A 72,089-nucleotide genomic window follows, 5' to 3' on the forward strand; every position below is an offset into this window, starting at 1 on the left:
AGGGCTTGGGAAAAGCTTACATCCTTAGCTAACACCTAGCAGCCCAATTCAGAAACATAACATGTTGAACCTCAAAGAGTTCAAATATCCAGCCAATCCTTTGTGAGTTGATAACATCATGACTAATGTAAATGGTGTTGAACACGACAAAATTTGGCTCTGATTCATCATTTAGCACATTTTCCCTTATGTAACAAACTGCCTCTAGCTGGTTAGCTCTGCCTTGTGTTAGTGAAGGCAATAATAGCAATAATATCTCTTGTTTATTAAACAGCATGCTATTCCTCATTCTTCCCAGTTTCTGCTCTGAATCAAAGGGCCCGGAGTAACCGCAATAGGCTGCCTTTCCCAGGTTCCCACGTGATCTGGTTTCCGGCTAGGTTTAGCCAATGGGAAATATTGGAGGGACACTGTTTAACGCAGTAGGCAAAGATAAACCAGGGTTTCTCTCCCTCCCTCTCTACCTATGGTGGCATCTCCTATAGCAGCTGAATCTTCCCTATAGATTCAGGTCCTGACAGGCTCGTTAAATTTCAAGCTCACCTCAGATGACCAAGCCTCTGGGCTCTGTTAACACCATCTTTTCCCACTGTTCCTCCAAGTCCCAGGTTTCAGTTGTTAATCTAGGGATTAACTTGCTGCTACTGCTGCTACTAAGTCGCTTCAGTCGTGTCCGACTCTGTGCGACCCCATAGACGGCAGCCGACCAGGCTCCGCCGTCCCTGGGATTCTCCAGGCAAGAACACTGGAGTGGGATGCCATTTCCTTCTCCAATGTGTGAAAGTGAAAAGTGAAAGTGAAGTCGCTCAGTTGTGTCCGACTAGTAGCGACCCCGTGGACTGCAGCCCACCAGGCTCCTCCGTCCATGCGATTTACTAGACAAGAGTGCTGGAGTGGCTTGCCATTGCTTTCTCCGAGGGATTAACTTACTATCCCCTGTTTGGCTTCTCAGCTGCTCCATCCCCCTTATTGCTAATTCCTCACATTCAGTTCAGTTCAGTTCAGTTCAGTCACTCAGTCGTGTCCGACTCTCCGCGACCCCATGAATCACAGCACGCCAGGCCTCCCTGTCCATCACCAAATCCCTGAGTACACTCAAACTCATGTCCACAGAGTCGGTGATGCCATCCAGCCATCTCATTCTCCGTTGTCCCCTTCTCCTCCCGCCCCCAACCTTTCCCAGCATCAGAGTCTTTTCCAGTGAGTCAACTCGTCGCATGAGGTGGCCAAAGTATTGCAGTTTCATCTTTAGCATCAGTCCCTCCAATGAACATCCAGGATTGATCTCCCTTAGAATGGACTGATTGGATCTCCTTGCAGTATAAGGGACTCTCAAGAGTCTTCTCCAACACCACAGCTCAAAAGCATCGATTCTTCGGCGATCAGCCTTCTTCACAGTCCAACTCTCACATCCATACATGACCACAGGAAAAACCATTGCCTTGACTAGACGGACCTTGGTTGGCAAAGTAATGTCTCTGCTTTTTAATATACTATCAAGGTTGGTCATAACTTTCCTTCCAAGGAGTAAGCGTCTTTTAATTTCATGGCTGCAATCAGCATCTGCAGTGATTTTGGAGCCCAGAAAAATAAAGTCTGACACTGTTTCCACTGTTTTTCCATCTATTTCCCATGAAGTGATGGGACCAGATGCCATGATCTTTGTTTTCTGAATGTGGCACTTCAAGCCAACCTTTTCACTCTCCTCTTTCACTTTCATCAAGAGGCTTTTGAGTTCCTCTTCACTTTCTGCCATAAGGGTAGTGTCATCTGCATATCTGAGGTTATTGATATTTCTCCCAGCAATCTTGATTCCAGCTTGTGCTTCTTCCAGCCCAGCATTCCTCATGATGTACTCTGCATATAAGTTAAATAAGCAAGGTGACAATATACAACCTTGACGTACACCTTTTCCTATTTGGAACCAGTCTGTTGTTCCATGGCCAGTTCTAACTGTTGCTTCCGGACCTGCATACAGGTTTCTCAAGAGGCAGGTCAGGTGGTCTGGGATTCCCATCTCTTTCAGAATGTTCCATAGTTTATTGTGATCCACACAGTCAAAGGCGTTGGCATAGTCAATGAAGCAGAAATAGATGTTTTTCTGAAACTCTCTTGCTTTCTCCATGATCCAGCGGATGTTGGCAATTTGATCTCTGGTGCCTCTGCCTTTTCTAAAATCTGCTTGAACATATGGGAGTTCACGGTTCACATATTGCTGAAGCCTGGCTTGGAGAATTTTGAGCATGACTTTACTAGCGTGTGAGATGAGTGCAATTGTGCGGTAGTTTGAGCAGCCTTTGGCATTGCCTTTCTTTGGGATTGGAATGAAGACTGACCTCTTCCAGTCCTGTGGCCACTGCTGAGTTTTCCAAATCTGCTGGCATATTGAGTGCAGCACTTTCACAGCATCATCTTTCAAGACTTGAAAGAGCTCAACTGGAATTCCATCACCTCCACTAGCTTTGTTCGTAGTGATGCTTTCTAAGGCCCACTTGACTTCACATTCCAAGATGTCTGGCTCTAGGTCAGTGATCATGTTATCGTGACTATCTTGGTGGTGAAGATCTTTTTTGTACAGTTCTTCTGTGTATTCCTGCCACCTCTTCTTAATATCTTCTGCTTCTGTTAGGTCCATACCATTTCTGTCCTTTATCGAGCCCATCTTTGCATGAAATATTCCCTTGGAATCTCTAATTTTCTTGAAGAGGTCTCTTGTTTTTCCTATTCTGTTGTTTTCCTCTATTTCTTTGCATTGATCACTGAGGAAGTCTTTCTTATCTCTCCTTGCTATTCTTTGGAACTCTGCATTCAGATGCTTATATCTTTCCTTTTCTCCTTTGCTTTTCGCCTCTCTTCTTTTCACAGCTATTTGTAAGGCCTCCTCAGACAGCCATTTCGCTCTTCTGCATTTCTTTTCCATGGGGGGTCTTGGTCCCTGTCTCCTGTACAATGTCACGAACCTCTGTCCAGAGTTCATTAGGCACTCTGTCAATCATTAATTTTCTTTTATTGTCAATCCTTGAAGTGATCTCTATTTCTAAACTTTGATGCAAAACTATCATTTCTTACACACTATACTAAATGTTTTACATGTATAATGTCATTGAATCCTCACAATTCACTCTATATTAGGTGACTGTTATTGACTCAGTTTTAAATATGAGGAAAGTGAGACAAAAAAAGGTCAAGTAATTTGCCACAAATCATAGCAAGTGAGATTTAAACCTAGATCTATCTATGTGTCCCATACTAAATGTCTGTGCTATGCTACAGCTATATAAAAGGATTGAACTAGATTATCCCAAAGTCTCCTTGCATTTTTGACACCCTATGATACCATTCTAACTTGCATCTGTTCATTCAATACATATTTATTGAGCACCTGCTATATACCAATCAATGCTCCTAGGCTTCAGGAATACATCAGTGAATAAAGGAACCCAAAATTCCTTCACTTATTGACCTTTGATCCTACTGTATAATGACAGACAATAAACAACTACATAAATAGTGTATTTAATATATCAGATGGTGGTAAGTACGTTGGAGAAAAAAGTAAGTGCAGAGGAAGGATAAAGAGTACCAAAAGGGGCAAAGGTTGAAATTTTAATTTTAATAATAAAACTGGTCATCCTGTCTGCATTTCCCCTTTCATAGACACAATGGATAAAATATCAATAAAAATGGAGGATGGCAAATCTTCATAAAGACTCAGGTAAATTCAATTAAACTCAACAAATATTTACTAGAACCTTCTATAGTATATATTCTATAAACAATCTCTCCATTTAGCCAACTCAACAGATTAACAAAACTTCTTCACGCCCTCTGTAAAACATACTGACTAATGTCTGAGGTTGACTGAGCCATTGCTTTTGGTAGGTTAATCTCTAGCTTTTCCATGTGCTTCTTCTCCCACCCATAGTGCTCTAGACTTAACAAGAGTCAGGTTTATTTACAAAATCTGTTTCTGCCAATCATACTTGTTTTTTGATTATGAGTTTAATAAAATGTTATACAAATAAAGTATATGTAAGAAAGAGTATTTGCTTCTATAAAAAAATATATTAAAATATTTAGAAAGACTAGTCAAAAGGAAATCACAAATTGCTGTCATATTTGATGTGAAACACTATAAAAATTAAGAAAAAAATTGATGCAAGAAAAAAAAAACGTAAATAAATGGAAACACATCCCATGTTCATGGGTAGCAAGATTAAAATTGTTAGCATGCAAATACTACCCAAAGTGATCTACAGAGTCAATGCAATCTCTATCAAAATCCCAATGACAATTTTTGCAGAAATAATAAAACCCATCCTAAAATTCATATGGAATCTCAGGGGACTTCAAATAGCCAAAACAATCATGAAAAAGAGCAACTAACTTGAAGGGCTCACACTTGCTGATTTCAAATCTTACTACAAAATTATAGTAATCTAAAAAGAATCATTCTGACATAAAGACAAACATATAAACCAATGAAATAGAACAGAGAACCCCAAAATAATCTCTTACATGTATGGTCAAATGATTTTTTGACAAGAGTGCCAAAACCATTCAGAGAGGAAAGGACAGTCTTTGCAACAAACTATGCTGGGAAAACTAGGTATCCATGTGCAAAGGAATAAAGTTAGACCCTTATCTAACACCATATACAAAAATTAACTCAAAATGATTCTAAAACCAAAATGTAGGAATTATAGTTATAAAGCTCTTAGATAAAAACACAGGGCACCACACTGGATTTAGCAATAATTTCTTCAACAAACAACAAAAGAAAAAATAGACAAACTGGACATCAAGATTTTTTTTTAAATTTTGTGTTTCAAAGGACAATATCAACAGAATAAAGACACAACCTGCAGAATGGGAAAAAATATTTGCAAATCATATATCTGATAAAGAATTAATATCCAGAACATATAAAGAGCTTCTAAATTCAACAACAGAAAACAACTCAATTAAGAAATTAAAAAGAATACATTTGAATCAGTTCTAATGAGGTGGATGAAACTGGAGCCTATTATACAGAGTGAAGTAAGCCAGAAAGAAAAACACCAATACAGTATACTAACGCATATATATGGAATTTAGAAAGATGGTAACGATAACCCTGTATACGAGAAAGCAAAAGAGACACGGATGTATAGAACAGTCTTTTGGACTCAGTGGGAGAGGGCAAGGGTGGGATGATTTGGGAGAATGGCATTGAAACATGTATATTATCATATGTGAAACAAATTGCCAGTCCAGATTCGATGCATGATACAGGATGCTCGGGGCTGGTGCACTGGGATGACCCAGAGGGATGATATAGGGAGGAAGGTAGGAGGGGGGTTCAAGATGGGGAACACATGTACACCCGGGGTGGATTCATGTCAATATATGGCAAAACCAATACAATATTGTAAAGTAATTAGCCTCCAATTAAAATAAATACATTTTTAAAAAATTTAAAAAAGAAATAAACAAAGGCCTTGAATATACATTTCTCCAAAGAAGATATACAAATGGCCAATAAGCACATCATTAATCATTACGGAAATGAAAATCAAAACTACAATGAGATATTTATTACCTCACACCCATTAGAATGACTATCAAAAAAACAAACAAACAAAAAACAGAAATAACAAGTATTGGAGAGAATATAGAGAAATTAGAACCCTGTGTTGCAGCCCAAGATGGAGGAGCTCTATAGAGTCAGCAAAAACAAGACCCGGAGCTGACTGTGGCTCAGATCATGAGCACCTTAGTGCAAAATTCAGACATCAATTGAATAAACTGGGGAAAACCACTAGGCCATTCAGGTGTGAACTAAATCAACTCTCTTATTATTATACAGTGGAAGTCACAAATAGATTCAAGGGATTAGATCTGATAGAGTGCCTGAAGAACTATGAACAGAGGTTTGTAAAATTGTACAGGAGACAGTGACCAAAACCATCCCCAAGAAAAAGAAATGAAACAATGCAATGGTTGTGTGAGGAGGTCTTACAAATATCTAAGAAAAGAAGAAAAGAGAAAGGCAAAGGAGAAAGGGAAAGATATGATTAACTGAATGCAGAGGTCCAAAGAATACCAAGGAGAGATAAGAAAGCCTTTCTAAGTGAACAATGCAAAGAAATAGAGGAAAACAACAGAATGGGAAACATTAGAGATCACTTCAAGAAAATGAGAGATACGAAGGGAACATTTCAGGCAAAGATGGGAACAATAAAGGACATAAATGGTATGAACCTAACAGAAGCAGAAGAGGTGGCAAGAATACACAGAAGGACTATACAAAAAAGTCTTAATGACCCAGATAACCATGATAGTGTGGTCACTCACATAGAGCCAGAAATCCTGGAGTATGAAGTCAAGGGGGCCTTAGAAAGTATTACCATGAGCAAAGCTAGTGGAAGTGACAGATTTCCAGCTGCACTATTTCAAATTCTAAAAGATGATGCTGTTAAAGTGCTGCAATTAATATGCCAGCAAATTTGGAAAATTCAGCAGTGGCTACAGGACTGGAAAAGGTCAATTTTGATTCCAATCCGAAGGAAGGGAAATTCCAAAAAATGCTCAATCTACCATACACTTATGCACATTTCACATGCTAGCAAGGTTATGCTCAAAATCCTTCACGCTACACTTCAAGCTAGTACACGAACCAAGAAATCCCAGTTGTACAATCTGGTTTTGAAAAGGCAGAGGAACCAGAGATCAAACTGCCAACATCCATTGGATCATAGAAAAAGCAAAGGAATTCCAGAAAAACATCTACTTCTGCTTCAATAACTACGCTAAAGCCTTTGACTGTGAGGATCACAACAAACTATTGAGAATTCTTAAAGAGATGAGAATAACAAACCACTCTACCTGCCTCCTGAGGAACCTGTATGGAGGTCAAGAAGTAACAGTTAGAACAAGACATGGAACAATGGACTCGTTCAAAATTGGGAAAAGAGTATGTCAAGGCTAAATGTTATCACCTGCTTCTTTAACTTATTTTCAGAGTACATCATGTGAAATGTTGCACTGGATGACTCACAAACTGTAATCAAGATTGCTGGGAGAAACATCAACAAGCTCAGATATGCAGATGACACCAGTCTTATGACAGAAAGTGAACAAGAACTAAAGAGCCTCTTGATGATTGTGAGAGAAAAGAGTGAAAAAGCTGGCTTAAAATTCAACATTCAAAAAACAAAGAACATGACATCTGACCCCATCACTTCATGGCAAATAGATGGGGAAAAATGGAAACAGTGACAGACTTTATTTTCTTGGGCTTCAAAATACTGCAGATGGTGACTGCAGCCATGAAATTAAAAGATGCTTACTCCTTGGAAGAAAAGCTATGACAAACATAGGTGTTGTTCATTCAACACCTGACTGACTCTTTGTCAGTCAGCCCTGTCTGACTCTTTGTGACCCCATGCAGCACCCAGGCTTCCCTGTTCTTCCCCATCTCCCATCTCTCATATCCATTGAGTCAGTGATGCCATCCAACCATCTCAAGCTCTGTCATCTCCTTCTTCTCTCACCTTCAGTCTTTCCCAGCATCAGGGTCTTTTCTAAAAAGGCGGCTCTTCACATCAGGCGGCCAAATTATTGGAGTTTCAGTTTCAGCATCAGTCCCTCCATCAGTCCCTGAATATCCAGGGCTGATTTCTTTTAGGATTGACTGGTTTGATCTTTCAGTCCAAGGGGCCTCAAGAGTATTATCCAATGCCACAGTTCAAAAGCATCAATTCTTCAGTGCTCAGCCTTCTTTATGGTCCAACTGTCACATCTGTACTTGACTACTGGAAAAACCATAGCACTGACTATATGGACCTTTGTCAGCAAAGTAACATCTCTGTTTTTTAATACACTGTCTAGGTTTGTGAAAGAGCCAGCTAAAAACTAAACATTAAAAAACTAATATCATGGCATCTGGCCCCATTACTTCATGGCAAAGAAATGGGGAAAGGTGAAAGTAGTGACATATTTCCTCTTCTTGGGAAATCAGTAAAATCACTGCGGATGGTGACTGTAGCCATGAAATCAGAAGATGTTTGATTTTTGGCAGGAAAGTGATAACAAACCTAGATAGTGTGTTGAAAAGCAGAGACATTACTCTGCCAATAAAGATCCATATAGTCAAGGCTATGGTCTTCCCAGTGGTGACACATGGTTGTGAGAGCTAGACCTTAAAAATGCAGAGCATGGAAGAATTGATGGCTTCAAACTGTGGTGCTGCTGAAGACTCCTGAGAGTCCCTTGGACATCAAGGAGACCAAACCAATCAATCATAAGGGAAATCAAACCTGAATACTCCTTGGAAGGACTGATGCTGAAGCTGAAACTCCAGTATTTTGGTCATCTGATGCAAACAGCTGACTCATTTGAAAAGTCCCTGTTGCTGGGAAAGATTGAGGGAAGAAGAAGAGGGAGTCACAGGATGAGATGGTTGGATGGCATCACCGATGCAATGGACATGAACTTTGGGAAACTCAGGGAGATGGTGAGGGACAGATAGGACTGGTGTGCTGCAGTCTATGGTGTTGAAAAGAGTTGGACACAACTGAGCAAATGAAAAACAACAACAACATTTGTCATAGCTTTTCCTCCAAGGAGCAAGCATCTTTTAATTTCATGGCTGCAGTCACAATTTGCAGTGATTTTGGAGCTGAAGAAATTAAAGTCTGTCACTGTTTGCATTGTTTCCCCATCTATTTGCCATGAAATGATGGGACCGGATGCCATGATCTTCATTTTTTGAATGTTAAACTTTAAAGCAGCTTTTTCTCTCACCTCTTTTACCCTCATCAAGAAGTTCTTTAGTTCCTCTTCACTTTCTGCCATAAGGGTGGTATCATCTGCATATCTGAGGTAAATGATATTTCTCCCAGCAATCTTGGTTCCAATTTGTGAGTCATCTAGCCCAGCATTTCACATGATGTACTATGCATACGAGTTAAAGAAGCAGGGTGACAACATTCACCTTTGATGTATTCCTGTCCCAATTTTGAACCAGTCCGTTGTTCCATGTCTGGTTCTAACTAGACATGGTTCTAACTAGACATTATCTAATGACAAACCTAGACATGTCCAGTTCTAACTAGACATTGTATAATCATAGACCTAGACAGCATATTAAGAAGCAGAGACATCACTTTGCCAACAAAGGTTGTATAGTCAAAGCTATGGTCTTTCTAATAGTCATGTATGGATGCAAGAGCTGGACTAAAAAGAAGGCTGACCACTGAAAAATTGATATTCCAAACTGTGATGCTGGAGAAGACTCTCAAGAGTCCCTTGGACAGCCAGAAGATCAAACCAGTCAATCCTAAAAGAAATCAACACTTACTATTCATATGAAGGATTGATGGTGAAGCTGAAGCTCCAATACTTTGGCCACATGATGCAAAGAGTGGTCTCATTGGAAAAGACCCTGATGCTGGGAAAGATTGAGGACATGAGGAGAAGAGGGCGACAGAGGATAAGATGATTGGATGTTATAACCGACTCAACAGACATGAGTTTGAGCAAATTCCAGGAGATTGTGAAGGACAGGGAAGCCTGGTGTGCTGCAGTCCATGGGGTGGCAAAGAGTTGGACACAACTGAGCAAATGAACAACATACTCCTGATGTGAATGTAAAACAGTAGAGTCATTGTGCAAAACAGCACGACTCAAAAAAATCTTTAATATTAGAATTACCATATGATCCAGTGATTTCACTTCTCAAAGAGATATTTGTACACCATGTTCTTAACAGTATTATTCACAACAACTAAAATGTGGAGGCAACTTGTGTCCATCAACAGACTGAATGGATAAGCAAATGTGGAATACCCATACAGTGAAATATTATTCAGTCTTAAAAAGGAAGGAAATTCTGACATGCTACAACCCAGATGAAATTTGAAGATATTATGCTAAGTGAAACAAATAACTCACAAAAAGGCAAATATGTACTGTATAATTACACTTATAAGAGATACTTACAGTAATCAAAATTACAGAGACGGAAAGTAGAATGGTAGTTTTCAGAGCTGGGGGGAAGGGTGGTATAGGGAGTTATTGTTTAATGGGTATAGAGTTTCATTTTGCAAGAGTTATGAAGACAGACAGTGGTGATGGCTACGCAGCATTATGAAGGTATTTAATAACATTGAACTGTATATTTATTGGTCAAGTTATTAAATATTATATGATTATATGTTTTTTAATTGGAAAAGTAAGGATAGAACTATTACTTATTACTTTGCAAGTATCTTTAGAATGTATCTCTACTTTAAGGAAATTGCCCTGAAAATCAGAGCTGATACTTATAGGTGGAGTTTCTGCACACACACACACAAAAAAAACAGTTTATGGAACACTAGTCAATGTGTTCATCCCCAAATGACTTGAGAGGTTCTAGATCAAAACATAAGTGAATAATTGAACATTCATATGTTTTGAGAAAAAAAAGTATGCTTAAGTATATATCATGTTTACTTAATATTCTTTTTCATCTGACTTCTTCAATTAACTAAGTAGGTAGAATCATTTTAGATAAGAGGATTTCTAGGACTTCCCTGGTGGTCCAATGGTTAAAACTCCATGCACCCACTGCAGGGGAGTGTGAGTTCAATCCCTGGTCAGAGAACTAAGATCCCACATGCCACATGGTGCAGGCAAAATATCTTTAAAAAAAAGAGGGCTCTAATGCACATTCAAAATGCTGTGCTAAGAACTTCAGAAAAGAGGAAGATGCTGCCAAGGAGTTAACAAAAGCCTTGGGAGTTTATGATATCCTTTGGTTACGTTCACAAATGATAAGAAAGCCTTCCTCACTGATCAGGGCAAAGGAATAGAGGAAAACAACAGAATAGGAAAGACTAGAGATCTCTTCAAGAAAACTGGAAATACCAAGGGAACATTTCATGCAAAGATGGGCTCAATAAAGGACAGAAATGGTATGGACCTAACAGAAGCAGGAGATATTAAGAAGAGATGGCAAGAACACACAGAAGAACTATACAAAAAAGATCTTCATGACCCAGATAATCATGATGGTGTGATCACTCACCTAGGGCCAGACATTCTGGAACGTGAAGTCAAGTGGGCATCACAACAAACAAAGCTAGTAGAGGTGATAGAATTCCAGTTGAGCTATTTCAAATCCTAAAAGATGACGCTGTGAAAGTGCTGTCCTCAATATGCCAGCAAATGTGGAAAACTCAGCAGTGGCCACAGGACTGGAAAAGGTCAGTTTTCATTCCAAGCCCAATGAAATGCAATGCCAAAGAATGCTCAAACTACCCCCACAATTGCACTCATCTCACACACTAGTAAAGTAATGCTCAAAATTCTCCAAGCCAGGCTTCAACAATACATGAACTATGAACTTCCAGATGTTCAAGCTGGATTTAGAAAAGGCAGAGGAACCAGAGATCAAATTGCCAACATTCCTTGGATCATCGAAAAAGCAAGAGATTTCCAGAAAAACATCTATTTCTGCTTCATTGACTATGCCAAAGCCTTTGACTGTGTGGACCACAACACACTCTGGAAAATTCTGAAAGAGATGGGAATACAAGACCACTTGACCTGCCTCTTGAGAAATCTGTATGAAGGTCTGGAAGCAACAGTTAGAACTGAACATGGAGCAACAGACTGGTTCCAAATAGAAAAAGGAGTACATCAAGGCTGTATATTGTCACCTTGCTTATTTAACTTATATGCAGAGTACATCATGAAAAATGCTGGGCTGGAAGAAGCACAAGCTGGAATCAAGACTGCCGGGAGAAATATCAATAACCTCACATATGCAGATGACACCACCCTTATGGCTGAAAGTGAAGAAGAACTAAAGTGCCTCTTGATGAAAGTGAAAGAGGAGAGTGAAAAGGTTGGCTTGAAGCTCAACATTCAGAAAACTAAGATCATGGCATCCAGTCCCATCACTTCATGGCAAATAGATGGGGAAACACTGGAAACAGTGGCAGACTTTATTTTTGGGGGCTCCAAAATCACTGCAGATGGTGATTGCAGTCATGAAATTAAAACATGCTTACTCCTTGGAAGGAAAATTATGACCAACCTAGACAGCATATTAAAAAGCAGAAACATTACTTTGCCAACAAAGGTCCATCTCGTCAAGGGTATGGTTTTTCTAGTAGTCATGTATGGATGTGAGAGTTGGTCTAAAAAGAAAGCTGACTGCCAATTAATTGATGCTTTTGAACTGTGGTATTGGAGAAGACTCTTGAGAGTCCCTTGGACTGCAAGGAGATCCAACCAGTCCATTCTAAAGGAGATCAGTCCTGAGTGTTCATTGGAAGGACTGATGTTGAAGCTGAAACTCCAATACTTTGGCCACCTGATGTGAAGAGCTGACTCGTTTGAAAAGACCTTGATGATGGGAAAGATTGAAGGCAGGAGGAAAAGCGAACAAGAGAAGGTGAGATGGCATCACTGACTCCATGGAGATGAGTTTGAATAAACTCCGGGAGTTGGTGATGGACAGAGAGGCCTGGTGTGCTGTGGTCCATGGGGTCGCGAAGAGTCGGACACAACTGAGCAACTGAACTGAACTGAACAATATGAATAAGATAAAGCATGTACCATACTTAACATGTCCATAGGGACTGTTCCAGTTAGTGTCTATCATACTGATGTAACTATCAGTAGCACACTCTTTCACTTTGGAAAATATCCCCCTTCAAAAAATAAATTATATGGTCAGCCCCAATCATGAGAGAAGAAAAAATAGGTGTTTGAAAGCTTGGAGGGTAAAATCATGTCCATCTCATGGAAGAGGGTAATCTGAAAAGTCTCCATGAAGAAGTATTTGAGTAGCCATCACAAAAGATAACTCAATGGATCATAGATTTAGTCTCTTAGTAATTGTAAAGTTTATAATACAATAACATTGTCTATAATCACTATGTTATATATTAGCTCTCCAGAACTTATTTATCTACTAGATGCAGCTTTGCACCCTGAAGCAACATCTCCCCAATTCCTCCACTCCCAGTCTCTGATAATCACCATTCTACTCTGCTTTGGATTTCTTTTAATATTACAAATGCAAGTGATGTTGTACAATATTTGTATTTCTCTGCCTGACGTACCTCTTGGTAATGCACTCAAGGTCCATCAGTGTTGTCACAAATGGCAAGACTTCTTCTGAACAATACCGTTCTCACTAAAAAAAAATGATAATTATGTGATACGATAGAGCTGTTAGCTAACTGGTAGTAATCATACTGTAATATATAAACAGACCAAAATGACATATACTACACCTAAACTTATATAATATTATGTGTCAATTATATCTCAACAAAAAAAAAAAGGATATTTTAAAAGGCAGTAGGAAGAAAATTGTAAAAATCCTCTGCCATCCTGTTCTACCTCCTTCAGCACAACGATTCTCCAGCCACATCTGGGAAGAACTACACCTGGTGGACTGTACTCTACATTCAGTAGTTTACAAACTTCTCTTTCCTCTGTACTCAAGCTGTTGTCTTGCAGGAGAAATGGGCCTTTGAACACCTCCATACTCAGAGAGAATAAAGGACTATTTTCCTAAAGTGGCAGACTGCAAGGGCCTAGCAGCCTTCAACACAGAGTAAAATACAATCCATGTTTTCAGGGACCTATCAAAAAAGAGATGTTTTCTGGACTCGGGAATCAACTTTAAAAAATTCTTTTATCATTGCAATTTTAGAAAAAATATTAAGACAAGAAAATTTCAAAACAGAAAACAAGCAAAAAAATCATAGACCTAAATGTAAAATGCAAAACCATAAAACTCAGAAGATAATATAAGAAAACATAGATGACACTGGGTATGACAATGACTTTTTAAATAAAACACCAAAAATGAGATTCAAGAAAGAAATAACTGATAGGCTGAACTTCATTAAAACAAAAATCTTCTGTTCTACAAAAGACAGTATCAAGAGAATTAGAAGACAGGTCACAGACTGGGAGAAAATATTTGCAAAAGACATATTTGATGGTAACCTGAACCCTGTATACGAGACTGCAAAAGAGACATAGGCATATAGAACAGTCTTTGGGACTCTGTGGGAGAGGGTTAAGGTGGGATGATTGGGGAGAACGGCATTGTAGCATGTATATTATCATAAGTGACCAGTCCAGGTTTGACGCATGATACAGTATGCTTGGGGCTGGTGCACGGGGATGACATGGAGGGAGGATATGGGGAAGAGGGAGGTGGGAGGGGGGTTCAAGAAAGGGAACACATGTACACCCGGGGCAGATTCATGTCAGTGTATGGCAAAACCAACCAATATATTAATTTAAGGTAATTTGCCTCCAATAAAATAAATTTTAAAAAATGAAAATAAAAACAGAACCATGTGAAAAAAAAAAGACATATTTGATACAGGACCACTGTCTAAAAAATACAAAGAACCCTTAAAAGTTAACAATTGAAAAACGGACAACCCAATTTTTAAATGGGCAAAAGATCCGAACAGACACCTCATGAAAGAAGATATGTAGATAGCAAATAAGCAAATGAAAAGATTCTGCACATCATATATCATCATGGAAATGGAAATTAAGATGACTATAAGATACACTATACATCTATTGGAATGGCCAAAATGCAGAACACTGAAACACAGGGAAAGGTGTGTTTTTCCCTGGAATTCTTATTCATTGATGGTAGGAATGAAACATGATACAGATACTTTGGAAGACAGTTTGGCGGTTTCTTATAAAACTAAACATACCTTTATCAAATGATTCAGCAATCACACTCTTTGGCACTTACCCAAAGGAGCTGAAAACTTATGTCTATGAAAGAACCAGCCCATGGATATTTATAGAAGTTTTATTCATACTTATCAAAGTTTGGGAGCAGCAGAGGTGTCCTTTAGAAGGTGAATGGATAAATAAATTGTAGTACATCCAGTTGTTGTTGTTGTTCAGTCACTAAGTCACAGCCAACTCTTTGCAACTCCATGGACTGCAGCACAACAGGCTCCCCTGTCCTTCACCATCTCCCAGAGTTTGCTCAAATTGGTGTCCATTGAGACTGTGATGCTATCTAACCATTTTATCCTCTGGCGCCCTGCTCTCCCTTTGCCTGGTGTGAAGAGTTGAGTCATTTGGCAAAGACCCTGATGCTGGGAAAGACTGAAGGAAAAAGGTACATCCAGACAAAGGAATATTCACCCCTAAAAAACAAATGAGTTATCAAGAAACAAATACATATTACTAGTGAAAGAAGCCAATCTGAAAAGACTACATATTATATAGTCCTTGTGCGTCCTCGGTTGTGTAAAACTCTGCGACATCTCTGGGCTTCTCTGTCCATTCTTCTCCAAGAATACTGGAGTGGGTTGCCATTTCCTTCTCTAGGGGGTCTTCCTGACCCAGGGATTGAATCCACATTTCCTGCTTGGCAGGCAGAGCCACCAGGGAATCCTCTGTATACATACTGTATGATTCAAACTATACAACATTTTGCATAAGACAAAATTAAAGACGATTAAAAATATCTGTTGTTTCTGGGGGTGAGAAAGAGGAATAGACAAAGCACAGAAGATTTTTAGGGCAGTGAATACACTATTTATGATTATTATAGTAACGGATATACAGGTGTCCCAGGTGGCACAGTGGTAAGGAATCCAGCTGCCAATGCAGGAGACACAGGAGACGCAGGTTTGACCCCTGAGTCAGGAAGATTCCCTGGAGGAGGAAAAGGCAACCACCCCAGTGGGTGGGCTACAGTCCATTGGGTCACAAAGAGTTGAACATGATTGAGAGTGAGCACACACACAATAACAGATATGTGTCACTATACTTTTGTCCAAACCCATAGAAATTTACAACACTGTAAACTATGGCCTTTGAGTGATTATCATTTGTCAATGTAGGTTCATCCTTCCTTAAAAAAAAAACTGTGTTATTCTGGGGTGTGATATTGATAATAGGGGAGGCTATGGAGGTGCAGAACAGAGGAGTATATGAGAAATCTCTGTACTTTCCTCTCAATATTACTGTATACCTAAAACTATATATAAAGTCCTTGGCAATATAATGCACAGCATGGAGACAGTTAATAATACAGCACTGCATATGAGGAAGTTGCTGAGAGTAAGCCTTGAAAGTTCTCATCACAAAAAAAAAAACAAAACCCTGTAACTATGTATGGTGACAGATGTTAACTAGACGTATGGTGATCATTTTGCAACACATACAAATATCAAATCATTATGTTGTACACCTGAAAATAATACATGTCAATTATACACCAATGAAATAAAAATAAAGTCTTACTTTTAAGATGGCATTTGAGAAGCATGTTGAAAGATAAATATGATTTTGACCAGTGGGAATGACCTGTCGGGGAGATCAGGGCATAGAAGGAGTAAAGGGAGACATCAGGTAGACAGAAAAAATAGGGAGTCCAAATGATAGAACCACGTGGTAGAGAGGGAGGCAGTGCAGGGGGGAAGGCCCATAAAAGGGGAAGTCAAGGACCTGAGTGAGAACCTTGGGTGAAACCAATCAGGCAAATGCTGGCACCATCACCTATTTGCATAGGGCCGAACCTGGGAAAAACCACCACCTCATGCGATGAGTTGACTCACTGGAAAAGACTCTGATGCTGGGAAAGGTTGCAGGTGGGAGGAGAAGGGGACGACGGAGAATGAGATGGCTGGATGGCATCACCGACTCTGTGGACATGAGTTTGAGTGAACTCCGGGATTTGGTGATGGACAGGGAGGCCTGGTGTGCTGTGATTCATGGGGTCGCGGAGAGTCGGACACAACTGAGTGACTGAACTGAACTGAACTGAACTGAACTGAACCTGGGAAAGCTCAGCTGGTAAAGAATCAGCCTACAATGCAGGACACCCCGGTTGGATTCCTGGGTTGGGCATATCCCCTGGAGAAGGGATAGGCTACCTATGCCAGTATTCCTAGACTTTCCTGGTGGCTCAGACGGTGAAGAACCCGCCTGAAATGCAGGAGACCTCCGTGTGACCCCCAGGTTCAGAAGATCCCCTGGAAATGGGAACTCCCACTCCAGTATTCTTGCCTCGAGAATTTCATGAACAAAAGATCCTGTCAGGCTATAATCCATGGGGTCCTAAGGAGTTGGACACAACTGAGCAACTTTCACTTTCACTTTACTTTAACCGGGGAAAACACACCCCCTTCCCTGACTGGCCCTGGGTGTAACCAATCAGGCACATGCTGATATCATCCCATATGAAGAAGGCTGAGCGCTGAAGAATTGATACCTTTGAACTGTGGTGCTGGAGAACACTCTTGAGAGTCCCTTGTATTGCAAGGAGATCCAACCAGTCCATTCTAAAGGAGATCAGTCCTGGGTGTTCATTGGAAGGACTGATGCTAAAGCTGAAACTCCAATACTTTGGCCACCTCGTGCAACGAGTTGACTCACTGGAAAAGACTGATGCTGGGAAAGGTTGGGAGCGGGAGGAGAAGGGGACGACAGAGAATGAGATGGCTGGATGGCATCACCGACTCGATGGACATGAGTTTGAGTGAACTCCGGGAGTTGGTGATGGACAAGGAGGCCTGGCGTGCTGTGATTCATGGGGTCGCAAAGAGTCGGACACGACTGAGCAACTGAACTGAACTGAACTGAACCTGGGAAAACTCCTGCTCGAGTGTTCCTGGGTGTAAACAATCAGGGGCATGCAGGTACTGTCACCTATTTTGCATAGGCTATAACAAATCAGGCTCCAGGGAAAGGAGACCAAAGGTATTAAAAAAGGAAGCCAAGTAAACTCGCATTGGCTTCAAGGTTGCAGCTGTTCTTGCATCTTGAGAGTCAGTTTCCACTGGAGCTGTTGCCGGAGCTGTTCCTGACGCCAGCTGCCACTGGAGCTGCCCACAGGTTGAGCTGTCACTAAACTGAGCTGTCACTAACTGGCACTTGTCCTCCTCCTAGGTCGAGCTGTCCCTAACTGGCGCTGTCCCTAGGTCAAGCTGTCACTGTGTAAACTTAACGGCCTGTGTTCAGTTGTGTCTTTGACTCCATGCAATCACATAAATGGTAGCTCGCCACACTCCTCTATCCATGGGATTCTCCCGGCAAGAATACATGAGTGGGTGGCATGCTCTCCACCAGGGGTTCTTTTGGACCCAGGGATAGATCCCACACCGCAGTTTTGTTTTGTTTTTTATTTTGTGCATTGGAGGTGGATTCTTTATCACTGGCACTACCTGGGAAGAAGTTGTAACTGCGCTGTAAGTAATTTGTCATTAACTATATGGCTTGCTGCATGCTTAGTAAAGTCTTGCTTGTTTGAGCTGCATGTTATCCATGATTCCAAACTGTGTCTAGTCTGCAGTATATGAGAATAGCCTAAGGACAGATTGCTAAGTTAGGTTGTGGTCAGCTTGTGGCCCACCCTGAGTAACAAGGTAAAGAATCAGAACTTGATTCTTTAGGCAGTAGGAAGGAACAAAAGGTTTTTCAGCAGAATGTGTTTGGGAGTTTACCCGTGGCTCAGCGGTAAAGAATCTGCCTACAATGCAGGAGACAGAGGAGATAGGGATTCGATCCCTGGGTCGGGAAGATCTGGAGGAGGAAATGGCAACCGGCTTCAGTATTTTTGTCTTGAGAATCCCTTGGACAGAGAAGACTGGGGGCTACAAGAGTCAGACACAGCTGAAGCAACCTAGCACACACACACTTTTAGCATAGATGTGACGTAGGAAGGTGATTGCCTTACCCTTTCACCTCTACCATGCAACAAGTAATGACAGTAGTTCTATTACATGAATTAGGTCTGCAGACAAACTTTGGGCCAGTTGCTTACTACTTTGGGGCACTTCTGAGGCATCTTAAGGTACTGGTTAAGTGATTCCTGAAAGAAAAGTGAAAAGAAAGTGAAGTCGCTCAGTAGTGTCCGACTTTTTGTGACCCCATGGACTGTAGTCTACCAGTCTCCTCCGTCCATAGGATTTTTCAGGCAAGAGTACTGGAGTGGGTTGTCATTTCCTTCTCCAGGGATCTTCCCAACCCAGGGATCGAATCCAGGTCTCCTACATTGCAGGCAGACGCTTTACTATCTGAACTACCAGGGAAGCCCTCCTTAAGGAAGACTGAATTTAATTCCCTATCTCTGCTATTACCTGTATTCTTTATCCTGGCCTGAGTTACTTTCAGGGTACTCTATACTCAAAATTTCTAAACAGTATAGTGTAGTAGTAAATGGAGTGATTTGTGGACTAATTTAAAACCACTAGTCTACAGCTGTGTAACCTAGATCAAGAAATATAAGCACTCCAAGGCTATTTCCTCATCTGTAAAATAATATCATTAAGAGTGCATATGTGCTTAGCTGTGTCTGACCCTTTGGCCCGCCATGGTCCTCTGTCCGTGGGTTTCTCTACGCAAGAATACTAAAGAGGGTTGCCATTTCCTCCAAGAGATCTTGCTGACCCAGCAATCGAATCTGCGTCTCCTGCATTGGCAGGCAGATCTACCACCGAGCTTACCTAGGGAGCCCATCAGTAAGAGTACCCAATATTACATAGTTCTTGTGGGTATTACATTAGAAAGGGCTTAAAACATAGTAAGTTCTAATAAACAGTCCTTAAAATTTGTACACAGATTTTAGTGGAGTTTTCAGAGTGGCAGAAGTAACACCATCTATAACATCATCTCTTTGAGAAAATATTTTCAGCAGGGAGCAGGGGCCATCTGACAAAAGAACTTCTCATTCATTCACCTGTCATTCATTCATTCATTCATTCAAATTTGGAGCCTTTATAAAAATCTACTTTTACCCTGAAATTCTTCAGGGACAACAAAGAATGTATTTTACTTCTGTGTCTTTGGCAAGCTCTCCATGTCTGTGATTCATTAGAGTCACAGGAGTGACTGAAATATTTTGGTTCCTGTCTCAGTTGAAAGAAATATTTCATCCTTCCAGTGTAAAACACATATATTCTTATATTTCCCTTCTTTTAAAAATCCTGTTATGATTATACTTAACATATCCATTAGTAACCATCAGAGGTGCCACACTTGGCTGAAACTAACATTCATAAACCACAAAATTCTACAATGAAGGCTTAATATGACTCCATCCTCGAAGCCCATTCCAGGAAAGCATCTTACAGGTATCTCAGCGCTGCCAACAGGACTATTCCTTCACTCCCACAGGGCTCTCACATCTACCTAGTACCCTTTAATATTGTCCACCTTGGCCCATGTGACATCCCGGTGAGAAAGCCCTCTAAACCTCTCAGGTTATGTAGTCCTCAAATCACATTAGACAATCCTGCTATGAATCCCTGGTGCAAATGCTCCAGGCATAGCTCGGGTTATGGGATTGTAACCATATGTTTCCACAGTCACACCTTCAATTTCAATAAGCCGATGTGCCACATTTATTCCCATATCCAGAAACATGGGTAGAGAGGTTATGAAGGGAAAGGAAAATGGTGCTTGCCAGTGCACAGAACAATATATCTTAGTGGGAAAATGCATAGCTCTTGGAGACCCAGATATCTGTATTTGATGACCATTCCATCACTTGCTGTGTTATCTTGGGCAATTAACATCACCACCTGGAGCCCTTAATTTTCTCATCTGGAAAATGGGATAATAATAGTACCTGCCTTATAGGCTTGTTAAAGGGATTAAATTAAAAGAGAAAAAGAAAACGAAAGTATAGCATACAATAGGCATTAAATAAATATATGATTATTTTTGTGATTTGCAGGTTTCTGCTGTCAAACAACAGCACTTCTCAGACTACTTCCTGTGTATAAACTCTGTAGTATTGATACTAGGGACTGTAGAGTATAGAATGATTTTTTTTTTTATGTTTCATGAAAAACATGTGTGTTTTAAAGTACTGACCTTAAAAAGGGAAGACTGATCTTGGTCTCCCTTTGGAAAGGGTTTTTCTCTCAATCGCTTCGCAGTCTTATACAACATGTCACTCTTCTAAACCAACTTGAAATTGCAGTGACTCTTCTAAACCAACTTGAAATTGCAGTGACAGAACTCTCATACTGATTGCTCATTCTGAAATTTTCTCTTGCCCTAATAAGAACTTTCCTTCTCAGAAGGAAAAGTTAATTCATATGTTAATTTGTATGATTTATGTTTAAAAGTTTGAATAATATTTTATGTACAGAAAAGACTTCTTAATGGACTTTGCTCTCCTTTTTATTGTTTTCCCTATTCCCCAATCCAGTCACCTTACCCACTCCACTTCCAAATACCCATTCCCACAAAAGATCATGCTATGAAGATGTAAGCAGTGAGAAAACTGTAGCAACAATGTGTCCTGGTTCTGCTGCTTCCAAATGATGGTCATCAATCATTCCTAAACAAATATTTAGATGGTTGTTGATCACTTAATATGGATTCATAGTTGCCTATATCTTTATTACCTATATTTTATATGTGTACTCTCACCATTTGTTGAGCTACTTAACTGATGGTGGTTGGTGGTCTACTCACTAAGCCATATCCAACTCTTGTGACCCCATGGACTGTAGCACGCCATGTTCCTCTGTCCATTGAATTTTCCAGGGAAGATACTGGAGTGGGTTGCCATTTCCTTCTCCATGGGATCTTCCTGACCCAAGGATCAAGCCCTTGTTCCTGCATTGCAGGCAGTCTCCTGCACTGCAAGAAGAGTTTTATGGGAAAACATCAGGGATAGGACAAAAAGGCCAAAGAGTATAGTAATGGGGAGCAATAAAAAAAAAGATCTAGGCACAAATCATTACTTCCAAGCTCCTTTACATTAGAGCATTCATAACTTTATTTACATGAGTCATGAACATTTTGAAGACATTGCTATCTAGAGAAACATTTTTTTAATTGTATAGTATAGGAAAGATTTTTTAGGATGGTCTCAGAAAATGAACTCAATAGTACTTTTATGTAAAAATGATTTGGGTTTCAGTTATTATTTATCTATATCTAAACCTACAAATCAATTTGGAAAAAAATACATAAATTCCAGAACTATGTGTGTTAAAGCTACTCATCTTTATAGTAATGATGACCCTATATGCAAGACAGCAAAAGAGACACAGATGTAAAGAATAGACTTTTGAACTATGTGGGAGAAGGTGAGGGTGGGATGATTTGAGAGAATAGCATTGAAACATGTATATTACCATATGTAAAACTGATGACCAGTATAAGTTCAATGCATGAAGCAGGGCACTCCCAGTTCTCTGGGACTACCCAGAGGGATGGGTTGAGAAGGGAGGTGGGAAGGGGGTTCAGGATGGGGGGACACATGTATACCCATGGGTGATTCTTGTCGATGTATGGCAAAAACCACCAGAATATTGTAAAGTAACTAGCCTCCAATTAAAATAAATTAATCCATTTTTAAAAACTTTGTCTTTAATCATTTTCCCCAAACCTGGTTTGATGTAGATTAGTCTTAAGTTATAAGGCCTATTATATAGTACATATTCCCACATTTTCTTAAATGGAAGCTACAAGATAATCTTTTCTAGATGCTCTGATGTCTTTAAAATTAACAGGAATGACTGCATTACACTATACAAACCATAATAGAAAATTATAATACAGTATAATACTGATGCTGCTACTGCTAAGTCACTTCAGTCGTGTCCAACTCTGTGCAACCCCATAGACGGCAGCCCACCAGGCTGCCCAATCCCTGGGATTCTCCAGGCAGGAACACTGGAGTGGGTTGCCATTTCCTTCTCCAGTGCATGAAAGGAAAAGTGAAAGTGAAGTCAGTCTCCTAGCGATCCCATGGTCTGCAGCCTACCAGGCTCCTCTGTCCATGGGATTTTCCAGGCGAGAGTACTGGAGTGGGGTGCCATTGCCTTCTCCTGTATAGACCCAGTCAATGCTAAGTGACCCCAGTTCAGTCCAACTCTTCACAACCCCGTGGACTACATACAGCATGCCAGGCCTCCCTGTCCATCGCCAACTCCCAGAGTTTACTCAAACTCATCTCCATGGAGCTCTCATCCCCTTCTCCTCCCACCTTCAATCTTGCCCAGCATCAGGGTCTTATCAAATGAGTCAGCTCTTCGCATCAGGTGGCCAAAGTATTGGAGTTTCAGCTTCAACATCAGTCCTTCCAATGAACACTCAGGACTGATCTCCTCTAGAATGGACTAGTTGGATCTCCTTGCAGTCCAAGGGACTCTCAAGAGTCTTCTCGAACACCACAGTTCAAAAGCATCAATTCTTCGGTGCTCAGCTTTCTTCACAGTCCAACTCGCACATCCATACATGACTACTGGAAAAAACCATAGCCTTGATGAGACGGACCTTTGTTGGCAAACTAATGTCTCAGGTTTTTAATATGCTGTCTAGGTTGGTCATAACTTTCCTTCCAAGGAGTGTCTTTTAATTTCATGGCTGCAGTCACCATCTGCCGTGATTTTAGAGCCCCAAAAAGTCATGAAGTGATGGGACCAAAGTGACCCCAGATTGTGGTACTTTGAGGTTTTTTTTTTTTTTTATGACTTACTTCACTGCTTCCTTCTTCACTTATACAAGTATAAGCTACCATTTCTTATTGTTGCCAGTTTCCCTTTAAGCAGATTTTCTAATTTGATTCAAGCATTTGTTCATTCAAAAATATTTATTGAGTGTCAATCACATGTCAGACACCATGGTGGACACCAGAGATGTGACAATAAGAGATACAATCCCTAACAGATATCTAGGAGCCCACAGAGCAATAGAAGGACAGACAAGTGAAGAGGCAATTATGATACCATGTGCTAGATGCTAAAATAAAACTAATCACAGGGTACTATAGGGACATATAATAGAGTTTATATAATTTAGATGTGGTGAGGCAACAAATCAGAGATGTCTGTGAAGTCTTCCTGAAAGAAGTTATCACTGAGCTGAGTTTTGAAGGATAAGCAAGAGTTACCCAAAGTGTAGTGGGTAAAGGATGATTGAAGAAGATGGTTTAAGAAGATGGACTTCACTGGTGGCTCAGATGGTAAAGAATGTGCCTGCAATACAGGAGACAAGGGTTCGATTCCTGGGTCAGGAAGATCCCCTGGAGAAAGGAGTGGCAACTTACGCCAGTATTCTTGCCTGGAAATTCCATGGACAGAGGAGCCTGGCGAGCTACAGTCCATGGGGTCGCAAAGAGTTGGACATGACTGAGTGACTAACAATTTAAAGAAGATTGTACTGTAACATATGCTTATGTGGTAATCCAGACAAGAAATAATGTGGTCTTGAATAGTAGTAGCAGTTCAGAAGGAAAGCAGGAGAGAGATTAGAGAGACATTTGGGAGGTATTACTCAACACAACTTAGTGATTCATTGGAATAAGGGAGGGGCAGAGTCTAGGAATAAGCTTGGATCAAAGGGTGAATAAAGGAATCATCAAGTTGCATTAAAAATACAGAAGGAAGAAGTGTGAAGAGGAAGTTAGATTTAGCTTTGAACATGTTAGGTTGGGTGGATATTTTCAGCAGGGAGTTATATATATATGGTATCAAGTGCTAGAAACACAAAGAGATGCCAAGCTTTTACTCTGCTGTGGGTGAAAGAAACAGCAGACCAAGTTCATTTAATCTGTGCATAAAATAAGAGAAACAGTTCTGACAGAGGACCTGAGGAGCTTCTGTATGAAAAAGAGTTTTATAGTGATGACTTTTTGGTAACTGTAGAAGGAAATGGCAACCCACTCCAGTATTCTTGCCTGGAAAATCCCATGGATGGAGGAGCCCAGTAGGCTACAGTCCATGGGGTGGCAAAGAGTTGGACATGACTGAGCAAATTTACTTTCTTTTCTTCTTTCTTGGTAACAGCTTTTGTGTGTCTAATTCGCATCTTTAACATGTACAAAACAGTAATCTTGATTTCCACTGGCACCCTAACATAGTCACTCTATTAGCTACTGCTGCTGCTGCTGGTAAGTCAATTCAGTCGTGTCTGACTGTGCGACCCCATAGACGGCAGCCCACCAGGCTCCCCTATCCATGGGATTTTCCAGGCAAGAGTACTGGAGTGGGGTGCCATTGCCTTCTCCGTGCTCTATTAGAGTCCCATCTTATTTACTTTATAGCATTCGTCTCCTTATGAGACTCATTTTGCATGGCGCTTCAGCAATATGTGAACCGTGAACTCCCAGATGCTCAAGCTGCTTTTAGAAAAGGCAAAGACACCAGAGATCAAATTGCCAACATCCGCTGGATCATGGAAAAAGCAAGAGAGTTCCAGAAAAACATCTATTTCTGCTTCACTGACTATGCCAAAGCCTTTGACTGTGTGGATCACAACAAACTGTGGGACATTCTGAAAGAGATGGGAATACCAGACCACCTGACCTGCCTCTTGAGAAACCTGTATGCAGGTCAGGAAGCAACAGTCAGAACTAGACATGGAACAACAGACTGGTTCCAAATAGGAAAAGGAGTACGTCAAGGCTGTATATTGTCAACCTGCTTATTTAACTTATATGCAGAGTACATCATGAGGAACGCTGGGCTGGAAGAAGCACAAGCTGGAATCCAGATTGCCGGGAGAAATATCAATAACCTCAGATATGCAGATGACACCACTCTTATGGCAGAAAGTGAAGAGGATCTAAAAAGCCTCTTGATGAAAGTGAAAGAGGAGAGTGAAAAGGTTGTTTTGAAGCTCAACATTCAGAAAACAAAGATCATGGCATCTGGTCCCATCACTTCATGGGAAATAGATGGGGAAACAGTGGAAACAGTGTCAGACTTTATTTTATTGGGCTCCAAAATCACTGCGGATGCTGATTGCAGCCATGAAATTAAAACACGCTCACTCCTTGGAAAGAAAGTTATGACCAACCTAGATAGCATATTAAAAAGCAGAGACATTACTCTGCCAACCAAGGTGGAGAAAGTACAGTAATAAAGTTTTCTCAGTAACCAAATCCTGTCACTTTGAGTCTGGGAATTTATTTTTCACTTGGTGTTTTGTGGTGGATATTTGTTTAATTTAGAAAAACTCAATTAAATTTAGAATCATTCATGTGGGTTTGATTGCTAATATTTTTGTTGTTGTTGTTTCTGTGGGGTTCTTTGGATCACAGTTTTCTTCTAATAGCCAAGTAATGAGGGAAGGAGAGTGGACATAAAAGAAAACTTTCCTTAACTATATGCATATGTCAGGTACAATATGATACATTTTAGCTGTCATTTGCTGATTATCTAGTACACCAGTCACTTCACTCAGTCCTTGATGTGCATTATCTCCAATTCTCACAAAGATCTTAGAAAACAGGTATTACCAAGCCTATGACAGATTGTCTGGGGGAAAATGGCTGCAGTAATCAATCCCTTTCCCTGCATCCATATCCTTGGTCAGTGTCTTCCCACACCTACTCTGGGCTTGGTTACATGACTTACTTTGACCAATGGGAAAATTGCAAATGTAAGTCAAGACTTGAAAAGTTTCTGATCTTACATTTAGCTCTCTAATCCATTTTGAGTTTATTTTGGTGTATGGTGTTAGGAAGTGTTCTAGTTTCATTCTTTTACAAGTGGCTGACCAGTTTTCCCAGCACCACTTGTTAAAGAGACTGTCTTTTCTCCATTTTATATTCTTGCCTCCTTTGTCAAAGATAAGGTGTCCATAGGTGCATGGATTTATCTCTGGGCTTTCTATTTTGCTCCATTTATCTATATTTCTGTCTTTATGCCAGTACCATACTATCTTGATGACTGTGGCTTTGTAGTAGAGCCTGAAGTCCGGCAGGTTAATTCCCCCAGTTCTGTTCTTGTTCCTCAAGATTGCTTTGGCTATTCGAGGTTCTTTGTATTTCCATACAAATTGTGAGATTATTTGTTCTAGTTCTGTGAAAAATATCGTTGGTAGCTTGATAGGGATTGCATTGAATGTATAAATTACTTTGGGTAGTATACTCATTTTTACAATATTTATTCTTCCAATCCACGAACACAGTATATTTCTCCATCTATTAGTGTCCTCTTTGATTACTTTCACTAGTGTTTTATAGTTTTCTATGTACAAGTCTTTTGTTTCCTTAGGTAGATATATTCCTAAGTATTTAATTCTTTTTGTTGCAACAGTGAATGGAATAGTTTCTTTAATTTCTCTTTCTATTTTCTCATTATTAGTGTATAGGAACTATAAAACTCCTAGAGGAGAACATAGGCAAAACACTCTCTGACATAAATCACAGCAGGATCCTCCAAGACCCACCTCCCAGAATATTGGAAATAAAAGCAAAAATAAACAAATGGGACCTAATTAAAATCAAGAGCTTCTGCACAGCAAAGGAAACTATAAGCAAGGTGAAAAGACAGCCTTCAGAATGGGAGAAATTAATAGCAAATGAATCAACTGACAAAGAATTAATCTCCAAAATATACAAGCAGCTCCTGCAGCTCAATTCCAGAAAAATAAATGACCCAATCAAAAAATGGGCCAAAGAACAGACATTTCTCCAAAGAAAACATAAAGATGGCTAACAAACACATGAAAAGATGCTCAACATCCCTCATAATCAGAGAAATACAAGTCAAAACCACAATGAGATACCATTTCACACCAGTCAGAATGGCTGCTATCCAAAAGTCTACATGCAATAAATCCTGGAGAGGGTGTGCAGAAAAGGGAACCCTCTTACACTGTTGGTGGGAATGCAAATTATTACAGCCACTATGGAGAACAGTGTGGAGATTCCTCAAAAAACTGGAAATAGAACTGCCATATGATCCAGCAATTGCACTCCTGGGCATACACACCGAGGAAACCAGAATTGAAAGAGACACATGTACTCCAATGTTCATTGCAGCACTGTTTATAATAGCCAGGACATGGAAGCAACCTAGATGTCCATCTGCAGATGAATGGATAAGAAACCTGTGATATATATACACAATGGAGTATTTTTCAGCCATCAAAAAGAATGCATTTGAACCAGTTCTAATGAGGTAGATGAAATTGGAGCCAATTATACAGAGTGAAGTAAGCCAGAAAGAAAAACATCAATACAGTATACTAATGCATATATATGGAATTTAGAAAGATGGTAACCTTAACCCTGTATATGAGACTGCAAAAGAGACATAGGTGTATAGAACAGTCTTTGGGACTCTGTGGGAGAGGGTTAAGGTGAGATGATTTGGGAGAATGGCATTGTAGCATGTATATTATCATATGTGAAATGAATCACCAGTCCAGGTTCGACGCATGAGACAGGATGCTTGGGGCTGGTGCACGGGGATGACCTGGAGGGAGGATATGGGGAAGAGGGAGGTGGGAGGGGGGTTCAAGAAGGGGAACACATGTACACCCGGGGCGGATTCGTGTCAATGTATGGCAAAACCAACCAATATATTAATGTAAAGTAATTTACCTCCAATAAAAAATTTAAAAAAATTTTTAAAAAAGACTTGAAAAGTATTTGCACATTGAGTCTGCTCTCTTAATGTTCTTAGCCACCCTCACTCACCAGGTGAATGGGCTAGACCAGTGTCTGCCAGATAATGAATGACACCCAGCCCACTTACTTCCATTGCCCCTGTTGGCAACCAGCCAGCTACCAGACATATAAGTGAGATCAGTTGACATAAATGGATGAGTGAACCCAGAGGACAAACGTGAAGCAGGGACAGTCCCAGCTGAGTGCAGTCCAAACCACCAACCCACAGAATCATGAGCAAATAAATGGTTGTTTTAAACCACTACCTCTTGGGACCTGGAGATTTGGAAACTGTGCCAGATTACCCAAGTGGGCCCTTGTGTAAGTGCAACCACAAGCAGCTTTAAAAGAGGCAGCTTAAGGATATCTGAGAGAGAAGAAGAGTAGACAGTGTGATCACAGAGGCAGAAATTGGACTGATGTGACCACAAGCCAGGGAATGCCAGTCACCACCAGAAGCTAGAAAAAGCTACAAGAGACTATCTGGTAGAGCTCTTGGAAGGAGCATAACCCTGCAGACACCTTGATTGTGGCACAGTGAAACTGATTTCATGCTTCTTGCCTCCAGAACTCAGAGAAAATAAATTTCTGTTCTGTTAAGCCAAAAAAACAAAACAAAACAAAATCCACCTTTTGAGGTGGTATATTATGCAGCAAATGCCAACTGGTAACAATGACCATTTTACAGAGAAAACTGAAGCTCAGAGAAGTTAAATAACTTTACTGAGATCATTATATAGTCAAAATGTGACCTAATGGGGATTTTTAAACCTAAGTCTACATATTATTTCATTTAATCTTTACATCTGCTCTATGAGATAGGCATACTATTATAGTTATCTTTTAAAGATATGGAAACATGCAAAGAGATTAAGCGATCTGCCCAAGGTCACACAATTAAGTAGTAAAATGTTAATTGTACTTACTATGATGATTATTTTGCAATATATACAAATACTAAATCATTACCTTGTACATCTGAAACTAACATAATGCTATGTTAATAACATTATAAAACTATGTCAGTTAGAAAAAAGAATAAGGGGAGATCAATCATCAGGATAGATAGGCAGATAGATGGATAGATGGTAAAGCCAGGATTTAAAAGCAACTCGGCCTGATTTTAGAGACTATGCTACTTGCTACTTTCACAACTTCCCACTGTAGGTTCTGGTTAGTTAAGGTTTCCAGTTAGCTTATTCTTCCCTATAGAAAAACTGATTGCTCTAGCACTACATTAGCAAGCAACAAGATTGAATTTTAAAATGCACTGCACAACTCCAAACACACAAACATTAAAAGTGTAAAAGAAAAAGGGCAATGGAAAGAAAAGGAACAAGACGTGGGAATGTGAGTTATTAAAAAACAATAACAACAAAACATCAGAAAGTAGGTCTGGTTTTATAAATAGGAGATAAGAAAAACTCATTAAAATAACCAAAGCACTAAGAGGAACATAATATAGATAGGAGCTCATGAAAAGTGTATTTTGAACTGGAACCAAAGTAGCTAGCAGCACCTGCTCAAACCAAGGAGGAAAGTGTTCATTAACACTAAAAAGCACTGCATCGGCTGCCCATCACATTCACAATGTGTCCTTCCACTGACATTCTGCCGTCTACAAGCTGGCTGGTACTGGAATTATTTAGGTTGAAAAAGAGAATGTGGAAGGAGGGAGAAAGCATTAACACCTATTGAAGGTAGAAGACTGCAACTAACTAGCCAAATGATCTTGGGTATGTTACTTAACCTCTATGGATCTTAATTTCCTGATCTCTAAGGTCCCTTACAGCTCTAAAATTTCTTGATTCTATGATTATATTAAAGAGAAAGTAGTGACCAGCAGTAAGCCATCACTGCTCGGGACCTCCCCCCCCCAAAAAAAAAGAACAGAAGAGCTCATATAACAGGATTCCTTCATTCACTCAATAAGCATTTCTTGAACACCTACTATGTTTTCTAAGCTTTGTTCTTCTCATTGAAATCATAATCTAATGGAGAAAGAGACACATCAACAAATAATTACAATTCAGTATGATGTCTAAACTCGATTTGCAGAGCAAGATGAGGCATGATTAATGACAAGAACGCTGCTGCATAGGCTCCTAGAATTTGGTGCACCTGGATTCAATCCCAGTGTAGCTACTGTATGATCTTAGGCAAGTCATTTAACCTGACCTTTAGTTTCCTCATGTGTTTGCACTATAATAGACTTTGAAGCTACAGTCTTAGCTACCCATAGGCTTGATTCTCAAACCTACGTGGAAGCAAAATATAGTCAGTCGGAGACTGAGGCCAGGTTGGAGAAGGTTTGAAGGGGAATAAGATGTGAGGGGCAGAGGCTAACTGAATTCTGCCAAGAGAATGCACCAGTCATAGCAAATACTCTTTTTCAACACCACAGGAGATGGCTTTACACATGAATATCACCAAATGGTCAATAGTGAAATCAAATCAATTACATTCTTTGTAGCCAAAGATGGAGTGAGAAGCTGTATACAGTCAGCAAAAACAAGACCTGGAGCTTACTGTGGCTCAGATCATCAGTTTCTTATAGAAAAAATCAGGCTTAAACTAAAGAAAACAAGGAAAAACAGTAGGCCAGCCAGGTATGACTTAAAACAAATCCTGTATGAATTTGGAGTAGAGGTAATGAATAGATCTAAGGGACAAGATCTAGATAACAGTGTGCCTGAAGAACTATGGACAGATTTCCATAATATTGTACAGTAGGCGGTGAACAAAAACATCCCAAAGAAAAAGAAAAGCAAGATGGCAAAGTGGTTATCTGAGGTGGCTTTACGAATAGAGGAAGAATAAGAGAAGCAAAAAGCAAGGGAGAAAGCGAACGGTACATCCAATTAAACACAGAGTTTCAAAGAATAGCTAGAAGAGAAAAGAAGGCCTTCTTCAATGAACAGTGTTTAATAATAGAAGAAAACAACAAAAGGGGAAAGACTAGAGATCTCTTCAGGAAAACTGGAAACATCAAGGGAACATTTGCCCAAAGATGGGCACAATAAAGGATAAAAATGGTACAGACCTAGTAGATGCTGAAGCAATCAAGAAGAGATGGAAACAATGCACGGAAGAACTGTATAAAAAAGATATTAATGAACCAGATTAGTACAATGGTGTGGTTAGTCACCCAGAGCCAGACATTCTGGAGTGCAAAGTCAAGTGGGCCTTAAGAAGCACTGCTGTTACTAAAGCTAGTAAATTAAATTCCAGCAGAACTATTCAAACCCCTGAAGGAGGATGCTATCAAGGTTTTTCATTCATTATGTCAGCAAATCTGGAAGACCCAGCAGTGGCCACAGGACTGGAAAAGGTCAATCCTCATCCAATGTACAAGAAGGACAGTACTAAAGAATGTACTAACCATCTGAAAACCACACTTATCTCCCACGCTAGTAAGGTCATGCTTAAAATCTTGCATTTTAGGCTTCAGCATTATGCAAACCAAGAACTTCCAGATGTCCAAGCTGGATTTAGAAAAGGAAGAGGAACCAGAGATCAAATTGCCAACATTCATTAGATTATAGAAAAAGAAGGAATTTCGGGAAAAAACATCTATCTCTGTTTCATCAACTATGCTAAAGCCTTTGACTGTGTAGACCATGACAAACTGTGGAAAGCTCTTAGAGAGATGGGAATACAAGACCATCCTACCTGTCTCCTGAGAAACCTGTATGCAGGTCAAGAAGCAACAGTCAGAACCCTGTATGGAACAACTGATTGGTTCAAGATTGAGAAAGAAGTAGGACACGGCTGTCTGCTGTCACGCTGTTTGTTTAACCCATAAGATGAGCACATCATGAGACATGCTTGGCTAGATGAGTTACCAACCAGAATCAAGATAGGCAGAAGAAACATAAACAATATGTTTCAGATATGCAGATGATACCACTCTAATGGCAAAAAGCAAAGAGGAACTAAAGAACCTCTTGACGAAGGTGAAGGAGGAGGGTGAAAGAGCTGGCACAAGACTAAATATTAAAATAAATAAGATCATGGCATCCAGCCCCATTACTGCATGGCAAATAGAAGGGGAAAAGGTGGAAGTAGTGACAGATTTCCTCTTCCTGGGGTCCAAAATCACTGCAGATGGTGACTGCAGCCATGAAATCAGAAGATGATTGCTTCTTGGCAGGAAAGTGATGACAAACCTAGACAGTGTGTTGAAAAGCAGAGACATTATTCTGCCAATAAACATCCATATAATCAAGGCTATGGTCTTCCCAGTGGTCACATATGGTTGTGAGAGCTGGACTGTAAAGAAGGCAGAATGCCAAAGAATCGATGCCTTTGAACTCTGGTGCTGGAGAAGACTCCTGAAAGTCCCCTGGACGGCAAAGATATCAAACCAGTCAATCTTCAGCTCAGTTGAGTTCAGTCGCTTAGTCGTGTCCAACTCTTTGCAACCCCAAGAACCATAGCACGCCAGGCCTCCCTGTCCATCACCAACTCCCAGAGTTCATTCAAACTCATGTCCATCGAGTCGGTGTTGCCATCCAGCCATCTCATTCTCTGCCGTCCCCGTCTCATCCTACCCCCGATCCCTCCTAGCATCAGACTCTTTTCCAGTGAGTAAACTCGTCACATGAGGTGGCCAAAGTACTGGAGTTTCAGCTTTAGCATAAGTCCTTTCAATGAACACCCAGGATTGATCTCCTTTAGAATGGACTGCTTGGATCTCCTTGCAGTCCAAGGGACTCTCAAGAGTCTTCTCCAGCACCACAGTTCAAAAGCATCAATTCTTCGGCGCTCAGATTTCTTCACAGTCCAACTCTCACATCCATACATGACCACGGGAAAAACCATAGCCTTGACTAGATGGACCTTTGTTGGCAAAGTAATGTCTCTGCTTTTTAATATGCTATCTAGGTTGGTCATAACTTTCCTTCCAAGGAGTAAGTGTCTTTTAATTTCATGGCTGCAATCAGCATCCGAAGTGATTTTGGAGCCCCCAAAAATAAACTCTGACACTGTTTCCACTGTTTCCCCATCTATTTGCCATGAAGTGATGGGACCAGATGCCATGATCTTCATTTTCTGAATGTTGAGCTTCAAGCCAACCTTTTCACTCTCCTCTTTCACTTTCATCAAAAGGCCTTAAGGGAGATCTTAAGGGAGATCAACCCTGAATACTCACTGGAAGGACTGATGCTGAAACTGAAGCTCAAGCTCCAGCATTTTGGTCATCTGATGCGAACAGACGACTCATTGGAAAAGTCCCTGATGCTAGGAAAGGTCGAGTGCAAAAGACGAAGAAGGTGTCAGAGGATGAGATGGCTGAACGGCATCACCAATGCAATGGACATGAACTTGGGCAAACTTCAAGAGATGGTTAGGGACAGGGAGCCCTGGCATGCTGCAGTCCATGGGGCCAAAAGGAGATGGACATGACTAGGCAACTGAACAACAACAAAGATGTGAATAAGAAGAGCTTGGACAGACAAATCTTTCAAGAAGCGAGGCTGCGAAGAGAAATAGGGAAATGGGATGGTAGCTAGAAGAGGATGTGAAGGAAAAGGTTATTGTTTAGTTTTTATTTTAACTACAGGTTGTATAATATGGTTGATTGTGCAAAAGACCAGAAGAGAGGGAGATGTCAATAATGAAGGAAGAAGAGAGGAAGAAGCTACGTCCTCACTGGAAGCAAGGTTAGAGACAATCTAGAAGGCATTAGTCTCTGATAGGAGCACCTTCTCCTATCAGAAGAATGGACATTTTCTCCATTTTAAAAAGGGAAAAGACAATGACTTTAGGTGTAGTTAGGAGGGTCGATTTAGTGGTGAGAATGTTCCCATTTTGTAGATTCTGTTTACTGAGTGTCATGTGAGGTAAGGTCATCAGTGAATATGAGAAGGAAGGAGGGGTGGCAGAGAGAGGTCTGAGGAAAAGAGAAGGAAGAGGTCAGCTCAGAGAATTGTTATCCAAAAACCTTCACTAACAGTCATGGAAGTGTCAGGAGTCCATCTGAAGTCCATGATGAGTGATGAGAGTCAGCCAAGTAGTGAAAATCTCAGCTACAAGGGAAAGGAGGTGATGGGGAAGCAAAGGATAGTGAAGGGTTAGGATACAACAGCTTAGGGAAACTAAAAGAAAGGGAAAAGGAATGCAATAATAACAATACTACCAATGGACTCTAAGCTGGGGGAGGAGGTAAATATAAACAATGAGGGGCTGACAGAGAAAATGTAGTGGGAATCAGTGGATTAGAGGTCTAACCTGATAAGGTTGAAGAACTGCAGCAGTGGAGGTCAAGACTTATAAAATAATACAGTTTCTGGTAGTGAAAAAGATGTATGACAAAGCAGGTGGGTAACTGAGGTGGATAGAGGAAAAGATAATTGAAGTGAAGGGATCAAGGAAGTGAAAGGCCATGATGAGGGATGGATCGTTCATGTGAATACTGAGGTCATGAAGAACAATGGCCAGGGATTTTCCTGGTGGTCCAGCGGTTAAGACTATGTGCTTACAATGTAGGGGACATGGGTTCAGTCCATGGTCAGGGAACTAAGATCCCGCAAGCCAGATGATGCAGCCCAGATGCGTGGAAAGAACAACAAAGCCTAGAGGTAAGCCCAACCCCACCAAAGTGACTGTCTACCACATCCCTTGGGCTGCTGGGAGTAGAAGAATCAAGGCACAGATTCCAGACACTCTGGGTCACTGCCTCCCTCCCCGTCCTGTGTCCAGTACACACCACAGCTAGTCCACTCTCTTCTCCTCCCACTCTCAAAGTCCTCCACTCTTGGATAATGCATCTGGAAATTTCCAATAACTTAGACTTTTCTAAAATAAAAGCCCCCGGGGCATGTAATGCTCTGACATCTTTGACACAACAATCTGGAAGTCGTCAACAATGATGAGAAGGGGAGGAAGAGAAAAAGTCACAATCCAGGTCTGCCATAAATGAGGGGGTGTAATCAGAAGGTTGGTAGGCGACAACGATGAAGAGAGTTGAGGAATGCACTTTCGCAGGGGGAAGAGAGAACAGTAATCCTAAAGGGATGTGGGGGAGCCATGAGAGCCCCAACCTCACCTCCTGGGACACATGGTTATGAGGCAGCTAAGGTTCCAGTTATGGCAGGAGGCAGAGGACATGCCCTGATAAGAAGTTAAAGACATAAGTACTTTGGTCTTCACAGAGAGGCATTTCTAGAAGGCACAGTAAAGGCAACCCACTCCAGTATTCTTGCCTGGAGAATTCCATGGACAGAGGAGCCTGATAGGCTAAATTCCATGGGGTCACAAAGAGTCAGACACAACTGAGCGACTAACACTTTCACTTTCACAGTAAGGGCATGGGAGGAGGTGGAAGGAAGTGACTTGTGCCTGACTAGAAAATGAACAGGAGCAGTGGCCAGAGAGCCCTGGGAAGTAAAGCACGATGGGATTAGTTCTGACAGTCTTTGGAGGATGGCAATCAATTCACATCAGGTTGGGGCTCAGAATATTTCATTCAGTGCTAGTCTTCATCTCTGGGATAGCCATATCTTTGGCCCCCATGAAGCAGTGTGAGGACTGCTCAATCAGAATTAATGTGATGAAAGGGCCACAGCTTCTGAGGCAGCAGTTCCCTTGAGGCTGCCTCAGCAGACCGGGACTGGCAACTTGTACGAAGCTGCTACTCAGGCCTCAACCAATAAAATATCCGGCAGCGGCTCAGGCCTTCGTCTCTTATAGTGTAACCTGAAACAGATTCTTTCTATCCATAACACACCTGTCAGAAACACACCTGGTATGGACTCTCCTCTCTCCGTTCTCTAGCATTCACTAGACCAGCTTTGTAAGGATAGAGCCAAGTAGGAAATAAGTACAGTAGAAGAATAAAAAAAAAAAAAGTGACTCATTTCACAGGATCTCTAGCCTCACCTCCACAGAGAGGTTCTCACCTGAAGGAGGCCCAATATCATGCTTCCCTCTCTGAATAGCCGGACTTTGTCTTTGCATTCCATTCAGGTGGCACGAACTTGGGGCAACTCTTTTGTCTGACTGACAGATAGGTGAGTACCAAGTCCCTGCAGTTCAAAATACTACCTCAGCTTAAGACTAGGCTCAAAGCAAAGGAGAGCAAGGCTACATCTAGGCCAGTCTCCCATCACCAATCATGTGTGTGTGTGTCCCTGTGTGTGTGTGTGCATGATGCATAATTAGTCTCTCAGTCATGTCTGACTCTTTGTGATCCCATGGACTATAGCCCACCAAGCTCCTCTGTCCATGGAATTCTCCAGGCGAGGATACTGGAGTGGGTTGTCATTTCCTTCTCCAGGGGATCTTCCCAAGTCAGAGATCAAATTTGGGTCTCCTGCATTGCAGGTAGATTCTTTATGAGCTGTGCCACCACAGAAGCCCTGCACCACCAATAGGTGATGACATTTATCCATCAGTGGGCAGGAAGTCACCTCTATCTCAACCTATGTAGGTTCACTCCCAGCCTCCAATTGCACCCCTTGCTAATCAACTCAACTTCCCAGGTCCAATTTGATTCACTGAAAGTAACCAAGCCCTAATGGTTCTAGGAGAGATATAGCCCCTAAATCTGAGCCCTTCTCTCAACTTCTCAGCTCTGCCAATGGCACATATTTTCCAATTGCTCAGGCTTGAAATCTCTCTCTTTTTCAGATCCTATCTCTATTGTTAGTGATCAAGTCCTTCAAAACTTCCTTTAAAATATGCTTCATGCCATCCTCCCTGTCCCCAATTCCAACATCCTGTGTCCAGGCTTTTATCACCTCATGCTACCCTGGCCCCTGATTCTAGTGTCTCTCCCTTCCAACTCATCTAGTATACCACCATTGGGCTAATCTTCTGACTTCCAAGGCTTCTTTTATCTTATTATTATTTTTGAAGTATAACTGATTTACAACTTTATATTAGTTTCAAGTGTAAGTATTTTTGCAGATTATGAATTATTACCAGATAATGGCTATAATTCCCCATGCTATACAACATATCCTTGTTGCTTATATATTTTATACGTACTAATTTGTATCTCTTTCATGTCCTACCTCTAGTTTGTCCCTCTGCTTCTCCCTACTCCTCCTTAGTAACAATTAATTTGTTTTCTTTGTCTGTGAGTGAGTGCTATTGTTTTGCAGACACATTTGCCAGTATTGTTTTTTTTCAGTTCAGTTCAGTTCAGTCGCTCAGTCGTGTCCAACTCTCTGCGACCCCATGAATCACAGCACGCCAGGCCTCCCTGTCCATCACCAACTCCCGGAGTTCACTCAAACTCATGTCCACAGAGTCGGTGATGCCATCCAGCCATCTCACTCTTGGTGGTCCCTGTCTCCTCCCACCCCCAACCTTTCCCAGCATCAGAGTCTTTTCCAGTGAGTCAACTCGTCGCATGAGGTGGCCAAAGTATTGCAGCTTCAGCTTTAGCGTCAGTCCTTCCAATGAACACACATATTAGTGATATCACATAGCATCTGTCTTTCTCTGTCTGACATATTTCACCAAACATAATATTCTCTAGGTCCATCCACATTGCTGCAAATGGCAGAATTTCACAAGGCTTCTTTTAGTTCAAAGTTCAATACTCCTTTCAACATGTCACCTAATTAATTAAAAAAAAGGATTCGTCACTCAGTTGTGTCTGACTCTTTGCGACATCAGGGACTGCAACACACTAGGCTCCTCTGTCCATGGGGATTCTCCAGGAAAGAATACTGGGGTGGGTTGCCATTCCCTTCTCCAGGGGATCCTCCCAACCCAGGGATCGAACCCACATCTTCTAAATTGCAGGCAGATTCTTTACCATCTGAGCCACCAGATAAGCCCCAATTGATCCAAAAGCCTTCCAGAAATCCTGCTCCACTGGTCCAATACTCCCTTAGCAATCACTGGTCCTCCAACATTTTCTCTGCCTCTCCAAAGGCTGACTCCACTTCCTGGCTGGTAGTTCTGGAAATGTAATTCCAAAGAACACCTGCATCAGGAACATTTAGGGTGTGTAATATAGATGCATATTCCTAAGCCTCACCTCAGATCAAGTGAATTGAAAGCTTCTGAGGGTAGAGCCTAGGAATCTGCATTTTATTAAGCTACCCAAGGAAATTCAACGTGTGCTGAAGTTGGGGAATCACTTCTTAATCTCATACTGTAAACAGAATCCCTCATCATCCCCTCTGTAAGTTCTCTATTGCTGTATAACAAATTATTCCAAAACTTAGTGGCTTAAAACAGCAGACATTTATAATTTCACCATGCGTCAGAAACCTAAGCATGGCTTAGGCAGTTCCTTTGGCTCAAGGTCTCTCAAAAAGCTGCAGCCAAGGTGTTGGTTAGGGCTGCAATCAGTACATAAGCTTTTGTACTGAAGGCCTCAGTTCCTCACTGGGAACTCCCCTCATTTTTTTGTCACATGGACTTCCCCAAGATCAGCAACTTGTTACATCAGAGCAAGCAAATACAGCCAAAGAGAAAGAGCCAGCAAGATGGAGGTTACAACCATCTATCTGTAACTTAATCATAGAAGGGAAATCCCATCACTTCTTCCATACCATATTTGTTAGAAGTCACCAGGTCTAGCCCCCATAAAAGAGGAGAAGATCCTTGGGAACCATTTCAGAAGCTACACTACCTGCCACACCCTCTTCAATATCAAATACATACCTTTTAGCCCATGTTCTTGCCTTTTTACACAGCCACTACAGAAGAACTAGACAGAACAGTAGTCTGGTTTATGACAAAAAAATACATAGAGATATGATGACCCACATCTGACTCTTTACTTTACAAAACTCTCTTATTTTAGTGAAGGAGAAAGCAGTCTATCAAGTCCCAGAGTGGACATTTGGGACCTTTTGACAAACATATATTCATCAGTTGGATCAGTTTTCAACACTGACTGTAGATTAGAATAACAGGGGAGCTTTTATTTTAAAAATACTGATGCCCAGGGTCCCACTACAGACCATTTAAATCAGAATTTGAGTCTGGAACTCTAGAATCAGCATTATTAAAAGACCTCTAGGTGACTAATATCCGCCCAGGTTTGGAAACCCCCAGGCCACCTTCACTTGTTTTTTGTTTTGAGAAATGTTTTATGGAAACAGCTTCTGCAGAGGAGAGATCGGAAGCCCCTTCCAATTGATTTGGAAATGCCCTACAAATAAGAAAAACTGGGTGCCAGCTCAGAAAAACAGCAAGGAAATTCTCTTAGTGGAAATTGACAGACATGGCCTGAGAGAGATCATCAGGTTTGAGACAAGAACAAGAACACACAAGAGCAATATGTCTTTAGTTAGTACCTGCTATAAACCCAGTAATGGGCTAGGAACTGCAGACAGGGGGAAAAAAGGATGCATTCCCTAACTCAGAGGTTGGGATCTGGCAGTCCACTGATCAGATGTGGCTCACAGATGTGTTGTACAGGTGCATCCCCATGTGTGTGGCATAATATGTGTGTTTTGTTCATGCAATCAAAGCTTACATAAATGTATATTTATTTCTACATACAACTACCCACAATTGGGGGAAAGATGAGAGAATTTAACATTCGTCCTTGGTGTAGTAAACTCTATGTGCCTACATTTTTCTTCCAACAATCTTACAGCATTGCTAAGGAATTAAACTCTAAAATATAAATAAACCATCATTTAAACTGATTTGCTACCAGTGAAATCAGGGAGGGAGTCAATTTTTTATCAACACTGAGAATTAACAGAGAAAATAGGAAGTCCTTTCACTGGACAATAGTATCTAGAATTAGCAGTGTTTATATGTTGTCGTTGTTTAGTCACTGCTGCTGCTGCTAAGTCACTTCAGTCGTGTCCGACTCTGTGTGACCCCATAGACGGAAGCCCACCAGGCTCCCCCGTCCCTGGGATTCTCCCGGCAAGAACACTGGAGTGGGTTGCCATTTCCTTCTCCAATGTGTGAAAATGAAAAGGGAAAGTGAAGTCGCTCAGTCATGTCCAACCCTTAGCGACCCCACGGACCGCAGCCTACCAGGCTCCTCCATCCATGGGATTTTCTAGGCAAGAGTACTGGAGTGGCTTGCCATTGCCTTCTCTGTGTTTAGTCACTAAGTGATGTCCAACTCTTTTGTGACCCAGTGGACTGTAGCCCGCCAGGCTCCTCTGTCCATGGAACTCTCCAGGCAAGAATACTGAAGTGGGTTGCCATTTCCTTTTCCAGGTGATCTTCCTGACCCAGGGATTGAACCTGACCAAAGTCTCCTTTATTGGCAGGCGGATTCTTTACAGCCGAGCCACAAAAGTGTTTATAAGAAGCACTCAAATATTCTCTAAGTCTATGAATTAAATATCCCTATCTATAATTTAAGGTTTCTTATCAACAGGTTTTCCTGTAATCTAGAATGCTGCTTTTTAAAAATTGGAATTTGTTGCCAATACTTAAAATAAGGAAATTTCATGTGAAGTTCCAGATTTGGGGCTTCTCTTTTAAAAACTGGCAGCTCTGAGGACACTGTGCTTACATTCCTGCATGTAACAATTAGCAGAAAGTGAACAGTGGCTCCCACTACCTCCCCATTCTCTCCCCAGATGGACATACCTCACTCTTTGACATCCCCTGCCTTGGCCCAGTATAGTATACTAGAAGGTAGTGTGTGTGTTGGTCGCTCAGCTGTGTATGACTCTGCAATGCTGTGGACTATAGCCTGCTAGACTCTTCTGTCCAAGGAATTCTCCAGGCAAGAATACTGGAGTGGGTTGCCATTCCCTTCTCCAGAGGATCTTCCTGACCCAGGGATTGAACCTGGGTCTCCTGCATTGCAGGCAGATTCTTTACCATCTGAACCACCAGGGAAGCCCAGAAGGTAATAAAGGAGAGTGATTAAGAATGTAGAGTCTGCAGTCAGTTCACTTTGTGACCAAAGACTGCTTCTGTCTATAATCATTTAATGGTGTGAATTGGTAAGTTATTCAAAATCTCTGTGCCCCAGTTTCTTTTGCTGAAAATCAGGGATAATAATAAAATCTAGTTCACAGAATTTTAAGAGGATTAGTGAGTTTATACATATGAAAACCTTTGCACACGTTTGGTCAAAGGTAAGCAAGCACTCAGTAATTGTTAGCTATTATTATTTGAGTTGAGTGTGGTATAACACAGTCATTGAGAGCTTGTGCCCTAGAATCACAGCCAAAATCCTAGCTCCAGAACATACTAGTCATGTGGCCTTATAGCAAGTTACTATTCTTTAGATTCCTCATCTATAAATTGGGGATAAAAATAATACATACCTTGAAGGGTTGCTATAAGAGGACTAAATATGATAACATTTGCAAGGTACCAGGCACGGAGTAAAGTGAAGTGAAATTTGCTCAGTCATGTCCAACTCTTTGTGACCCCATGGACTATACAATACATGGAATTCTCTAGGCCAGAAAACTGGAGTGGGTAGCCTCTCCCTTCTCCAGACCTTCCAAACCCAGGTCTCCCGCATTGCAGGAGGATTCTTTATCAGCTGAGCCACAAGGGAAGCCCAAGAATACTGGAGTGGGTAGCCAACCCTTCTCCAGGGGATCTTCCAGACCCAGCAATCAAACTGGGGTCTCCTGCACTGCAGGCAGATTCTTTACCAACTGAACTATTGGGAAAACCAGAGTAAACACTCCATAAAAGTTACTTATTATTGTTTTCCAATCCATCAGGAAGATGAGATTAGCACATAAATCACTGTTAGGGAAGATCGAGAGTCAAGTTGGGTGGTGTGTAGACTAGAGATCGAGGAGCAGGATATGACAAGAAAGTCTTATTAGCATTCTGAAGACCAAAGTAAATATATGGGATTTATTTCAGAAGCTGACCCTCCAGACGCCAAGACCCAAGGGAATTTACCTACTTACTCTGCCACATGCACAAGCACTTTGGAAACATACTCCCTAAGCCCACATTTCTTGCAGGGCCACCTACTGTCTTTGTAACCCATCAATGTGACCAACATGATACATTAATTGTGTCCTTGAGCATCCAAGATAATTAAAGTACTAAAAATAAGGGCTCCATATATATGAATGTTCCTGAAACTGACAGATGTGACAAGTAATGGAAGCAGAAATAACAGAGTGCAGAAGCAGGACTGCTGTTCCTACCTCTCCTTGCCTGGCCTCTGACAACTTAATCAAAACACACACAGAAGAGCTGAATTTTCATTGGGGTGGTGACATTCATGCATTCAGTTCAGTTCAGTTCAGTTCAGTCGCTCAGTCGTGTCCGACTCTATGACCCCACGAATCACAGCACGCTAGGCCTCCCTGTCTATCACCAACTCCCGGAGTTTACACAAACTCATGTCCATCGAGTCGGTGATGCCATCCAGCCATCTCATTCTCTGTCGTGCCTTTCTCCTCCCGCCCCCAATCCTTCCCAGCATCAGAGTCTTTTCCAGTGAGTCAACTCGTCGCATGAGGTGGCCAAAGTATTGCAGTTTCAGCTTTAGCATCAGTCCTTCCAATGAATACCCAGGATTGATCTCCTTTAGAATGGACTGGCTGGATCTCCTTGCAGTCCAAGGGACTCTCAAGAGTCTTCTCCAGCACCGCAGTTCAAAAGCATCAATTCTTCGGCGATCAGCTTTCTTCACAGTCCAACTCTCACATCCATACATGACCATGGGAAAAACCATTGCCTTGACTAGGCCGACCTTGGTTGGCAAAGTAATGTCTCTGCTTTTTAATATACTATATAGGTTGGTAATAACTTTCCTTCCAAGGAGTAAGCGTCTTTTAATTTCATGGCTGTAATCAGCATCCACAGTGATTTTGGAGCCCCAAAAAATAAATTCTGATACTGTTTCCACTGTTTCCCCATCTATTTCCCATGAAGTGATGGGACCAGATGCCATGATCTTTGTTTTCTGAATGTTGAGCTTCAAGCCAACCTTTTCACTCTCCTCTTTCACTTTCATCAAGAGGCTCTTTAGTTCCTCTTCACTTTCTGCCATAAGGATGGTGTCATCTGCATATAGGTGATTGATATTTCTCCCGGCAATCTTGATTCCAGCTTGTGCTTCTTCCAGCCCAGCATTCCTCATGATGTACTCTGCATATAAGTTAAATAAGCAGGGTGACAAGATACAACCTTGACGTACTCCTTTTCCTGTTTGGAACCAGTCTGTTGTTCCATGTTCAGTTCTACCTGTTGTTTCCTGACCTGCATACAGGTTTCTCAAGAGGCAGGTCAGGTGGTCTGGTATTCCCATGTCTTTCAGAATTTTCCACAGTTTATTGTGATCCACACAGTCAAAGGCGTTGGCATAGTCAATGAAGCAGAAATAGATGTTTTTCTGAAACTCTCTTGCTTTCTCCATGATCCAGCAGATGTTGGCAATTTGATCTCTGGTTCCTCTGCCTTTTCTAAAATCTGCTTGAACATATGGGAGTTCACAATTCACATATTGCTGAAGCCTGGCTTGGAGAATTTTGAGCATGACTTTACTAGCACATGAGATGAGTGCAATTGTGTGGTAGTTGGAGCAGCCTTTGGCATTGCCTTTCTTTGGGATTGGAATGAAGACTGACCTTTTCCAGTCCTGTGGCCACTGCTGAGTTTTCCACATTTGCTGGCATATTGAGTGCAGCACTTTCACAGCATCATCTTTCAAGATTTAAAATAGCTCAACTGGAATTCCATCACATCCACTAGCTTTGTTCGTAGTGATGCTTTCTAAGGCCCACTTGACTTCACATTCCAAGATGTCTGACTCTAGGTCATTGATCATGTTATCGTGATTATCTTGGTCGTGAAGATCTTTTTTGTACCGTTCTTCTGTGTATTCTTGCCACCTCTTCTTAATATCTTCTGCTTCTGTTAGGTCCATACCATTTCTGTCCTTTATCGAGCCCATCTTTGCATGAAATGTTCCCTTGGAATCTCTAATTTTCTTATCAAACTTTAACGACTGAAAGATTTAGAAAGACGAGAAAAGCAGGAGTCTATCTCCCGCTTCCACAAAACTGGGGTTCTGGAAATCTCAGGCAGGAACCACTGATAATTAGTGATGAGAATGTTGGTATACAGTTCACCAAGGAAGACATAAAGAGTGTGATGGTAAAGAGCCCAAGGCAGGCAAAACACATCTTAATTATCGATACACTGTCACCTCATGAGGCTGTTCCACATCATCGCAGGGATTATCTAAAAGAAAATTTTAGTGTCAGGGAGACTTTATCCCACACCTCTGAGCTCCCTATGCCCACAGATGTGTGCTCATGATATGCACACATTTTAATATTAGTCTAGGGAAAAAAACCACAATTTTTTTAAAAAGCCTACCAAACAGAAACTAATACAGTACCTAAAAACTACGTGCAGTTGAAAAAAATTCCACCAGTTTTGTGATATTTGCTACAGCAAATGTAGTGTTCCATGCATTGTATTACTGAATTTGCTAATACTGTGGGGATTAGCCACAACAAAATTTTAATTCCAGGCTGTTCTGATGTTATTTCCAAGAATGCCCCCAAGGCATCTCTTCCCTAACACTCAGCTGGTGCTCAACTCAGAAAGTGGGAATGTTAACATTGAAAGAAGTAAGACAGAACATAGAAAATAAAAACATCAAATGACTCATTCTAAGGTCAAGTGCTAATGATTGTGGATTAGTATGGCTAATGGAATGCTGGCTGTAAATCAGGTTATTAAGTGCTGCCCCACTCAGGAAAGGGCAACAGCAGAAATCGGGTAGGAAGGTCAATGTTGAGATAGCAATGGATGGCAGTGAGGAAAGAAAACTGATAACTGATGTTAGTATCTGCTCTTCCCTCCCCAGTGTCCAGAAATGAGAAGCCAGCTCTGTGTTTCTAAATTGCTACTTCACAAAACTTTAATGTGCCTCACTGGAGATCTTATTAAAACTCAGATTCCTATTGGGTGGGTCTGTAGTGAGTCTTGAAGTTCCGCATTTCTAACAAGTTCACAGATCATGTTAACACTGCTGGTCCGTACACCCACACTTCGAGTTGCAAAAGGCTAAAACAGGTCAGAAATCTACATCTCAACTCAAAATACATCCCGCTGACTGTTTTCATATAGCCTGTGAACTAAGAATGTTTTTTAATTTTTTTTAAACAGTGGTTGGGGGAAAGAAAATAAAAAATAATAATATTTCCTGACATGAATATTACATTAAATTCAAATTTGGTGCTCACAACTGAAGTTTTATTGGAAGAGCGCATCCACTCATTTACATATTGCGTGTGACTGCTCTCTAGCTGAGGTGTTTGCAACCTCAGCTGGGTTATATGGGAGACCATATAACCCACCAACCAAAATATCTGAACCTTTACACAAAAAGTTCTTCAACTCCTGGTCTAAAGGATTAGTGAAGGGGATTCTGCTCTACCATTCCATACAGAGAAGAGCTCTGAGCTGGGAAGGGGAAGCCACTGAGCCCAAGACAGAGTTGCATTCCTTCCCACTGAAACTGAAAGAGGTCAGAGAACTGAGCAACAAAGACAGTGCTCTGCGTGCAAACACAGTGAACCACACAGGTCAGCAGTCAAAAGGAAAGACCTTGATGAGCAGCATCTTTGGGTCCACTCAGAGAAGCAGTGCCCAAAACCAATCAACAGGAGTCTGCTAATGGCAACCTCTGGGATCCCAAGGAGCAAGCAAAGCTGAAACTACTTAGCACTAAGGACCTGGCCCTCACCTGATTTTCTAGCCTAACAAAAGCCCAGGACTCACCAATTATCTCATGTAGGAACATAGGAAACCCCCTAAATAACTGAGATTGAATTTCCTGCCCATAAAAACATGTTGGGAGCGCTAAGAAGATTACATTTAATCTATAAAATAAAGGAAAATGACAGATCTTGCCTGTATGAACTTACTTTGTTGTTGTTTAGTCACTCAGTCATGTCCCACTCTTTGCAACCCCATGGACTGTAGTCCGCCAGGCTCCTCTGTGGGATTCTCCAGGCAAGAATGCTGGAATGGATTGCCACTGCTGTCTCCAGGGGCTCTTCCTGGCCCAGCGATCAAACCTGTGTCTTCTGCATTGCAGGCAGATTCTTTACCACTGAGCCACCAGGGAAGACTTGCTAGGTCTGCTGTAACAAAATTTCACAGACTGTGTGGTTTAAACAACAGAAATACATTTCTCAAAGTTCTGGAGACTAAGAAAAAGTTCAAAATCAAGGCGCTGGAAAGGTTAGCTTCATTCTGAGGCCTCTTCTCTTGGCTTGTAGACCAACCTCCATCTTGCTGTGCGTTCACATGACCTCTTTTTGTGTGCATGCACAGAAAGCAAGGGAGAAGAAAGGTGGAAAGAGAAGGGAGGAAGGAGGAGAGAAAGAAAACACACACACACAAGCATCGGAGCACTCAAGATGTCTCTTGTAAGACTACTAGCCCCAACCAATCAGGGTCCCAGTCTTATGACTTCACTTAACCTCAATTAATTTCTCCTAAGCTGTATCTCCAAATATAGCCGCATTGCGGGACTGAAAAGCGAAAGTCGCTCAGTCGTTGACTCTTTGCGACCCCATGGACTATACAGTCCATCGAATTCTCCAGGCCAGAATACTGGAGTAGGTAACTGTTCCCTTCTCCAGGGGTATCTTCCCAACCCAGGGAACAAACCCAAGTCTCCTGCATTGCAGGTGGATTCTTTACCAGCCAAGCCACCAGGGAAGCCTACATTGCAGGGTTAGGGCTTCAACATATGGATTACCCTTAGTGATGTGGACTAAAGCTCCTATCTGCCAAACCCATTTATATCCCTGATCTTACGAGTAGACAGAAGATGAGTAACTTCTGGTCTTATTTGGTTTATATAGAGCGGTAACTACCATTGCAGGGAAAAACCAACAACAAAAACAAGAAATGTTTCTTGGACTTGCTTTCCATTGCTTTTGTTATTATAATCACACCTAAATGGCCTGCCTCAGGGAAACTTGCTCCCCTCTCCTCTGTTAACTCAAGTGCCTTTGTTCAGGACCCTGTCCACTTGTGGATGGCAGGCAGGAAGAAGTTAAACATCCCCTGCCTGAGGCTTGCCATTCTAAAAGATATTTGCAAGATCAATGGCCTTTTTACTTTGTTTCCTCACTTCCCCCCATCTCTGCTCTATAAAAGAAGCTGGCATCCAGATCCCCATAAGATGGTTATTTTGAGACAATATTCTTGGTCTGCCAGCTTTCCAAATAAAGTCATATTCCTTGCCTCAACACCTTGTCTCTTGGATTCATTGGCCTGTGATGCGGTGAACAGAGCGACTTTGGACTTGGTTACATTATCTCAAGCTATCTCCTCCACTGACTGGCAACATGCCCCTCCAACCCAATATCAGAATTATTCCTTTAAGTGAAGGTTACCTCGTTCAAAGGTTCAGGCCAAGCTATACATCCATTTAATAAAACAGTTGCACTTTACACTTAGGACAGAGAAATCTCCTTAGGTCTGGAGGGTACAGCCCAATCTGTCCTTGTCAGCAAATACAAGATTGTAGCTAAGAGCATGGATTCTCAGGCAGACTGCCACTTACCCAGATCTTTGATCTTGAACAAGTCATTTAATCACCCCAAGCCTCAGGTTTCTCATTCATGTAATTGGGTTCCCTGGTGGCTCAGACAGTAAAGAATCCGCCTGCAATGCAGGACACCTGTGTTCGATTCCTGGGTTAGGACGATCCCCTGGAGCAGGGTATAGCAACCCACTCCAGTATTCTTGCCTGGAGAATCCCCATGGACAGAGGAGACTGGCGGGCTACAGTCCACAAGGTGGCAAAGAGTTGGAAATGACTGAGCGACTAAGTGCAGCACAGCACATAATTGGGTTAAATATAGTAACCTACTTCTTCAGGTTGCTGCGAGGATGAGCCTCATTAATACATACCAAGCACTTAGAGCCTTGTATACAGTAAGTACTCAATGGATATTACTTAATTATTTTATCTTAAAGGTTTGAGAGAATTTTGCATTCTGTTCCGAAATATATTCAAATGAATTACCACCAAGAAAAAGTGACAGTCCAGAGGAGGCTCTACATACCGCCTGCCACACTGTCATTTACACCCAGGCTTTGCTAAATCCAATTTGAAAAGCATGAAGCCAAGGACAATCTTGGGAAACAGAGGAGAAGACACTGAGGATCAGAAATTCAGGCAAAGGACGTAGATCCAAAAAAAAAAAAAATCTGGCTCTTAGTGTTGTCCAAAAAGCGTCAGTCTGGATGAAACAACGCAGCCACAGTGGAGGCAGTGTAAGCGCTCTGAGCACCTGGGAAGAGAGGATTTCTTGAAGGGTGCAAAAGACTTTTCTTATGAGTCTCAGTATCTTAGTTTCTCGGAGGCCAAAAAATCTTTCAGCAGTCCCAACCCAGACCTGCTGCTGCTAAGCTGCTGCTTAGTCACTTCAGTCGTGTCTGTGCAACCCCATAGACGGCAGCCCACCAGGCTCCCCGTCCCTGGGATTCTCCAGGCAAGAACACTGGAGTGGGTTGCCATTTCCTTCTCCAATGTGTGAAAGTGAAAGTGAAGTTACTCAATCGTGTCTAACCCTTAGCAACCCCACGGACTGCAGCCTACCAGGCTCCTCCATCCATGGGATTTTCCAGGCAAGAGTACTGGAGTGGCCTTCTCCGCCAACCCAGACCTGCTCTGCCGCAAACAGGGCCATGATGAACTTTGCCTAAAATACCCAGAATATTGGAAAGTTTGTGAGAAAAAAAAAGGCCATTTTCTCTTCCCAGAACAAAGTGGTGCGATGCAGCTTTAGCAGCCAAGACACTGTCGCCCTTCATTGAGAAACAACAAAGGAAATTATCCTTAGGAGACGCAAGGCCATGTACGAAAGACTAATGGGCAAAATAGTCGCCAGGTTGTAGGCCCTTTACTCAGTATGCAAATGAGTGTGATGGAAGGCAAGAAAGAATCAAAAACAGCTGTTTTCTTCCTCCTGCGTTGATCAAGAGGAAAGGTTTTTTCAAGTGGTTAAATAAATAAATAAATAAATGACTCTACAACTATATTGCTCCTGCTGCAGAAGCAGCTTCTACACTTAGATTTCTTATTGTTCCATCGTCCTGAATGCATGTCATTATTTTAGGCCTGGTATTATCTGTTCCACACAAATAGCAGAGTATCTTTTTGAACTTGTGTCCTGTACCACAAGGACCCACCAAAAATAAACTCCTCAGAATAGCAGGAAGTGAAAGGATGCTTCCATGTCTAGTGCAAAATTTTCAGAGGGGTGGGGGCAACCTCTGTCCCCCAACCTCTGTCTGCGCCAGTATGCACATGGGCACACAAATGTGCCTGCACACGCAAACACACACACACATCCATACACATGCACACCCCTCAAGATTCATATATTTCCCTCAGAACTTGAGAAAGGAACATAATTACAGATCCTCAAAGTCCTTCCACTACATCCTGCTTGGGCTGTACTGTAGGGATGCAGTGGCAGCCCACACACAGCCTGGAAAGCAACCGGCTTGCCTTAGAACTGCCTCGAGAGCCATATGTGCATTGGTTCCAAAGCCAACTATGATTTCCTCCTGGGCACATGGTTCAATACATGTTTTTGCACAGACAGGCATGGACGTGAAAGTCATTTTTCAAGAGTTCAGATCTTCAGGTATATATATTTATAAGATATAGCCCTCCTAGAGAACTTTCTTTTGAGAGGGGGACATCTTGTGGATTATCTCAGAACTGAGCCCTTTTAGAAGGCAAGCTGGCTGACAGGAGCGGTGCTGCTCATGATCACAGGAGCCACATTTTCTAAGCACCTCCTATACCCTCAGGCAGGGTTCTAGGAACTTTCCATTTATTATCTCACTTAATCCTCAAGAGTAAACCTGGGAGGTAGGGATTATTTGGGGGGCTTGCCCCGTGGCTCAGCAGTAGAGAATCCGCCTGCAATGCAGGAGATGAAGGTTTGATCCCTGGGCTGGGAAGATCCCCTGGAGAAAGGAATGGTTACCCACCCTAGTATTCTTGCCTGGAGAATCCCATGGACAGAAGAGCCTGGCGGGCTGTAGTCCATGTGGTCACAAAGAGTGGGACACAACTGAAGCAACTTCACTTGTACCCACACAGGGATTATTTTTATCACTGTCATGTATGGATCTGAGAGTTGGACTGTGAAGAAAGCTGACTGCCGAAGAATTGATGCTTTTGAACTGTGGTGCTGGAGAAGACTCTTGAGAGTCCCTTGGACTGCAAGGAGATCCAACCAGTCCATTCTAAAGGAGATCAATCCTGGGTGTTCATTAAAAGGACTGATGCTAAAGCTGAAACTCCAATACTTTGGCCACCTCATGCGAAGAGTTGACTCACTGGAAAAGACTGATGCTGGAAAAGGTTGGGGGCAGGAGGAGAAGGGGATGACAGAGAATGAGATGGCTGGATGGCATCACCAACTCGATGGACTTGAGTTTGAATGAACTCTAGGAGTTGGTGATGGACAGGGAGGCCTGGCGTGCTATGATTCATGGGGTCGCAAAGGGTCGGACACGACTGAGCGACTGAACTGAATTAGGGAAAAAGGCTTAGAGAGATTAAATAACTTACCTCACATGTGGTAAGGGGAGGAGCCAGGATTCAAATTCAGACTGTACTGGCTGGAAAGTTATCTTGCTTTCCCTACATTATAAAACCACCACTATATTTAGCAGAAGTATAGGAATTAACAGGGCTTCTCCTGTGGCTCAGTGGTACAAGAATCCACCTGCCATGCAGGAAATGCAGGAGACCCGGGTTCGACCCCTAGATAGGGAAGATCCCCTGGAGAAGGGTATGGCAATCCACTCCAGTATTCTTTCCTGGAGAATCCCTTGATCTGAGGAGCTTGGCGGGCTACAGTCCATAAGGCCTCAAAGAGTCAGACATGACTGAAGTGAGTGAGAACCTCACATAAGAATTGACAGTGCATGGTTCATTGGTTAAGAGTGAGGGCTCTGGCACCACGCTGCCTGTGTTTGATTCCAACTCTGCTGGCTCTCCTAGATAGGAGACATATCCAGATGACACTGGAGGCTCATTTCCTCCACCTTTTGGTAATATGACCAAGAGTCGGCTCAGCTGCCCTGAACTTGACTGCAAAGAGATTAGGCTTTCGGCCAATGTCACCATTCTGGGTACGCAAGTCTGTTCCTATCAACTTCAGTATGTAGATCCTGATGCCCTAGATGCCTGTTCCCTGGTGTGGCCCCAAGGCTGAGAGATCCTTTGACAGGTTTCTTGTCATTTAAAAATCTAGATGTCCCCTAGCTCCTCTTGGTGGTGGCTTAGTCACTAAGTCATGTCTGACTCTTGGAGTCCACCAGGCTCCTCTGTCCATGGGAGTCTCCAGGCAAGAATACTGGAGTGGGTTGCCGTTTCCTCCTCCAGGAGATCTTTCCCACCCATGATCAAAACTGGGTCTCCTCCATTGCATGTGGATTCTTTACCATCTGAGCCACCAGGGAAGTCCAGCTCCTCTTAGGTTAACCTATAAATGTAATCTGAATTGGGGATAGGGCTCACTCTCACACTTGGACTGCTCTCTGTCCCAAGTCCAGTGTACTGGTCCAGACAGAGCCCAACCATGCCTGAACCTTCCTTGGCCAGCCAGAACACGTATGCATGTAGAACATCTATGGCTGGTCTGTGCTGTGGCATGATGAGAGTTCAGGGGACCACATGCATTCTGCTACTTCTTTGTAAATCTCCTCCATACAGAAACTCTAACTATATCACATGGTACTAGTGATACAGGTCCATGACCCTCTTGCGTGACAAACCTTGAATATTTTACATAACCTTCCTGAACTTTTGTTCCCTCCTCTGTAAAACAGGTGATACAAGAGTATTCCATCACAAGGGTTTTTAAGTAAATTGATAAGTATACAGTGCCAGGCCCAGAGACATTAGCAATGGACGTGGCTGTCTTCAGAGTAGGAATGGATCTTAGAAGTTATTAAGTTCAACCCTCTCACTTTATAGTGAGGAAAGAGAAGCCTAAAAAATAGAAGGAAATTTGAACATGTGAACACAAATACTTAGTGTGAGGATGAAGCAAGACCCCAGATCTTTCTGTCCCAGTCCAGTACGATCCAAAATGTCTGCACGTGTAAGCAGAACTTTTTGTAAATCGAGTCCTGACATTCTCTGAGTGTCACGTACTTAAAAGAATCCTTAATTAGTCCTTGGGCATTGTGATAAGCACCTCTCATTTACCCCTCCCCTCCTCCCAGCCAGATTTTCCCCATCCTGAAAAGCCCAGCTCAAAACAGTAACTCCAAGAAGCCTTTCCTCTCTCTGGCCTCCTTCCCCTCCCCCTTCTCTGGATTCTTGTAGCACTTACCATCTTTGCTACACCATTTAGCACTTTATACTCTCTTGTAAAAATTGCGAACATCCAATGGATCATCGAAAAAGCAAGAGTTCCAGAAAAACATCTATTTCTGCTTTATTGATTATGCCAAAGCCTTTGTGTGGATCACAATAAACTGTGGAAAATTCTTAAAGAGATGGGAATATCAGACCACCTGACCTGCCTCTTAAGAAACCTGTATGTAGGTCAGGAAGCAACAGTTAGTACTGGGAATGGAACAACAGACTGGTTCCAAATAGGAAAATGAGTAGGTCAAGGCTGTATATGATCACCCTGCTTATTTAACTTATATGCAGAGTACATCATGAGAAATGCTGGGCTGGAGGAAGCACAAGCTGGAATCAAGATTTCCGGGAGAAATAGAACTGCCATACAACCCAGCAATCCCACTGCTGGGTATACACACCAAGGAAACCAGAATTAAAAGAGACACATGTACTCCAATGTTCATCGCAGCACTGTTTATAATAACCAGGACATGGAAGCAACCTAGATGTCCATCGGCAGATGAATGGATAAGAAAGCTGTGGTACATATATACACAATGGAGTATTACTCAGCAATTAAAAAGAATACACTTGAATCAGTTCTAATGAGGTGGATGAAACCGGAGCCTATTATACAGAGTGAAATAAGCCATAAAGAAAAACACATACTAATGCATACATATGGAATTTAGAAAGATGGTAACGATAACCCTGTATACAAGACAACTAATCTTCAAATGTATAGGCATAAAGTTGTTTCTATTATTTATATTCTTAATGTTCCAGTGGTCATGTATGGATGTGAGAGTTGGACTGTGAAGAAAGCTGAACGCCGAAGAATTGATGCTTTTGAACTGTGGTGCTGGAGGAGACTCTTGGGAGTTCCTTGGACTGCAAGGAGATCCAACCAGTCCATTCTCAAGGAGATCAATCCTGGGTGTTCATTGGAAGGACTGATGCTAAAGCTGAAACTCCAATACTTTGGCCACCTCATGTGATGAGTTGACTCACTGGAAAAGACTCTGATGCTGGGAAGGATTGGGGGTGGGAGGGGAAGGGGATGACAGAGAATGAGATGGCTGGATGGCATCACCGACTCGATGGACATGAGTTTGAGTGAACTCCGGGAGTTGGTAATGGACAGGGAGGCCTGGCGTGCTGTGATTCATGGGGTCGCAGAGTCGGACACGACTGAGCGACTGAACTGAACGGAACTGAATGCTTCTATGAGTAATTCCCATTTTGAATATTTTTTATTTGCAAGATTTTTCTTATTGATTATTGTTACCTGATGTTTCCCTTTTTAGAGAAGCTTTTTAAGGCAGCTTTGACTCTGTTGAGACTCTCAATTTTATCTTTATTTTTATTGCATTAATACCTGGTATGTATTAGTTGCTTTCTTTTCTTTATGATTATTCTGTTTATTTTGCTAACTTCTTAAACTGGCTGTATACTTGTATACTCATTGCTTTTCCTTTTTATGTAAAGTCTAGTACATATAAGGCCTCAGTGGATGTTTTCCATATCCCATAGGTTTTAAGACTTTGTATTTTTGTTATCTTTCTGTAATGATGTTGTTTTTAAATGTCATGTACTCAGAGATATAAACACATTGTAAATTTCAGTTTTCTATTAATAAATTAAAAAAAAAGATTTCTGGGAGAAATATCAATAACCTCAGATATGCAGATGACACCACCCTTATGGCAGAAAGTGAAGAAAAACTAAAGAGCCTCTTGATGAAAGTGAAAGAGGAGAGTGAAAAAGTTGACTTAAAGCTCAACATTCAGAAAACGAAGATCATGGCAAATAGGTAGGGAAACAGTGGAAACAGTGGCTGACTTTACTTTCCTGGACTCCAAAATCACAGAAGATGGTGATTGCAGCCCTGAAATTAAAAGACACTTAACCCTTGGAAGGAAAGTGATGACCAACCGAGATAGCATATTGAAAAGCAGAGGTCCGTCTAGTCAAGGCTATGGTTTTTCCAGTGGTCATGTATGGATGTGAGAGTTGGACTATAAAGAAAACTGAGCATCGAAGAATTGATGGTTTTGAACTGTGGTATTGGAGAAGACTTTTAAGAGTCCCTTGGACTGTGAGGAGATCCAACCAGTCCATCCTAAAGGAAGTCAGTTCTGGGTGTTCATTGGTGGGACTGATGTTGAAGCTGAAACTCCAATACTTTGGCCACCTGATGGGAAGAGCTGACCCATTTGAGAAGACCCTGATGCTGGGAAAGATTGAGGGAAGGAGGAGAAGGGGACGACAGAGGATGAGATGGTTGGATGGCATCACTGACTCAATGGACATGGGTTTGGGTGAACTCCAGGAGTTGGTGATGGATAGGGAGGCCTGGCGTGCTGCGGTTCATGGGGTCACAGAGTTGGACCTGACTGAGTGACTGAACTGAACTCTCTCATAATGTTTCAAAGCTGTTAATCTCATCTGTCCAGCCAACACTGTAGGTTCCCCAAGGACAGAGAACATTTCCTCTTCTTCATCTGTATTTCCACAGGCCCTAGCATTAAACTGAGAGTCTTGTGGTAGAGGTTCATTATTTCTTTACTAGTTTGTTCATACATTTTATCAAAGCAAAGTATACCTGGACCACAGTAAAGCATACTTTGGTAAGTAAGCTGGATGTACACACTGCAAAAAAAAAAAAAACACGTGTGATTCATTCATGTGCTCACTCAGGATGGTCCTTTGAAACTGGGGCTGAGTTTCAGGCTGTGTTTATACAAATGACCCCCACTCCCACAAAATTCCCTTCTTCTATTAATTCTGTCCATTCAATGCTTTTTAACACTGTCAACATAAAACGTCAGGTTCTGTGTCAAACGCTCTATGTGTGTTTGTATGTGTATATATACATATGTGTGTACATATGTCCATTCATTTAATCCCTATCTCATTACATAAAAAACAGGTACTACTATTATCTCCATTTTAAAATTGGAAAACTAAGGTTCAGAGTGGTAAATAAGTTGTACAGGATCACATAACTAATAGAATCAGGATTCAAATCCAAGCAAATCTGTTTCTAGAGCCCACAGTTTAAATTACTCTGCTAGAGTGCCTCCGAACCTTCACACTGATCCTAGTGATGTATTGCCATCTGTCTTCTCTGAAGGAGAAGACAAAACATTTTCAGTGGTAAAACAAATGAGAAAACCCAAATATTCAAAGTTACCATATGCCTATACAATGTCATGGCAACAGAAAATAGGGGGAAAGCAGGCCAATAATAATGAGTCCTGCCATTATGGAGCACTCCTTAATGTGCATTATCTGTTTTAGTCCTTTTAACAACACTGTGAGATTATGTTTTTATCTCCATTTTTAGATGAGGAAATAGAGGTTTACAGAGACCAAGATACAGAGCTACTGTAGAGTGTGAATATTAACCCAGATATGCCTGCTCCCAAAGGTTGGGCTCTTAAGCACTATGCTGTACTTGTGATTTGAGTGTGTGCAAGCATAGATGATTTGAGCTCATGTTTGTATGCTAATTGGTTTTACTTGCATCAGGCAAGGGAGTCTGAGTGTTATTGACCATTCTGGAGAGCCGCAAAACCAGGGTCATCAGATATGGAACCAGAAGAAACACAAGTTATGTAGTCACTAAAAATCAGAGCTTGCAGTACATGAAGATTCTGGAACAAACAAACTGATGGTAGTGTCAAGGCATTGCCTGGGCCAGCAGAGCACCACAGAGCAGTGGTTCTCAAACTTGAGTGGGCCCCAGAGTCCTCTGGAAGGTGTGTCACAGCACAGGTTGCTGGGTCTCCATCCCAGACTTTCTGACTGACTAGGTCTTAGGTAGCACCTGGAGAATTTGCATTTCCATCCAGTTCCCAAGTGCTGCTGATGCTGAAGGTCCTGGAACTTCCCTTTGAGAACCACTGGCATAGGAGATTCAAGGTGCAAGGCAAAGCTTTGACCTATCCATAAACGTGTGAGATAACTGACAAATGCTAGTTAGAAGCAGAGAAGGCAATGGCACTCCACTCCAGTACTCTTGCCTGGAAAATCCCATGGGCGGAGAAGCCTGGTAGGCTGAAGTCCATGGGGTTGCTAAGAGTTGGATACGACTGAAGCGACTTAGCAGCAGCAGCAGCAGCTAGTTAGAAGAGGTAGGGTGTGTGTGTGTGTGTGTGTGTGTGCTCAGTTATGTCCGACTCTTTGTGACCCCATGGACTGTAGCCCGCCAGGTTCCTCCATCCATGGGATTCTTCAGGCAAGAATACTGCAGTTGGTTGTCATTTCCTTCTCCAGGGGATTCTTCCCTACCCAGGGATCGAACCCAGGTCTCCTGCAATGGCAGGCAGATTCTTTACCACTGTGCCACCTGGAAAACCCAGTTAAAATAGATGGAGATGGTACAAAAAAAAAAAAAAACCAGCATGCTTTGGTTAGAAGCCCTACATCCTGCTTCATGGTTGCTCTCTACTGTTTTACCTGCAGGTTCAGCCCCACTCCTATTTGAAGGACACACCCTTACTATGAGCAAGAAAAAATTAGAGCTTCCCTTATCCATATACTGGGCATTAGCACCAAGTTACACTGAAAAATCAGTTTCTGTCTCAGTCTCAATTCCCTTTCCTTGCAATGTAATATCCCACCCATCTATAAAGGAAGTCCTGCTTTGCTGACGTCAGACCCACCCAAGGTCTAGGGCTTCTTCCTTTGGTTCCCAGCTCAGTAACTGATGTGTTGCTATATGCTGTCTGGCCCAGCAAGTGCTGACTGTAGATCAAACACTTTAACTTCTAAGGGCAGTTGAGTAGTGTCAAGGCATTGCCTGGGCCAGCAGAGCACCACAGAGCAGTGGTTCTCAAACTTGAGTGGGCCCCAGAGTCCTCTGGAAGAATCCAAGAAGAAGAATCCCTCGTAGGATAGAGGTGTTCTCAGTAACATAAAAATCTACTTTAGCAGGATTGTCAAATGCAAAGATCTCTGGTGAGAAGAGTGAAGGGGATTATTCATCTTTTAAGTCTCATAGGATTGGTATGGGGCTTCCTGGGTGGCTCAGCTGTGAAGAATCCACCTGCAATGCAGGAGCCACAGGAGATGCCAGTTCGATCCCTGAGTTGGGAAGATCCCCTGGAGGAGGAAAAGGCAACTCACTCCAGTATTCTTGCCTGGAAAATCCCATGGACAGAGGAACCTGGTGGGCTACAGTCCATAGGGTTGCAGAGAGCTGGAGAAGACTGAAGCAACTTAGCATACATGCATGCATGATTGGTATAGGAAGACTGGATCTAGATAGCCCTCCTGCTGGGAGGCCTTTGGAACACCAAGAGGAAGAGGGTAGGGTCTCAGAAACAGGAAGAAAGGCATAAGCAGCTAACATTTGCTCTGCTCTTAATCTTCAGGAAAATCTCTCTCTCTCATTCTCTTTCTTCCCTCCCCCCATCTTGGAATGGTAGGAACCAGAAGGTTAAATAGATGAGACCAGAAGGACATTGGAGGAAAAAGAGAGGCCACGTTTACCCTGTCTCTAATGGGGACTTCATGCTAAAGTGAGAGAAGAGACATCAAGGCTTGTGAATGGTTAAGTACAGCTCTCCTAGAGTCACACAGAACAGGAATTGGGGGAACAAAACCCCAACAACTAGTGAAGAACATACATTTGCCTGTGGTGTCCCCTCCATGCTTTATATAACTAAGGCTCTAGCAGAACAAAAGCAATAAATGACAGGAAGTGAATTGAAAACCAGCTAGATTCAAGATAACATAGTAAAAGCAGCACTGACTACCTGAGTAACAGCCCTGAGCTTCAGTTCCCTCGCCTCTAAACTGAACACAGTAATATTCCCGACCTCACAAAATTGTTGAGAGGATTAGATAATACATGCAAAGGCTTTAGCTGGGGGGTATCCCTGGTGATCCACTGGCGAAGACTTCACACTCCCAATGGCGGGGTGCCCAGGTTTGATCCCTGGTCAGGGAACTAGATCACACACGCCACAATTAAGAGTTCACATGCCACAACTAAAGGCCCACATGCTGCAACCAGGACCAAGTGCAGTCAAAATAAATAAATAAATATCTTTAAAAATAAATTTATAAAAAGAAAAGGCTTTAGCTGAGAACAGTGTCTAGCACAGAGTAAGGACTTTTAAGTATCTGTTACTAATGTTATTTATCATTATTATGTCACAGTGCTTTTGGACTGAAAAGAGACCCTAACTTTATATGTGACATTCATCTTGGGTTTCAGTTGCTTTATCTATAGGCAAGGAATACAAATATCTACATTACCCACCTCACTAGTATGAGATGAGAACAAAACTAACTGCATATGCTTCAGTGAAAAAGATAAGAGCCCAAAATAAATGTCAGGTAGTAAGGAGTGTTGTTACCTAACTTCTAGAAATCATTATTCTCGTGACAAATAATTTAATAAAACAGTCAACCCAGCATCAGTCAGTATCATCAACCTGTTATCTCAATCAATCATCTCAAGATGATAGATTTCTGTGTTGACTGAAAATACATCTTATAGTGCATTTTGCAGACTTCTTAATTAAAAATCTAATTGAGAGATCTCCAGCCTCATTTCCTGAAAACTGGGCAGAAAATTTTGTACCAATTCTGAGTGAGGGAGAAGCGGTATGAAACATGGCTAAAGGTGTATTAGGCAGGGGCCAGAGCAGACCATTCAGGCCCTTGCAGACCACAAGAATAACTGTCTTTATCCTAAAGGCAATGGGAGCTATCGCAGGGTCTTCTTAATCTGAAATGGGTGAGGTATGGTGAAGGCATTGTTTGGTTTACTTCGGCTGCTCTAAGGAAAAACGGATGGAAAGAAGGCAAGAGTAGAGGTAGAGGGGTTAGTTAGCAAGTTCATCCAGTCTTCCAGGTGAAGGATGCCGGTGTTTTGGTTTAGAGTGACATTAGGGAGGATGGAAAGGAAGGGAAGTATGTGAGACATCATCTAGCAGATAAAATTTGACAGAAACTGGTGAGGAGTTTAATGAAGGTGGGAGGGGAGAGAGATCAAAAATAACCCCATTAGGGGAAACTTCCCTGGTGGTCCAGAAGTTAAGACTTTACCTTCCAGTGCAAGGGTTGTGGGTTCGATCCCTGGTCTGAAAGCTAAGATCCTACATGCCTTGAGGCCAAAAAACCAAAACATAAAACAGAAGCATTATTGTAACAAATTCAATGAAGACTTTTAAAATGGGCCACGTAAAAAAAGTTTTAACAACCCCATTAAAATGTTAAATATGCAGCCAGTATGGAAAATATTTGATATATGAAGGTTTCTCAAAAAACTAAAAATAGCTACCATATGACCCAGAAATTAAATTCCTGCATGTATTACAAAAAAACAAAAACACTAATTTTAAAAGACACATGCACGCTAATGTTCATACCAGCATTATTTACAATTGCCAAAATACGGATGCAACTTAAGTGTCCACCAACAGATGAATGGATAAAGATGTGGTACATATATACAGTGGAATATTACACAGTCATAAAAAAGAATGAAACTTTGCCATTTACAGCAACATGAATGGAACTGGCAGGCATTATGCTAAATGAAATAAGTCAGAAAAAGACAAATACTATATGATATCACTTATATGTGGAATGTAAAAAACAAAACAAACTAGTGAACATAACCAAAAAAAAAAAAAAGAAAGAAGCAGACTCAGAGATATAGAGAAGAAATTAGTGGTTACCATTGAGGAGAGGGAAAAAGGGAGAGGAAATATAGCGGTACAGGAATAAGAGGTACAAACTATTAGTTATGAAAGAAACTAGAAGGATATATTGTACAACACAGGAAATATAGCCAATATTTTATAACAACTGCAAATAGAGTATAACCTTTAAAAATTGTGATTTGCTATATTGTACACCTGTAACTAATATAATATTGTATATCCACTATAATTCAATAAAAAATAACTCCCACCAGAGCCATTAGGTTTCTGGTTGGAGCAACTATATACATCATGAGGTCTTTCACTGATACAGAGGACACTGGAAAAGAAACTGGCTGGGGAAGATGTACAATTGGTTGTTGACTTTGAGGTGACTATGGGACTCCAAGTAGATAGGTGGCTCTACAGGGGTGGAACTCAGAAAAGAGAAGTTTGAACTGAAGGTACATTTGAGAAACATTCAGTCCAAAGTTAAACTTATTATCTCCACCACAAAAGAAACCTGCTCCTCTCCCTCTGCTGCCTGTCTCAAGCACATACCACCACCCCAAGTCAAAGAATTGTGTCACAAACCCAGGAGTCACCTTAGAATGTTCCCTCTTCTTTACTTATCATTCCCAAGCAGTCATTAAAGTCCTGTCAAGTCTGCCTTCTAATGACCAACAGGCACATGAAAAGGTGTTCATCATTGTGAATCATCTGGGAAATGCAAATCAAAACCACAACAAGATATCACCTCATGCCTGTCAGACTGACCATCATCAAAAGAACACAAGTAACAAGTGTCAGCAAGGATGTGGAGAAAAGGGAACACTTGTGCACTGTTGGTTGCAATACAAATTGGTGCAGTCAGTGTGGAAAATAGGATGGAAGTTTATAAAAAAAAAAAACTAAAAACAGAACCACCATATGACCCAGCAATTCCACCCCTGGGTATATATATGAGGGTTAAAAACTATAGGGTATAAGATAGGTTCAAGGATATATTGTACAACATGGGGAAATAGCTAATATTTTGTAAATGGAAAGTGACCTTTAAAATTGTATAAAATGTAAAAATTAAATACAAATAAAAATAAACTTTAAAAAACTCTGCCTTCTAAATCTCCTATATCTCTCATAATCGTTCTCAAAATTAATTATGCACCAGAATCACTTGGGAGGAGATCTTATAACAGTAATGCTTAGATTCCACTCCAGTTCACTTCAGTCTTACTGACTGAGACTTTGGAGGGACAGGATCTGAAATCTATATTTTTATAAGCTCCTCAGATGATTAGAAGGCTTATGGTCCAAGGATCAAGATTCGAAAAGCACTGTCCTAATTCATCCCCTCTTCTTCAGTCCTCCTTCCATTGCTTTAGTTCAAGAATTCTTCATCTCTCCTCTACAGACTTTAAGGTTCATGATAGTAAGAATCATGACTGTTTTGATAACTATTGTATCCCCAGCGCCTACCTAGCATGGTACCTGGCACACTGAAAGCCCTCAAAACTTTTTTGTGGAATGAACAAATGAACTAAGGTGAAGAGGTAGCACTAAAATACTCAAGAAAGAATTGTAAACACCTTGTTGCTATTCAGTTAAAAAGTTCATCTTAGCCAAGGGTACATTTTTATCTAATTATAGTCCTATAAAGCATATTTTACCCAAGAATCTCAAAATTCCATGTATGCTAGTTAGGATAATGCTAGCTGTTGTAACAAATACAGTGTAAACCTAGTGGCTTAACACAATAGAAATGTACTTCTTGTTCACCTAACAGTACAATATGGATGCTCCTGGTCAGCAGAGGACTTTTCAGGGCTTCCCTGGTGGCTCAGGCACTAAAGAATCTGCCTGCAATGTGGAAGACCCAGGTTCAATCACTGGGTCGGGAAGATCCCCTGCTACCCACTCCAGTATTCTTGCCTGGAGAATTCCATAGACAGAGGAGCCTGGCAGGCTACAGTCCATGGGTTCTCAAAGAGTCGAACATGACTGAGTAACTAACTGTTAATACTATAACAGTCCAATATGCATGCTCCTGGTCAGCAGATGACTTTTCAGAAGAAAACCTAAGTACCCAGACTCCTTACATCTTATGACTCTTCTATCTTCATCACACTTAATTCCAAGGTCACTATGGTTGTCTGTATGAATAAATGATATAGAATGAACACCTGATCTAAAAGTGACACAAATCACTTCTACTCACACTTCATCAGCGATTATTAGTCATATGGCACCACATAGATGCAGACAACTCAGAAATGTAATCCATAGAGATGGGAATATTAATTCCTCAATGATTAATTAGTCATCTTTTGCTACACCATATTAGCTGGTAAGCTGACTCTGCAAATCTAATTAGCCAGTATACTTAATTGAACTTTAACCTAAAAGACAACTAACAAAATAATTTTCATTTCAGAGACTGGCAACAGTGTTCAACTGTACCAGAAGGAAAAGAAAGTTGTTTTTGAGCACAGAACATCCCTGAGGAGTTTAGCTAGGAATGGTACCAAGAGCCAGATGAGTTAAAGGTGCCAACTGGCTCAATTAGCCTAGGTTGCTCTGCATCTCCTTACTGACAAACTAGACGAAAATAAAAAGTACAGTTATTTCCAAATGTGGGCTTTTGACCTCAGAGCTCCAAATCTCTCCTCTGCAGGGGCAGGATTTAAAGCCCAAAAGGCAGCTCAGCTAAGACAAAGAGTTTGCATCTGAAAGATACACCCAGAAAGTTGCAATGGCATAAATTCATCTCCATCAAGACTTTACTGCCTGAACACACACACCAAAATAAATAAATAAAAATGACTCTTTGGTATATTTGTGCCAATCTACTAAACTATCATAGAAAACCTCTGGGGGCAGAGACATTTAATCATTCTGGAATAGAATGGCTTTTGGGGACAGCATGTTTTTCGGTCCATTTCTATTCAAAGTCTTAAAGTGCCTCAAGTGCCTGGCTGGCCTGATGGATTAGGTACTACACCCTGGCTCTTTATGGCAGCTGAAAGCTGTGAAATGTCATTCTGCTGGGAGGACCATACAGCTTTCAGTCGATAGAATTAGCAGACACTTGAACATGTATTTTAGCACCACCTGCTTGGCCTTCTAGAGATATTCAACAAATCCAGATCTAAGCTTCCCTGGAAGGACCAGCAGAGCCTCAACAGCAGCCAGAGCTGAGGCTAGTCTAGCTACGTGTGACATATGTGAGTTGTTGCAGGAAGTAAGGCAAACAATGGACATTTTCTTATAGACCCACACCAATCCAAGTCCAATGAATGAACAATATTTGAAGATGAGGGAAGAAATAGAAACGTATTAGCAACCCAGATTCAATAACCACTCCAAACCATCTCCAAGTCATTGAATGAAGAGTCCAGTTCCATTTCCCAACCTTCTTGGCCCAAGTGAATCTAGCTCCTCCACATAAGCTTGAGTCAGAAATGGAAGAACCTTCCTCCTGGTGTGTGTCACTGCCATCTGCCCCACATCTGTGGGAGGATTCCAGGCTAATTCACACCACCACTTGCTGGGCTACTCTGTCCATCATACTAGTGTTCCTGGTCCTTTAGCTTGGCCTTCAGATTCACCTTCCTTAGGCTCCTCCATGTAACAATCTGTTCTGAACTTACCTTTTTGGATCAATAGCACTCTCTCTCCCTTTGTTCCCTCCAGCCCCAACCACAGTTCTTCACTTGCCTTTGAGCATCGCACACCACACTTTGGAGTTACTGGCCCTGATACTGTGGGATCAGCCTGCAAACTTCCTCACAAAGGGAAATAGACATCTCTCAAAGTACCTACTGAACAACATCTCACTGAGCACCTTACGTCCAGGATTGTCAGTGGCTGTCCCATCTCAGCCCCATTCCAGATTTTTGGAACAAGCATTCAACCACCTATATACTGCTCCATCCCATCTTCTCTTTTCCCCAGCACTAGGTCAAAGTGCCAGATACTTTCACGGTATAATCAGGCACTGTGCTGCGTGCTCAGGAGCTCAGTAGTATCCAACTGTTTGCGACCCCCTAGCCTATAGCACATCAGGCTCCTCTGTCCATGGGATTCTCCGGGCAAGAATACTGGAGTGGGTAGCCATTTGCTTCTCCAGGGCATTTCCAAACCCAGGAATCAAACCCAGATCTCCTGTATTGCAGGCAGATTATTTACTATTTGAGCCACCGGGGAAGCCCCCTTAACTAAGCCTAAGAGTGCCCTGCTTTTACCTGATCTACAGCTATAGTTTTGCTGTATTTGCCCTGCGCTTCTATAATAGAAAGAATACGACATTCCCAAGTCATAATTCCCTTCCCTCTGCCAGACTGGCTTGGATTGGCCAGGCCTCTGTCTAGACTTCATTTCTCAGTGTACAGCTCCCCTTGGAGCCAGTTCTGCTACCTTTGCTCTTCCCCCAGCACTCCTGCCAAACTTCTCACTAAATTGGTCTCCTGGTTCCCAGCTTGTGATGACAAGATGCAGAATCGGATCCTTTCCAGATGGAAGCCAACAGGAACTTCTGGAAAACAGAGAAGAACTGCAAACCCTCATGGGAAATGGTCAGAGGGAAGATCCTCTTGTAGCCCATTTGGAGATATCCTTGAGACCCCTTCCTAAGTTCAAAGTACAAAAGGAACAATCAGGGAGGCAACTCCCTTAAACTTGGGGGAAAAAAAGTGTTTTCTTTGATTTACTATTTTTAATTATGATTTTAAATAATCCGCCTCAAAACCCTAATAATACTACATTTAGGGACTTCCTTGGTGGCCATCCTGTATATTAACACTCTGCATTTTTACTTCTATGCGGAGTACATCATGTGAAATGCCAGACTGGATGAAGCACAAGCTGGAATCAAGATTACCAGGAAAAATATAAATAACCTCAGATATGTAGATGACACCACTTTTATGGCAGAAAGTGAAGAGGAACTAAAGAGCCTCTTAATGAGAGTGAAAGAGGAGAGTGAAAAGCTGGCTTAAAACTCAACATTCAAAAAACGAAGATCATGGCATCTGGTCCCATCACTTCATGGCAAATAGATGGGGAAACAATGGAAACAGTGACAAACTTTATCTTCTTGGGCTCCAAAATCACTTCGGATGGTAAAAGACACTTGCTTCTTGGGACAAAAGCTATGACAAACCTAGAGAGCATATTAAAAAGCAGAGACATTACTTAACCGACCAAGGTCTGTATAATCAAAGCCACAGTTTTTCTATTAGTCATGTATGGCTGAAAGAGTCAGACAATAAAGAAGGCTGAACATCGAAGAATTGATGCTTTTTAACTGTGGTGTTTGGAGAAGGCAATGGCAAGCCACTCCAGTATTATTGCCTAGAAAATCCCATGGATGGAGGAACCTGGTGGCTGCAGTCCGTGGGGTCGCTAAGGGTCAGACACAACTGAGCGACTTCACTTTCACTTTTCACTTTCACACATTGGAGAAGGAAATGGCAACCCACTCCAGTGTTCTTGCCTGGAGAATCCCAGGGATGGGGGAGCCTGGTGGGCTTCTGTCTGTGGGCTCACACAGAGTCGGACACGACTGAAGTGACTTAGCAGCAGCAGCAACTGTGGTGTTGGAGAAGACTCTTGAGCATCCCTTGGACTGCAAGGAGATCATATCAGGCAATCTGAAAGGAAATCAACCCTGAATATTCTTTGGAAGGACTGATGCTGAAGCTGAGGCTCCAATACTTTGGCCACCTGACGCAAAGATCTGACTCATTGGAAAAGACCCTGATGCTGGGAAAGATTGAAGGCAGGAGGAGAAGGGGACGACAGAGGATGAGATGGTTGTATGGTATCACCAATTCAATGGACTCTTTGAGCAAACTCCGGGAGATGGCAAAGGACAGAGAAACCTGACATGTTGCAGTCCATGGGGTCAAAAAGAGTCAGACATGAATGAGCAACTGAACAACAACTGGTGGTCCAGTGGCTAAGACTCCACACTCCGAATTCAGGGGACCCAGGTTCGATCCCTGGTCAGGGAGCTAGATCCCACATGCCACAACTAAAGTTTATGCATGCTGAAACGAAAAGAAAAAAAAAAAAAAAAGATCCTGAATACCAAAACTAAAAGATCCTACATGCTGCATCTAAGACCTGGATCAGCCAAATAAATAAATAAAAATAAATAATTATTTTTTAAATACTACATTTAGCTACAGATATCAATCCACATTATATCCCCAATAATGTCATATGTATTCAGATATTATCACATATTTATAAGTATATACCTGTATTTTTATCTTGTCTTTTTCATTTAATATTACTTCATATACAAATGCCCATATATCAATATAGTCACCATGTTTGTCATTTTTAATAGTCCTAAGGCATTCCATATCATTGACATACATGATTTTGTTCAACCATTTACCTCTTACTAATTGTTTCCAGTTTTTGATGGTTATCATAGAACTCCCATGAACAATTGTACAAATTACTTTCCTTTGTTTTAAGGTTACAAATTGATTTCTTTTGTCTTAAGATTATTTCAGTTGAGATGTTTTGAGTATAGTTCAGATTTTTAAGTCTAATTTATACCCTACCTACATCTAAAGAGGTTCTAGATGGCTTACAATAAAAGCACATATACAATTCAAGGAAAGAAGTACATGGACACTGATAGGACAATTAAAATAGAAATAAAAAGATAACTAAAGTCAAAAAGATATATGTGCCCGAAGGTTCCTTGTAGCACTATTATAACAGCTGGATGTGGAAGCAACCTAAATATCCATCAACAGGGGAATGGATAACGAATATGTGATACATATATGCAATGGAATACTAGCCATAAAAAAGAACAAAATAGTGTCATTTGCAGCAACATAGATGGACTCAGAGATCGTCCTACTGAGTGAAGTAAGTCAGACACAGAAAGAGAAATAGCATATGATATTGCTTATATGTGGAATCTCAAAAAAGGTGTGCAAATGAACTTATTTACAAAACAGGAGTCACAGTCATAGAAAAATGGATTTATGGTTACCAAAGGGGAAATGAGGGGAGGGATAAATTAGTAGTTTGGCATTAACATATACACACTTCTATGTCTAAAATAGATAACCAACAAGGACCTACTGCACAGGGAATTCTGTTCAATACTTCATAATAACCTATGATAGAAACGAATCTGAAAAAGAATATACATACATATATAAGAATGTATATATTCTTGTGTGCTCGGTCACTCAGCTGTGTCTGACTCTTTGCAGCCCTGTGAACTGTAGCCTTCCAGGCTCTTCTGTCCATGGAATCTTTTGGGCAAAGATACTGGAGCAGGTTGCCATTTCCTTCTCCAGGGGATCTTTCTAACCCAGGGATAGAATCCAGGGCTCCTGCTGCATCTCCTGTATTGCAGGTGGATCCTTTACCATTAGTGCTACCTGGGAAGCCCCAGAATATATATATATATATATAAATGAATCACTATGCTGTAACCTGAAACTAACACAACACTGTAAATCAACTACAATTTTAAGAAAACGTAACTAAAAGGGTTTATAGGACTTCCCAGGTAGACCTAGTGGTAAAGAATCTGCCTGCTAATGCAGGAGATGCTGGTTCCATCCCTGGGTCAGGAAGATCCCCAGGAAGAGGAAATGGCACCCCACTTGAGTATTCCTGCCAGAAGAATCCCATGGACAGAGAAGCCTGGTGGGCTACAGTCCATGGGGTCACAAAGAGTCAGACAAGACTGAGTGTCTGAGCAAAAGGGTTTATGTGAGGGCAACAGACTCTAAACCACATAATTCACGTTTTAAGATGAAATAATGATACTCATGAGTTTAGACTTCAATTTCTTCTTCCTTTGGCGGTATTCATTTCTGCCCTACACAGAACTTGCCATGCCAAAAAAATGGTGACTTGCTACCTGTGTATCTTTGAACAAGTCACTGAACTTCTCAGTGTTCCTCAGTTTCCTCATATGTAAAATGAGGAAAATAGCTTCACCTATATCATAGGGCTGTTATGAGAAATAAATGAACTAATAAATGGAGTATAACCTTTAAAAATTTTGAATTGCTATATTGTACACCTGCAACCTATAAAAAAAAAGATTTCTATACATAGTCTTGGCTAGTTAGCCCCACTATTGAGAGGATTCTATTAATTGCCTAGTATAACCATATTCTCTGTACTTTCCAAGGGCCTTTTAGAGAAACCTATAAGAAAAGTTTAGCACCAATAATTTTTTATAAAAGAAGTAAATGAGTTAATATTTTTAAAGCACTTAAAATTGTGCCTACTACATAGTAAATATTTTTAAGTGTTTGTGAAGTAAATAAAACAATGAGACCTCTATATTTACAAGACAAAGAATAAAGAGAAGTGAGGGAGAAACATTTAAAGCCAGAAACACAATTCTATTCGGAAATGCATGCCTCAAATAGATACAAAATAAAAGACCAAAAGGTGACATAAACACTTCCATACACAAAAAGTCACTTTTTAGAGTTCCTCTTGATGTAATACTGTTCACTTGATACTGTTCATGGGGTTCTCAAGGCAAGTATACTGAAGTGGTTTGCCATTCCCTTCTCCAGTGGACCACATTCTGTTAGACCTCTCCACCATGACCCGCCTGTCTTGGGTGGCCCCACACGGCATGGCTTAGTTTCATTGAGTTAGGGCTGTGGTCCATGTGATCAGATCGACTAGTTTTCTGTGATTATGATTTCAGTGTATCTGCCCTCTGATGCCCCCTCGCAATACCTACTGTCTTATTGGGTTTCTCTTACCGTGGTCATGGGATATCTCTTCACAGTTGCTCCAGCAAAGCGCAGCCACTGCACCTTACCTTGGACAAGGGGTATCTCCTCAAGGCCGCCCCTCCTGACCTTGAACGTGGAGTAGCTCCTCTAGGCCCTCCTGTGCCTGGGCAGCCACCGCCTCTTGGACGTGGCGTAGCTCCACTCGGCCGCCGCCCCTGACCTCGGGCGTGGGGTAGCTCCACTTGGCCACACTTCTGTGCGTGGTCAGTTGTGCAGCCATCTCGCGTCTGCGCGGCCGGAGCCAGCGTCTCGTGTCAACAAAGGTCTGTCTAGTCAAGACTATGGTTTTTCCAGTGGTCATGTATGGATGTGAGAGTTGGACTGTGAAGAAAGCTGATCACCAAAGAATTGATGCTTTTGAACTGTGGTGCTGGAGAAGACTCTTGAGAGTCCCTTGGACTGCAAGGAGATCCAACCAGTCCATCCTAAAGGAGATCAATCCTGGGTGTTCATTGGAAGGACTGATGCTAAAGCTGAAACTGCAATACTTTGGCCACCTCATGCGACGAGTTGACTCACTGGAAAAGACTCTGATGCTGGGAGGGATTTGGGGCAGGAGGAGAAGGGGACGACAGAGAATGAGATGGCTGGATGGCATCACCGACTCGATGGACATGAGTTTGAGTGAACTCCGGGAGTTGGTGATGGACAAGGAGGCCTGGCATGCTGTGATTCATGGGGTCGCAAAGAGTCAGACATGACTGAGCGACTGAACTGAACTTGATGTAATAATGAGGCTTGATGCTTTCTAGTAGTAGCTGTTTAGAGGTAGAAGTGGTTTGGTAATAGCAACTTTGGAATGGGGGAGTGATTTAAAAATAAACATATACAATAATTCTATTCTTAAAATAAGTAAACTTAATTGGTTTTGGAACATCTCAAATGCCTGCAACTCATCCAAAAACCGTTCTTCTTCCAGAAACAGAGTTTGGGGTTTCTAGTGAAAGAGTTCCCAATTTTTCTAAGAGATATTTCTTCTTCTCCTCTAAAAAGAGATTTCCTCTTTTTAAAAAAAAAATCTGTTGAATCTCTATCTCATGCCACTACCAAAATAAATACCAGATGGATTAAAGATTAAAATATAAAGAAAACTAGTTTCAAACTAGTAAAAAATATATGTGCATGTTATATAATCTTAGTAAGGAGAAAATATTTCTAAGCATAACCCCAAGGACAGAAAATCCAAAGAAAAAAACTGATTTTCCATCTAAATACTGTTCATACTGTTCATGGGGTTCTCAAGGCAAGAATACTAAAGTGGATTGCCATTCCCTTCTCCAGTGGACCACATTCTGTCAGACCTCTCCACCATGACCCAATTGTCTTGGGTGGCCCCACGCAGCATGGCTTAGTTTCACTGAGTTGAACAAGGCTGTGGTCCATGTGATCAAATGGGCTAGTTGTCTGTGATTGTGCTTTCAGTCTGTCACCCCTCTGATGCCCTGTCTCAGTGCCTACCTCTTACTTGGTTGTCTCTTACCTTGGATGTGAGGTATCTCTTCATGGCTGCACCAGATAGGACACTGAAAGATGAACTCCCCAGGTCGGTAGGTGCCCTGGATGATGCTACTGGAGATGAGTGGAGAAATAACTCCAGAAAGAATGAAGGGATGGAACCAAAGCAAAAACAACACCCAGTTGTGGAAGGGACTGGTGATAGCAGCAAGGTTTGATGCTGTAAAGAGAAATATTGCATAGGAACCTGGAATGTTAGGTCCATGAATCTAGGCAAATTGGAAATGGTCCAACAGGAGATGACAAGAGTGAACATCGACATTCTAGGAATCAGCGAACTAAGATGGACTGGAATGGGTGAATTTAACTCAGATGACCATTATATCTACTACTGTGGGCAGGAATCCCTTAGAAGAAATGGAGTAGCCATCATAGTCAACAAAAGAGTCCAAAATGTAATACATGGATGCAATCTCATAAACGACAGAATGATCTCTGTTCATTTCCAAGTCAAACCATTCAATATCACAGTAATCCAAGCCTATGTCCCAACAAGTAACACTGAAGAAGCTGAAGTTGAACAGTTCTATGAAGACCTACAAGACCTTCTAGAACTAACATCCAAAAAAGAGGTCCTTTTCACTATAGGGGACTGGAATGAAAAAGTAGGAAGTCAAGAAACACCTGGAGTAACAGGCAAATTTGGCCTTGGAGTACAGAATGAAGCAGGGCAACGGCTAATAGAGTTCTGCCAAGAGAATGCACTGGTCATAGCAAATATCCTCTTCCAACAACACAAGAGAAGACTCTACACATGGACATCACCAGATGGTCGACACCAAAATCAGATTGATTATATTCTTTGCAGCCAAAGATGGAGAAGCTCCATACAGTTAGCAAAAACAAGACCAGGAGCTGGCTGACTGTGGCTCAGATCATGAACTCCTTATTGCCAAATTCAGACTTAAATTGAAGAAAGTAGGGAAAACCACTAGACCACTCAGATATGACCTAAATCAAATCCCTTATGATTATACAGTGGAAGTGAGAAATAGATTTAAGGGACTAGATCTGATAGAGTGCCTGATGAACTCTGGACGGAGGTTCGTGACATTGTACAGGAGACAGGGACCAAGACCATCCCCATGGAAAAGAAATGTAAAAAAGCAAAATGGCTGTCTGAGGAGGCCTTACAAATAGCTGTGAAAAGAAGAGAAGCGAAAAGCAAAGGAGAAAACGAAAGATATAAGCATCTGAATGCAGAGTTCCAAAGAATAGCAAGGAGAGATAAGAAAGCCTTCCTCAGCGATCAATGTAAAGAAATAAAGGAAAACAATAGAATGGGAAAGACTAGAGATCTCTTCAAGAAAATCAGAGACACCAAGGGAACATTTCATGCACAGATGGGCTCAATAAAGTACAGAAATGGTAGGGACCTAACAGAAGGAGAAGATATTAAG

The sequence above is a fragment of the Moschus berezovskii genome, chromosome X (genome assembly GCF_049115385.1).
Source record: "Moschus berezovskii isolate FMDL1 chromosome X, NW_MosBer_1.0, whole genome shotgun sequence".
NCBI classification, from domain to species: Eukaryota; Metazoa; Chordata; class Mammalia; order Artiodactyla; family Moschidae; genus Moschus; species Moschus berezovskii.